Consider the following 51,222-nt stretch of genomic DNA (forward strand, 5'->3'; position numbering starts at 1 on the left):
TACTTTGCTATTCTAGAACTAGAGGGTAAAATAGAAATGGAAAGAATCCACCGATTACCTCCTGAAAGAGATCCCAGAAGGAAAACTCCTAGAAATATTATAGCCAAATTCCAGAGTTATGAGATCAAGGAGAAAATAGTGCAAGCAGCCAGAAAGAAACAGTTCTAGTATTGTGGAAACACAATCAGGATAACACAAGATTTAGCAGCTTCTACATTAAGGGATTGGAGGGCATGGAATATGATATTTTGGAGGTCAAAGGAGCTAGGATTAAAACCAAGAATCGTCTACCCAGCAAAACTGAGTATAATCCTTCGGGGGGGGGAGGGGAATGGACATTCATTGAAATAGAGGACTTTCAAGCATTCTTGATGAAAAGACCAGAGCTGAACAGAAACTTGACTTTCAAATACAAGACTCAAGAGAAGCATGAAAAGGTAAACAGGAAAGAGAAACCACAAGGGACTTATTAAAGTTGAACTGTTTACATCCCTACATGGAAAGATGACATTTGTAACTCATGAGACCTTTCTCAGTATTAGGGTAGTTGGAGGGAATATATACAGACAGAGGGCACAGGGTGAGTTGAATATGAAGGGATGATATCTAAAAAATAAAATTAAGGGGTGAGAGAGGATAATAGTGGGCGAAGGAGAAAGGGAGAGGTAGAATGGGGTAAATTATCTCATGTGGAAGAGGCAAGAAAAAGCTTTTACAATGGAAAGGGAGAGGGGGGAGGTGAGAGGGAATGAGTGAATCTTACTTTCATCGGATTTGGCTTAAGGAGGGAATAACATAACTCAATTGGGTATGGGACTCTATCTTACCATACAGGAAAATAAGAGGGAAGGGGATAAGAGAGGTGGGGATGATAGAAGAGAGGGCAGATTGGGGGAGAGGATAATCAGAAGCAAACACTTTTGAGGAGGGACAGGGTCAAAGGAGAGAATAGAATAAATGGGGTACAGGATAGGATGGAGGGAAATATAATTAGTTTTGCAAAACATGACTATTATGGAAGTGTTTTGCATGACTACCCATGTATATCAAGTTGCTTGCCTTCTTAATGAGGGTAAGTAGGGAGGGAGGAGGGGAGAGAATTTGGAACTTAAAGGTTTTTTTTCTTTTTTAAAAAACTTTATTAATTTATTTTGATTTATCAACAATCACTTCCATTTGCTTTTGAGTTGAAAATTTTTCTCCCCCTTCCTCCCCCCCACCCTCCCCAAGATGGCACACAATCTGATATAGGCTTTACATTTACATTCCTATTAAACATATTTTCACATTAGTGAAGTTGTAAGTAAAAATTAAAACCAATAGGAGGAACCATCAGACAGATGAAACAAAACTCAACAGAAGGTAAAAATAACTGATAGCAATTCTACTTACATAGTTCTTTCTTTGGATGTGGACAGCATTTTCCATCCCGAGGCCTCTGGAGATGTCTTAGATCCCTGTAATGCTGAGAAGGGTTCAGTTTAACAATATTAGTCATCGCATAACGTGGCTGTTATTGTGTACAAAGTCCTCTTGGTTCTGCTCACTTCATTCAGTATCAGACCATATAAGTCTTTCCAGGTTTTCTGAAGTCAGCCTGTTCATCATTTCTTATAGCACAATAGTATTCCATTACATTCATATACCACAACTTGCTCAGCCATTCCACAATTGATGGGCATCCTCTCAATTTCCAATTTTTTGCCACCACAAAAAGAGCTGCTATGGATATTTTTGTACGTGTGGGTCCTTTTCCCATTTGTTTGATCTCTTTGGGATATAGCCCTAGAAGTGCTATTGCTGGATCAAAGAGTATGCACATTTTTGTAGCCCTTTGGGCACTGGAACTCAAAGTTTTAAAAATAATGTTAAAAATTGTTTTTACATGCAACTGGGAAATAAGATATACAGGCAATGGGGTATAGAAATCTATCCTGCCCTACAGGAAGATAGAAGGGGAAGGGGATGGGGGGGGGAGATAGAAGGGAAGATTGGAGAAAGGGATATTCAGAATGCACGCTATCTTGGGTTGGGTGGAGGGGAGAGATGGGGAGAAAATTTGGAACTCAAAATATTGTGGAAGTGAATGTTGAAAACTAAAAATAAATTAATTAATCAAAAAAATTGTAAATTAAAAAGAAAAAGAAATAGACCCTTCCCTCAAGGAACTTACCTATTAAGGAGATACCACACGTACACAGGTAAGTAAATACAATATAATTTTAGAAGGGAGAAAGCACTAACTGGGGTGTGTGTGTGTGTGTGTGTGTGTGTGTGTGTGTGTGTCTGTAAGAGAGACATCACATAGGAGGTGGCACCCAAACTGAGCTGCAGTACAGAGGACCTCAGAGAGAGCTGAAATAACAGCAATGATCTGTAGGGATAGAGGTTAGCAAAACCTTCTTGCTTCTCACAAGGGGAGGAGAACAGACACCAGCAGGGAACAGCTTCTAGGTTGGGCCTCCATTGCCTGTAACGGGCAGCGACAGTGGGGGCAAGGCATCTACATTCAGAATGAAGAGACAAACTTCTAGAAGGTTTGTTGTCCATAGGAGCATGATCAGAACCAATAAAGTGGTCCTGATAAAATGAATAAAGTGCTGGCCTGGAAATCAGCAGGACCTGAGTTCAAATCCGGTCTCAGACACCTCCTAGCTGTGGGACACTGGGCAAGTCACTTTACCCTGTTTGCCTCAATTTCCTCAACTACAAAATGAGCTGGAGAAGGAAATGGCAAACCACTCCAGTATCTTTGCCAAGAAAACCCCAAATGGGGTCATGGAGAGTCAGACACTACAGAACAATTTTCCACGTTGCCTAATAAGGAGTGAGGAATGGGGTTGCGGGGTAGTATGTAGGGAACTTAACCCTAATTGTGCTATCTGGCTCCAGGCTTGAGGAGAGGAAGTACGATAATGCCCAGGCTCTGGGGCGTACAGGCACCCTGAGGGACTGGGGCTAGACATGTCAAACTGGTTTTCGCTGGCTCAAATGTCTTGAAGGAAGCTAAGAATTCTAATGTTGTGACCTTTGGGAGCCTGGTCACCTTTGCCCTAGGGCATTAGCAGCAATTGGACATATGAAAAATATATAGTTGTTGACCTGTCCTATGCACAAAGAGGGTTGATGAAGACAGCCTGACACGGACAGCCCAACCTTCCAGGTTCTATTGTGTTATGAACATTTGTCACGTGTCTGTGTGCTGCAACCTTGTATTGTATGTGTCAGTGGTTTGCATCTGAGTGTTGCATTTATTGGGGGTTCATATGTAATGGATACAGGTCCATGTGATACATGTAGTTGTATCTGGCAGTGTGTCCTGCCCGTGTTAGGAATGCGCTCTCTGCCCACTATACCTCTGACATTTTGTATCTCACTGAGCGTTCCTCTGTTGTATCTCTTTGAGGGGTGTTGGATCTCTGGGTGGAGTGGTGTTTGTGCTGGGTCTGGGAATGAGATGTTGTCTGTGCTGTAGAGAACGGGCATTTATTAAGCATCTACTGTGTGTCAGGGACTATTCTAAGTGCCAGGGAGACAAAGAAAGGCAAAGGACAGTCCCTGCCCTCAAGGAGGTCACAATCTAACCAGAGAGACAACATGCAAACAGCAATGTGCAAACATGTTGCAGACAATAAATTGGATCTAATCAAGAGAAGGAAGGCACTAGAATAAAGGGAGACAGGGAAAAGCTTACTGCAGAAGGTGATATTTTAGGTGAGACTTAGCACAGAGCCTGGAACATAGTGGAAGCTTAATCAATGTTTATTGACTGACTTGAAGGAAGCCAAGAAAGCCAAGACTCAGAGATAAGCATGGAGAACATTCCAGGCACAGGGGACATCCAGAGAAAATGTCTGGAGCTGAGAGATGGAGGGTCTTGTGTGCAGGACATCGGAGAGACCAAGGCAGTGTTACTGGATCACGGAGTATGTTAGGAAGAGTAAGGTATAAGAAGATTGGAAAGGTAGGAAGGGCCTGCATTAGGAAGGGCTTTAAAAGACAAACTAAATTTTATATTTTATCCGGGAGGTGATAGGGACCCACTTTGGAGTTTATTTAATAGAGGTGTGGGTGACGTGGCCAGACTTTCATTTTAGGAAAATCACTTTGGCAACTACATAGAAAATGGACTGCAATGGGGAGAGACTCGTGGCAGGCAGACCCACCTGCAGGCTATATATAGTCCAGGTGTGAGGAAGTGAGGGCCTGCGCCACTGGGGAAGCAGGGTCAGAGGAGAGAAGGGGGAGTATTCGAATGATACTGTGAAGATAGGATCCATAGGACTTAGCAACAGATTGGATGGGGGAGAGGAGGGAAAGAGTGAAGAGTCAAGGATGACACCTTGTTGTGAGCCTGGGTGATTGGGTCCTTGACAAGAACAGGGAAGTGAGGAAGAGGTTGGGAAAAGGGGTGGGGGTGGGAAGTTAATGAGTTCAGTTTTAGGCGTGTTAAATTTGTTGTGGTGGTGGCGTTTTGTCCTTCATTCTCCAAGAGGACCATGGCATCAGGAAGGTGATGTCATGACCTGAAAGTGAATTGGATTGAAGTGAGGCAGGGCTGTTCACACTCACTTTATACTCTGGAGCCATCTGGGTTCAGTGGCAAGATATAGATCAGGATGTCGGGAGATGGCCCAGAATGCAATGGGAGACCTTGGCCTTTGTAAGCGAAGATCTTTTCCAGATCTCTGTCTGAAGCAACTCAGTGATTAAGGCTCAGTAAGAAATAAGGCAAAGAATGGCTTCTTTTACCTAGTCAAAAAAAAAAATCAGTCTGGGAGGGGAAGACCCTCAGAATTTCTGGCCAAAACAGAAACAATTGTAAATAGTTTACACTCACTCTGAACCATCAGAACCCAAACAATGACCAAATGAGGCTGGGGCTAGGATCTGTTGTTGGCCAATCAATGAGAGCAAGAGGGATTTGAGTTCTTAAAAAAAGAAACCTAGCCCATAAACGCCAAGATATCTTGGGAGATTTCAGTGATCAAAATTTATATTCCTTTGGGCAGAGCACCCACACAGATAAGGGTGTGTATTGTAGGGAGAGAAAAGAGAAGATTATTATATCTCCAGATGTTGTGGCTGTGGTCTTTTGAGAGTGAGAACTGTCTTTTGCCTTTCTTTGTATCCTCAGAGCTCAGTACCACGCCTGGCACGCAATAAGGACTTAAATACTTGTTGACTGACTGATGTCTCAGGATCATAATTTAGAAGTTTTCTAGGCCAACCCCTTCGTTTTACCAAAGAGGAAACTGAGGTAGAGTGGTGAAGTGAACTTGTCTAAGCTCTCTCTCTCTCTCTCTTTCTCTCTCTCTCTCTCTCTCTCTCTCTCTCTCTCTCTCTCACACACACACACACACACACACACACACACACACACAGCTACTAGAAGTGTGTGACAAAACAAATAGAGTGCTGGGCTGGGAGTCAGGAAGATCTGAGTTCAAATCCTACCCCAGACAATTACTATCTATGTGACCTTGGGCAAATCACTTAACCTCTCACAGTCTCAGTTTTCTCCTTGGTAAAAGGGTGGGGGGGGGGGTAGTCCAGGACCTTTAAACTTCCTTTCAACTCTAAATCTAGAAACCTAAATTTAGTGGCAAAATCTGGATCGGAACCTAGGTTTTCTGACTTTCAATCCAGGACCCTTTCCAGTGCACCGTGTGTGTGTCATGATGGTGTGTTGCTCCTTTGTGTGCTGTGCTTCTATTTTGTGCATTGTCTGTTGTCATGTGTGTTGTGCTGCACTTCTGAACTTCGGTGCTGCGAATGGTATGTCATCTTTTGTGTCTGCGGGCTGTCTATTGTGTCTCTGTCGTGTGTTATGTTGTGTGTTGTGCTTGTCTTTTGTGCTCTTACGCTGTCTATTCCGCTATGTGTGTTGCGTTGTGCCTTTATTCTCTGTGAGTTTTTGCTTTGGGCGTGACCTCAGGCTCTGCGATAACCTCCCTGGGCCCTCCCGGTGGCTGGAGGTGTGCCTGTGCCTGTGTTTGTTCTGCGCTTGCGTCTCTCCGCCTGGCCGGGAGGCTTGGGACAGAACTACAACTCCCAGCAGCTCCCGCGGCCGGCCGCCGGGGAAGACGTGGAGGATCCTTGGGACCAGACCCGACCATACCTCTGCCGGTTGGGCGCTGGGGTTGCAGATGCGGCGGCGGTGGCGGCAGCAGCCGGGGTAGCCGCGGCTGCAGCATCGCCCCGGGCCTCTGCGCGGCTTGGCGGTGGCTGGGGCTCTGGGGCGATGGGCAGCGGCTGGAGCCGGCGGGACTCGCGCAGGTGAGCGGGGGCGAGCCAGCCCTTATCCCCCCCCCTTTCCCCTTCCCGGAGGAGGGGGCTCAGTGCATCCTCCTGACACCCTGGGGTGGAGTGGGGGGGACACTTCGGGGTGGGGCCTAATGAGGAGAGGACGAATGTCCTAGAAAAGCTGAGGATCTCTGAGCGCGGGGCCAGGGCAGAGCCAGAGCCGTACTGGGGGGTCCGTTCATGCTGAGTGCATACGTCCATCTTTGGGAGCCAGGATTGAATCTGGGGGAGAGGACGGGGGGCCTGTGTCCCAAAGGAGGATCCCAAAGCAGTCCGAGAAGGGAATGCCCTCTTGGCCCCATTCATAAGATAAGAAGTTGGCACGGGAAACAGCTGTCAGTCAGTAAGCAGTTATTAATTCCTGGCTATGTACCCGGCACTCTGGGAAGCACTAGAGATACAAAGAAAGGAAAAAGTCCGGTTCTCAAGGAATTCAGTTTAATAGGGAAGACGCTATTTAAACACCTGAACAAGCAAACCTATGGACGATAATATTGCAGATAATGAATTATGGTTAATTCTTGTCTCTTTCTCCAGGCTAAATCCTATATCCAGACTAGGAGCTAGACCAGCTGGGCTCTGTCCACACAAGGGGCAGGCCTGAAAAGGTTAGGCAAGTCAACCTGAGCCTTATTCTCTTGGCCTTTCCCAGAAAGTATTATTAACCCAGGCCTGCCCTTTTAGCTTGAAAGCTTCCAGAGGGGTCTGCCCTGAAATCTAGGCACTCAGCCTCAGAGGCTTGTCAGCTTTCTTCTCCCTCCCCCCCACTCCAGTATCTCCCACAGGGGTGTTCAAGTCAGGTGTGGGGCTCACAGCTGGAGGAAAGCCCAGTTTAGCTTTCCACCTCTATGTCCTGCCCATGTAGTCAGATCTGTGGCAGCACTGGATCAGAGAGTCGTCCCCCCCATCCCCCCGCCCATGACTTCCTTTGAAGATCAGAGCCATTTTCTTTCCTTTATCCCTTCTAAGCTTTGTGGACTGGGAGTAGGTGGCCAACTAGTCCGGGATGCTAGACCCAATGGCCCACTAGTATTACTGGGGGGCCAGGGAGAGACCCCGCAGGTCTCTTCTGTGAAATCTCTGAGACACAGAAAAAATGACCCAGAGACAGAGTCCACACCTTCCACCAGCTTCCGGTTCCAGAATTCAAAGCCCCTTCCTGTCTATTGTGCTTTCCTTGGGTCTGAGTGAAATCCCACCTGTTGTAAAAGAGGCCAATGCCTGTTCTCTTAATTACTCTCATCTGCTCATCTCCTCACCTCTGGACTGAGATTCTTCTTTGCAGCTAGGAGAACCAAAGGCTATGTCCCCTTCCGCCAACCAGCTCCATAGCAGTGTGTGTCCAGAGACTTTCCCTGCCAAGGACCTAATGCTGTGTCCAGGAGGTTCAGTCATCTGCCCCATCAGCAGATTCTCCAGGAGGCTGGACCGTGAGGCCTTGTGTGGGGACCTAGGCTCCCCAGGCACCGTTCCTTTCTTAGAGTCTGTGCTTCCAAGACCAGTGTGTGCCCTCCCATCCCATCAGGTTCTCCCTGGACATGGGCTCCATTGGCCTTACATGGTAATCCCTTCCTGCCTGATGCAAGGGTTTTCAGAATCTTGGCAATGAGTCCTGACTGGAAGGTGAAAGGGAAGAGTGTCTAGAGCCTGGGCCTGAGCCAGGTCATCAAGAAGGCAGGGAGGAGAGAGGAGGAAATGGAGAGGTTCCGGAATAGCTTTGACTCTGACATTCTGCCCTTTGTTAAAGCCCCCATCTGTAAAAAGAGGATGAAAATAGCTAATGAAAATGCATAAGATAAGATAATGCATGTGAAGGCTAGGGAAGTGTGAGTCATTATTTCTTGGACTGGACCTGTGTTTTCATTGGGGCAGGAAATTCCAGATCACAAAACCCAAGCCTGCTCTGCAGCTTACCACCTTCCCAAGTTGCCTGGGTCTTAGAGGGATGAAGCCACTTACTTAACTCTGGGGCTGGGATGGAAGATCATTCTGCTTAGGCTCACTAAAAGCATCCTCAGTACAACTCCCAGGCAGCAGATGGGACCACCCCCTGGCATCTCAGCCCTTCTCTAAGGGAGCTTGGAGATTATGAGTTTCTGGGATAGCGGCATTGAGTAAAAACATTGCTCCTGTGTTTTTATGAATCAGTGTTCTATCCTGGCAGTTGTGGGCAGCAGTTCGATCTGTGATGATAGTGTATTTCCAGGGCAGTTTGGTTGAGTTCTCCAAGATCTTTTGAAGTCAATACTTGAAGTGTGGGGCCTTATCAGTCCATGAAGGAAAGTGAGCTGCTGTGGTGGAATTCTGGCCACCAGGGCGTGACTTGCTAGGTGGTCAGTACTAGATGTTAAACTTATAATCTGTGATGCTAGATGGGCTTCCTGGGGTCAGGCAGATTTGGGTTCAAATCCCACCTCAGACGCTTATAAGCTGTGGGACCCTGGGCAAGTCACATAACCTTTGGTTTGCCTCAGTGTCCTTATTTGTAATAATAGAGCCTACCTCCCAGGGTTGTTGTGAGGATCAAATGTTATACTATTTGTAAAGTGTATTTCAAACCTTAAAGCACTATATCAGTGCTAGCTATTATTACTAATGTATTTCAGTCTCCACTATTTCTTTAATCTATATCCTGGCTTCCATTAATCTAATCCCTTTTCTAAGTGACTTCACCCATCCCAGCTTTCCTCTACCTGAGATGGCATCTAATCTATTCTCTCGTTTTATTTTGGGGGAAGCAGGGACCCTTAGAGGCTTCCACCTGAGAGGCTATTTAATCTAATCATCCCATTTTATTGTTGGGGAAACTGAGACTCTTAGAGACCATCTAATCTTTTCATTTTATAATGAGGCAAATCAAGGCCATCTAATAGAATCTTCTGATTTTATAGGGGGAACAGGGAACACTAAAGCCCTGAGAATGAGTCGAAGAGAAATGGGAGCTCCATGAGAAAGACTGCCTCCCTCCTCATCTTTGGAGCTCCCTTATTTCTGTGTGAGGAGGAACCCTTTCCTGGCCACTGCCCACTGTCTTCTGGATCATATCTCTGTGCCAGCCTCAGTGATGTGTGCCTCAAGGAGCTTACATTCTATCAAGGGGAGACAACACGTATGCGTACAAGTATATACACACACACACACACACACACAGGTTTTAAAAAGGTTGTTTGGGAAGGAAGCCCTCATCCTTAGAGGATCAGGAATTGGAGCAGAACTTTGAAAGAAACTAGGGATTCTTAGTGACCTGGTTGAGGAGGGAGGGCATTCCAGGCATGGAAACAGCCGGTGCAAAGGTATGGAAGTGGTAGATGTGATGTCATGTGTGAGGAGCAGTAAGGAGGACGGTTTGGCTGTACTGTAGAGTATGTGAACAGCAGTGTATATAATAGGCCCAGAAAAGGAGGCTAAAGCCAGGTTGGGAAAGATTATACATACCAAAGAAGGGTTTGTCTTTGATTCTAGAGGTGATGGGAGTTTATGTATAAATGTGCTGATCTCTAGGTAGGGAATGTGTCCTGGGCAGCATCCAGGTAATACTAAATAATTAATGTGGGGCAGCTACGTGGTGCAGTAGAAAGAGTAACCCGAATTGGAGTCAGGAGGACCTGAGTTCAAATCCAGCCTCAGACACTAGCAGGTAACCTTCAGCAAGTCACTTAACCACAATTGCTTCCACAAAATAATAATAAAAATATGCATTTGCTAAGTACTTACTATGTGTCAGGAACCTGGAATCATCATATTATTATTTTTATGCAATCAACAAGCATTTTAAAAGTACTTACTATGTGCCGGGCACTTCTGTGTGATGGAGATACAAAGAAGAAAAGAATCCCTACTGGAAAGGAGTTAATGCGGGGAGATCACAAATACCTATATAAGTAGATAGAGCATTTTTTAAAAACTCAGTTTTATTTTATTTTCAGTTTTGAATTCTGTCCCTCCTCAACCCACTGGGAAAGCAAGAAAAACCTGTCACAAATATGTGTGATTATGCAAAATAAATTGCCACATTAGCCATGTCCAAAAATAAAGAAAAAAAAAGAGAAGAAAATATGCTTCAGTCTACACTCTGAGCTCATCACTTCTCTGCCTCACATGATTCCTCATGAGTCCTCTGGAGCTGTGGCTGGTCATTGCCTTGATCAGTTACCGAGTCTTTCAAAGTCGATTATTGTTACAATATTGCTAATGCTGTGTAAACTGTTCTCCTGGTTTGCTCACTTCACTTTGCATCAGTTCGTTTGAGTCTTCCCAGATTTTTCTGAAAAGATCCCCATCATTTCTTACAGGACGATCATATTCCATCATTGTTCTGCCATTCCCCAATTGATAGGCACTCCTCAGTTTGCAGTTCTTTGCAACCACCCAAAGAGCTCCTATAAATATTTGAATACATATGGTTCCTTTTCCCCTTTCTTTGATCTCCTTGTGATATAGAACTAGCAGCAGTTTTACTAGGTTAAAATATATGAACAGTTTAGTAGCTTTGGGGCATAGTCCCAAATTGATTTTCGGCATGGTTGGATCAGTTCATAACTCCACCAACAGTGCACTAAAGTACCGGTTTTCCCAAAGCCGCTCCAGCGTGGGTTATTTTCTTTTTTGTCATCTTGGTCACTCTGATGGGTGTGAAGTGGTATCCCAGAGTTGTTTTAATTTGCATTTCCCTAATTATTGATTTAGAGCATTTTTTTTCATATAGCTATTGATAGCTTTTATTTTTTCCTCTGAAAACTGATAGCTCATATCCCTTGACCATTTATCAGTTGGAGAATGGTTCTTATTTTTATAAATTTGGGTATATTGTCTATACATTTGAGACATGAGGCCTTTATCAGAGAAACACTGCAATGTGTTTTCCTACCAGTTGCCTTCTTGTCTTCTAATATTAGCAGCATGGTTTTGTTTGTACAAAAACTTTTCAGTTTGATTTAATCAAAATTGTCCATTTTGTCTCCACTGAACTTCCCTATCCCTTATTTGGTCATGAGCTTCCTCCTATAATTTCTTCCATGTTTCCTTAATTTGCATATGATGTCTCCCTTTATATTTAAATCGTGTTCCTGTTTTGAGCTTCTCTTGTACATATGGGGCAAGATCTTGGGCTGTACCTGGGATGGGGAACCTGTGGCCTCCAGGCCACATGTGGCCCTCTAGGTCCTCAAGTGCTGCTCTTTGACTGAGCCCAAACTTCACAGAACAAATCCCCTTCATAAAAGGTTTTGTTCTGTAAAACTGGGACTCAGTCAAAAGGCTGCATTCAAGACCTAGAAGGCCATATGTGTCCTCCAGGCTGCAGGTTCCCCACCCCGGTAGGTTCTGGCAGACAGCTTTCCAGTTTTCCTAGTGATTCTTGCCCCAGGAGCTGGGATCCTTGACTTTATCAAATACTAGGCTGCTGTGCTCATTTGTTTCTGTATATTGTGTACCTCATCTGTTCGACTGATCAGTCTCTTAATTTCTTACTCGGCAGCAAATTGGTTTGATGATTACAGCTTTGCAGTATAGTCTGAGATCTGGTACTACGAGGTTCCCTTCCTTCCCAGTTTTTGTTTTCATTGGCTCCCTTGTTATTCTTGACCTTGCGCTGCTCCAGATGAATTATGTTACTGTTTTTTCTAGCTCTGTAAAGTAATTCTATGGTGGTTTGGTCGGTATGCACCGGATAAGTAAATTAATTTAGGTTAATATTGTCTTTTTTTAATTTTCAGAAGTATAGAAGAGTCAAAATAAAAACTAAAAATTTCCACAAAGGAAACCGTGCCTTATGTTTAAAAACAAAAACAGAAAATGGAATCTTTCTACAGGTCAAGTGTGGTAATATTTATAACTTCAACTTAAAAGGAATATTCCTTACATTTCTGTTTCCTTATAGATCAAAATATTGAGGAAAAAATTGTAATACTGGGAAAATGAATATGGTCCTCTACTTTTGAGATTTAAAAAAAGTAGCCAAATTTGTAAGATTTTTCTAGGTTAGCTGCAGCATGATTAACACGTTTCTGTGGTGCAGTGAATAGGGTGCCACCCTGGAGTCAGGAGGACCTAAATTCAAATGTGGCCTCAGACACTTGCTAGCTATGTGACCCTGGGCAAGTCACTTAACCCTGTTTACCTCAGTTTCCTCATTTGCAAAATAAGCTGAAGAAGGCAATGGTAAACCGCTCCAGTATCTTTGCTAAGAAAACCCCAAATGGGGTCAGGAAGAGTCGGACTACTCAACAACAATAAAGTTCCTGGGTGTGTCTCGGCAGGTAGACTCCCAAGTATTTTATGCTGTCTGTAGTTATTTCCAATTGAATTTTTCTTTCTATTCCTGCTAGATTTTGTGAGTGATCTACAGAAGTACAGATGATTTCTGTGGATTTATTTTACATCCTGCTACTTTGCTGAAATTATTATTTAAATTAATTTTTTTGGTTGACTCTCTAGGGTTCTCTAAGTCAACCATCATCGTCTGCCAAAAGTGGTAACCGTCTTGTTCCCTCTTTGCCAATGCTCATTCCTTTATAGACAGAGATTTAGGAAGCACACACTTACTGTGTGCCACGTGCTCTGCTACATCCTGGGGATACAAATATTTGTAGGCATGACAGTGACTGCCCCCAATAAACTTACACTGCAGCCAGAGAACACAGAACGTAAAGCAGGCACATGTAGGAAGTACACAGACAGACCGGAGCATGGGCCTGAGATCTCTGGGAAGTGGCTGGGGTGTTTGCCTCCAAGCCAACTTAGGTGAAAGATTGCGCCTATCAGAACCTAGTGTCCCAGGGGTGGGCACTGGGGTTCTGCCAGGGGAGAGATGGGGCTGCAAGTTGGCAGGGCTGGGAGTGAGGATAAAGAAAGTAAGTACAAAGTAGTTAAATACAAAGTAGTTGGGGAGTCGGGGTCTGGAAAGATTTCACCTGGAAGCATCTTGAAAGAAGAGAGGGATACTGAGGCAGAAGTATGGAGGGAGTGCATTCTAGGCACGAGGGATGGCCAGTGCAAAGTATATGTGTGTGTGTGTGTGTGTGTGTGTGTGTGTGTAGACTGGGATTAGGTTGTAAAGGATTTTAAAACCTAAACAGAAGAGTTTACATTTTATACTTTGGGCAATAAGAAAGCATGGGAGTTTATTGAGCAGGGGAGTAACATGGTCAGTTCTGTACTTTGGCAGCTCAGTGGAGGGTGGATTGGAGAGGGGGAGAAATGTGAGTTAACAGATCCTTGGGAGTCTGTTGCAGTAGTCCAGGCAAGAGGTGATAAGGGCCTGAACCAAGGCAATAGCTGTATAAGTAGAGAGAAGGGAGTCTGATACAAAATGTGACCATAGGAGCATTACGGTTTGGCAACTGATTGTGTATGTGACAGAGGGGGGGGATGTTTATTTAATCACTTAGTATATTTAATAATTAATCAATAATTAAATAATAAAGACATCCAAAAATAATAAATTAATTGATAAATCAATTTAATTATTAATCAATTATTTTATTTAATAATTAATCAGTGAATACTAAATCATCCAATAAATAATGAATTAATCAATAATTAAATCACTTTAATCATTAATCAGTAATTTTTATTTAAGCATCATTAGATGGTGTCTGAACACAGATGAAGCAACTTTTGTTTTTGTTTTTTTCACTTTATTTTTCTTGAGTTTCTTTTTAATCTATGTTTTCTTTCACAACATGACTATTATGGATTTTTATAAAGCACCATTAACAGTAACCTTTCACATTTCATTTGTACTTTTTATGGTTTTTAAAATTCCGCCTTTCAAGACTTTTTTTTTTTGTGAGGCAATTGGAGTTAAGTGACTTACCCAGAATCACAAAGCTAGTGAGTGTCAAGTGTCTGAGGCTGGATTTGAACTCAGGTCCTCCTGACTCCAAGGCTGATTCTCTATCCACTGCACCACCTAGCTGCTCCTCTTTCAAGACATTTTATCATGCTTTGGATAACAACAGCAGAAATGTAGTCTAATCCCCCACCTCCATTCCCGCCCAACACACACACACACACACACACACACACACACACACGCACACGCACGCACGCACGCACGCACGCACACATTCAGGGGGAGGAAGAAGGGAGCTGGCAGAGTGGATGTGGATTGCAGATGTAGGCCTTCAAAGAGGGATCCTCCATGGCTCTGGAGTCTAGGACCTCACCCCAAGGGGTGCCAATGGAGACATTTCATAAGCTCTCTGTTTCAGCCAAACTGGCCTCCTCTCTATTCTCTCAAGTAGACATGCAATCTTTAGGTTGGGGGACCAGGGATAAAAATACTAGCAACAGAGACAGGAATGGTAAAAAGGCAGGATGCGTCATTTCTCCTTTCTGAGTTTCATCTCCCTCACAAGCTGGTTGAAAGTACTTTTTATAAATTGTAAAGAGTTTCCCTAAGTGGACACTCTTGCTATCATCTGGGTTCTCTGTTTTTCACAACTAGTCAAAACTAGTTTAGTTCTGAATCCTAAGGTAAATAGATGGCCTCAGGAGGTCTGCCTACAGGGTTGAGTCCATATCTCAGGCATAAATGTGCCCATAAGGGTCCTAATAGCTGTGTACTGGTGGGGGCGGGCCTTATCTCCAGAGAAAAATCACCCGACTGATTGGAAAGAGAGCTCAGGGTATGGATAGAGGAGAGGGTCCCCGTCCTCAGGGATACCCCCCCTCTCCCAGTTCTTCTAGGGAAAAAAGACAGCCCCTGCCCTTAGCAAGCCACAAATCTAATGGGCCAGATTGGCGGGAGAGACACTGGCCATGTCGTCAGCAAGCCCCAGAGGCTGATGGAATGAGGAAGACAGTCCCTGCCCTCAGGTAGCCCCCAGTCTGATGGGGAAGACAGGATGCTTTCTCAAACCACTGTTCTTTTATGTGTACAGAGCACAAGCATCCACTGAATTTCTATAAAGGGGTGAACAGAACCAAGCTGGGGGGTGGGAAGAAGGGGGAAAGTCCATCATGATAACTGACAACAGAAAGAAGGCAGAACTACTCAATTCCGTTTTCTCTGCGAAGGAGAATGAATGACCTTGGCACTGGAAAATGACAGACCAGGAATGAGAATTAGGGAGTAGATGCCCAAGATAAGTAAGAGACTCATAGCTGCCTGTGATGAATTGAGGTCACCAGGCCCAGGGAGCCATACCCTGTGTACTGAATGAACTGACTGATGAGATTGCTGAGTCAGGGCAAGGGCTGTTTGAGGGCATATAGAAATGGGAACAGGAGCCCAAGGATTAGAGAAGGGTAAATGTTGCCCCAATTTTCAAAGAAGGGAAGTGATCAGAGTCTGTAAATTATTCTTCAGTGAGTTTGACTTTGATTCCTGAAAAATTCTCAAAGGGATCATGAAAGGAAAAGATGGCAAACAGATGAAAAGAGAAGTAAGCAGTGACTGGAAAAAGCCAGCGTGGCTGCACCAAGAACAGGTTGTGCCAGACTGACCTCATTTTTTTTCCAGGTTATTAAATTAATAGTTGAGAGGGGTTTGATGTGGATATAGTTTACCTAGATATGAATATATTTTCTAAAAATACAGTAGCACATACTGTTCTTGTGGAGAGGATGGAAAGATATGGATTAGATGGGTTCAGAAATGGTTAGGTTACCAGTTCAACATCGGTGTGGCGGGAGGTCTCCAGTGGAGTGCCCCAGTGATCTGTGCTCAGCCCTGAGCTGTCTAGCATTTTTTAAAATCAACGACTTGGATAAAGTCAAAGATGGCAGATTCATCAAATCTAAAGATGACACAGAGCTGGGAGGAACCAAAAAAAAAAAATCTTGGCAAGCTAGAGAGCATTTGGCTGAATCTAACAAAGGAAAAAACCGGTAGAGATCAATGTAAAGTAGTCTTCGTCCGAGTACAAATAAAAAGTCAACCAGTGGCAAAGTGCACGTAAGACAGTCATCATTCTGGGGGTTTTAGTAGACTAGCTCAGTGTGACATGGCGGTCACAACAGCTGATGCAACCCTGGGGTCCATGAAGGGAAGTATAGCTTCTAGAAATTGGAGGTGCTGGTCCCACTGGACTCTACCCTCCTCAGACCTCATCTGTGGTCCTGTGGTCAGTTCGGGTACCACAGTTTAGGAAGGCCATTGATCAACTGGCAGCCGGGATGGTGGAGGGCCTTGGGTCCATGTCCTTTGGGAAGCAGTGGAAGGAACTAGGAATGTTTACCCTGGAAGTGAGAAGACTTAGGGAGACATGATGGCTGGGTTCAAGTATTTAAAGGGTTGCCATGTGGGAAGGGAGAAGACTTGTTCTGTTTGGCTCCAGGGGTAGGGTCCTGGAATAATGGGTGGAAGGTGCAAAGAGACAGATTGAGGATGGATGTCCAAAACATCTTCCTAATAATGAAAGCTGTCCCAAAGTAGAATGGCATTTCTCAAGAGGTGGTGGGCTCCCCCTTCTTGGATGTCTTAAAGAGGCTTACTTGCTGGGCATGTTAGACTGGGGATTCCTTTCCTGAGTGGGTTAAACTAGATGGCCCTAAGGTCCCTGCCAACTTTCAGTCTGTGATGGGAGGAAGGGAAGCTCGTTGGCTCTTCCTGCCCACAAATACTGAAGGAGCCAGGGGGAGGGACTTTTAGGCAATCGTGGTTGGCATCCTCTGCCTCTCCTGGGTGACATGCCCATCTCCCTGGTTCCCCTGGCACTGTGTGAAAAGGGGCCCTGTTGCCCGGCTCAGTGGGAGAGTGTCCCTCCAGCTTGGCATTCTCAGAGCCCTGGGGTTGGGAGGGGCCATCTGAGTGCAACTTTAGAGCCCAGAGAAACCCAACTGGATCCTTTGCTACTCACAGGGCTACTTATGGGGTTGGGTTTGGGTTGGGCTGTAGCCTGACAGTTTGGGGATTAGATCTGTGGGAGAACCTCAGCCAATCAAGCAACAGCCATTTTATCTTAAGCACCTACTATGGGCTAGAGACTGAGTTACAAAGAGATACCAAACAAAGAAACAATCTCTACTACCCAGGAGATTACATTCCAGTGGGGAGACAGGGACAGATATAAACATATATATTCATATATATACACACACACCCCCCCCCCCACACACATATATATATATATATATATATATATATATATATATACAAAGTAGTTAAATAAGGGTAGTTTGGGAGGCCTCAGACACTTACTAGCTGTGTGATCCTGAGCAAGTCATTTAACCTGTTTGCCTCAGTTTCCTCATCTGTAAAATGAGGACGATAATAGCACCTAATATTCAGGATGATTGTTAGGATCAAAAGAGATACTATTGGGTAGGTAGGTGGCACAGTGGCTAGAACACTGGGCCTGGAGTCAGGAGGACCTGAGTTCAAATCCAGCCTCAGACATATAACACTCACTAGCTGTGTGACTCTGGGCAAGTCACTTAACCCCAATTGCCTCACCAAAAAAAAAAAGTTGGGGCAGCTAGAGCACTGCCTCTGAAGTGAGGAGGACCTGAGCTCAAATCCAGCCTCAGATCAAACACTTGACACTAGCTGTGTGACCCTGGGCAAGTCACTTAACCTCAATTGCCTAAAAGAAAAAAGAAAAGAAATAAAGAATCCCCAACAAGTAGGTATCCAGCCTTTGCCCAAAGACCTCCTAGGAAGGGGGACTTTGGAATAGTTCTGATCATTAGGAAGTCCTTCCTGGCATGGAGGCCAAATTTGCCTCTCTACATCTTTCTCTCGATGTTATTTGTTCTGCCTTCTGAGGTCAAACAGAACAAATCTCATCCCTGTTCTATAAAACAGCCCTGCAGACACTTGCAGGCAGTTATCATATGCCCCCTGGGTCTTCTCCAGACTAAACATTCCCAGTTCCTTCAGTTGATCCTTAAATATGGATTCACTCCCTTTGGACCTCAGTTTCCTCATCTGTAAAATGAGGGCTTTGGACTAGATGACTTTCTGGCACCAAGTCTATGATCCTATACCGTCTGCTTTGTCCCTGCCCTGGGGGAAATTTGGGGAGCCTCTGTGGCCCTTGAGTGAAGAATGTAGGGAAGGTCATCGGGCTGGAGGCTGGGAGGGGAGGGGAGGACTCCAGAAACTAATTTGCTCAGCATCAAAGCCTGCATCTTTTGTGTTCTCTGAACTCTGGGCCCCTCCCCCACTCCCCATCTCCAAGCTCTGGTTGCCATCCTGCCAGGCCAGGCTTTGTTTGGAGAAGGGGTGAGGCTGCCCAGGGCCCAGACCCATCTCTTCCTCCTCTTCCTCCTCCTCCTCTTTTTTCCCTGCCAACCAGTGATGACAGGAAGATGAGAGGAGATGGTGCTGCTGCCGCCCAGGGCGGTGAATGAGATAGAGGATAATAGACAGTGTCCACAAGCTATTATCTTGAAAGAACCTTTAGATACCACCTGGTCCAGGTGTTCATAACCCAGGGTCCAAAGATTAGATTTCAAGATGTCTGGGAATTTGTTTTTTTGTGTTTTTGTGGGGTTTTTTTTTTAGGCAATTAGGGTTAAGTGACTTGCCCAGGATCATAGGGTCACACAGCTAGTAAGTGTCAAGTGTTTGGTCTGTGGCCGGATTTGAACTCAGGTCCTCCTGACTTCAGGACCGGTGCTGTATTCACTGTGCCACCTAGCTGCCCTGGGGAATTTGGATAAGAAAAAAAGGGTGGTGGTGTGGAAGTCAGAGGACAGCTCTTGTCTTCTCTAACCTCTAAGTGAAATTTCTCATGTCCTTCAATTATGAGATCAAATGTGCTAGAGCTAATATTTATGACGTGCTTGGCACATATATATGGCACATATAAAGTGCTTGGCACTTTATAAATGTTTGTTCCCTCCCCTCCTTATGAATGTCAGAGTATTAGAGAGCCTTGGAAGACATCTACCCTAGCACCTCCATTGAAGAAACTGCAGCCCAGAGAGGTCAGTTAACTTGCCCAAGGTCAAACAGCCGGAAAGTGGCAGAGATGGAAATAGAACCCAGATCACCTGACTCCCAAGCCTTCTTTTTACTACCCATACTCTAGAGTCTTCTGGCCTCGGGATGGAGGGTGAGGGTTCAGGGCCCAGGTTGGCAGGGAGAAGGAAGGTAGTTGGCAGAAAACTAGCATGCTTACCTCCTGACATTTGCTTTCAGAGTGGAGGTGACCAGCTGGTGGGAGACTTGCCTGGGGGCTTCTGGGGCTCAGGCCCCAGTTCGTAAGATAGAAACCCAGCTCTCCCCACTGGGCCACACTGCAGCACACGAGGGCCTGGGTCCCCTTCCTAACCCTTAACGCCTTGTGACTCTAGAATAGTCACCGAATTAGAAGCAGCCTCAGGACCAACCAGTATTGGAGAAAGAGTCCTCACTGCAATGTGGGGTAACAAGCAGTCATCCAACCTTTGCCCGAAGGCCTCCAAGGAGAGGGGGCCAGGCATTCCTTCCTACTAAGGCAGCCCATTACAGTTTGTCCTGATGTCAGTCCTCAAGCGACCCCTTGACAGCTTCCCCACCTTGCTCCTGGCGCTGTCCTTTGGGATCGTGTCTCCACAGTGGCATCCTTCATTGTCCTCTTCTCCAGGCTGAACATCCCAGGTCCTCCATGTGACTGGAGCCTTGGGCCCCTTCACCGTGCTGGATGGCCTCCCCTGAATGCTCCAGCTTCTTAACCCGTGGTGCCCAGAGCTGACTGTCATACTGCGCCTGTGCTCCAATGAGGGCACCCCGGGGTGACATGGCCCCTGTACTCTGACCAGGGTACATTATCACCACTCTGAAACTCAATTTCCTTATGTATAAAAAAGGAAAGTACCCCAACCCACACTGTTATTGTGAGGATCAAATGTGAGTGATATCCACCAGTAAGCATTTATTAAACACCTGTGTGTCAGGCACTGTTAGACACTGAGGGTACAAAGACAAAAATAAAACAGCCCTGCCCTCAGGGAGCTTACAATCTAGAGGGGGAGACAACATGTACATACATATATAGGTTTATATCACATGCTATGTATAAAAAGCTAACATTTATATAGCATCTACTGCGTGCTCCACACTGTGCTAAGTGCTTCACAATTGTTATCTTAGTTAACAATAATAAATAGTAAAAATAGCAGCTAACATTTTTGTAGCACCTGCTATGTGGCAGGCACTGTGCTAAGAGCTTCAAATTATCTCCTTTGAGCTTCACAAAGGGAGGAAAGTACTATTATTATCCCTATTTTACAGATAAGGAAACTGAGGTAGGCAGAAATGGAGGGATTTGCCTAGGGTCACACAACTATGAAGTGTCTTGAGACTGGATTTGAACTCGGGTCTTCCTGGCTCCAGGCCCAGCACTCTATCTACTGCACCACCGAGCTACCAAGTTTATTTTTTATGGAGACCAGCCCATACAAAGGTGTGGTGATAGGAGATGGGAATTTGGAGTGTCATATGTGTGAGGAAAGAGCGAGAAGGTCAATATGACTAGACTATAAAGTGTGAGAAGGGGTATGATATATAATAAGGCTGGAAAGGTGGGTCCAAGCCAGGTTCTGAAGGGAATTCAATGCCAAACCGTAGGGTTGGCATTTGATATTATAGGTAGATCACCAGGGAGCGAAGTAGACAGATTTAGTGTTAGAGTCTGGAAGATCTGAATTCAAATCCTGTCTCAGACACTTACTGCGTGACCTTGGGTGTTTCACTTAACTTATTTCAGCCTCAGTTTCCTCGTCTGTAAAATGGACATAATATCCCCCAAGGTGTTGTGAGGATTGAATGAGATAATATCTATTAAGTGCTTTGTAGATCTTAAAGCACTACATAAATGTTAGTTGGTATTAATAGGGAGTCATTGTAGTTATTGAGAAAAGAATAATCATTTATGTAGCTCCTACTATGCACTAGGGCCCAGGGTTAGGGAACCCATGGCCTTGGGGCCATATGTGGCCTTCTGGATCCTTAAGTGCAGCCTTTTGACTGAATCCTTGACGTCCTTAAGTGTGGCCTTTTGACTGAATTCTTCTAGGTCCTTAAGTATGGCCTTTTGACTGAATCCAAATTTTACCGAACAGTCGGGCTAAGTGATTTACAAATATCATCTCATCTTTACAGATATTGTCTCATTATTGAAGAGAATTCATATCGTTAAGCCAGTGCTTTAAGAAAATGACTTTGGCCACTTTGGGAAAGGGAGAGACTGGAGTCAGGGAGGCCAGTTAGGAGCCTCTCACAATAGTCCTGTTGAGGGGTGATGAGCACTTGAACTAAGATGGTGGCCATGTGAGTGGAGACGAGGAGACAGCAGTGAGAGATGTATGTTGCAGAGGGAGAAATGACAAGCTTTGATGACTGATGGGATGTGTGGGATGTGTAAGGTGAGGAGTTAAGGCTATCTCTCAGGCCTTGAACCCGGGTAACTAGAATGTGATGGCGCCCTCCATAGAAATAAGAAGGTCTGGGAGGAATGAAAGAAGTGGAGAAAGGGTTTGGAAGGGATGTGTCTGAGTGTTTTACACACTCAGGGATTATTACGAGTGAGTGTAAAACTCAGGCGTGGGGCAGGGCGGGAGTAGCCACGTCTGCAGGATCTGACCCTTTTGGGCATTTGCAGCAGATGTCCCACTTGGTTTGCCAGTAGTAGGGTTGGATTATATGGAGCCACCTCCACTGTCTCCTGTGTTCTCCCTGTGATTAATAGCATGATTCCTGAGGCCTGTGGTGTGGTCACCAAGTTGTGTACTCTGAGGAACTGAGACAGTCACACCTACCTCTAATCTAAGAACAAGGTTTATTTGCATTATACAATGCATTGGGGAACACTCACCCATCAAGGAAAAGGAAAAAGGATAGGAGGAGACGTGTCTACCACGTCATGATTGTCACTGGGTCCCAGTTCTGGCAAACAAAGGCACGTGTCCGTAACTGCCCTTGAGGAAGTCAGTCATATCCATGAGGTCCACAGGCAGCTGGACTCGGGGCTTTCATGCCAAGAAGACAGAGGGAAGCCGTGGCCTTTAACAAATGTGCCAACCCAGGTTGTGCAGGCACTAGATGCCCTTGACTGTTAATCCCTTGAAGGTTAAACGTGGGGGCAGGTAGATTTCCTTTGGTGGTGGTGGCTGTACTTGGGAGTCCATGCCTGTCCACCTGGCCATTCTCCCCTTCCTAGTGGGAGCTTGCATCCTGTGGATAAGGTGGTCAGTGTCTGGTCCCAGAATTGAGATGTCTCTTGTTCTTGGATTCATCTCTTAGTGAAGGGAAAAGCAGCATGTTGTTAGAGAAATCCCTGGACTGGAAGGCCGAAGAAAAGGATTTTAGTTCTCTCTCTGCTATTTGCAAACTGGGGTATATTGGGCAAAGTGTCTTTCTCTGGGCCTCAGTTTCCCCATCTGTCAAATGAGGAAGTTAGATGAAATGATCTCCCTTTTCCATTAAGCTCTGACCATCAGGGTCTTAAGGGCCTTTCCATTGCCAGTATTCTATGCTCTGAGGTCTCTCCCAGTTTTGACATTCGATGTTTTAAGGCCTCTCTGAGCTCCAACATTCTATGCTCCAAAGGCCCTCCTAGCTCTGACCTTCTGGAAAGAAAAGTGAATATAGAATCATGGAGGAGGTCAGCAGCCTGGAGAGTCCAGGCTTGAGCCCTGGGCTTGCTCTGAAGGGGCCGTGGAAGTCTCTGGCTCCGGGGTTCAGTGATACAGCAGAAAGAGGGGGAGGAAGGGATTCCTAAGAATGTGAAGGCAGCCTAGGGAAAGCAACTAATAGTAACATTTCTTTCCCTTCTCCCCACCCTCATGATCCTGACTTGGAAACATACTGCGTATGAGAACATATATATCATGAAAGTACTTACAGGGGGAAAGAAGGCCTTGGCTCAGGAAAGCTTAAGCCCATGAGCTGTTGACGGGCGGTGGGGGGAGCTGACCTGAGAAGAGGTAGGGGGGCATGCCAGAGAAGTTCAGGGACCATGCTTTGGGGCACAGTCTAGCAACCTAGAATGCCCTCCATTCCCCACCCCCACTCCCACCCCCAAAAAGTTTCCAGGTGAGGCCTGGGTGGTGTGTGACAGTACAAGAGCAATGTATTTGAAGTCAGAAGATCTGGGTTTGAATTCTAACTCTGATCTCAGGCAAGATTGTTGATTTCTTGATCCTCAGTTGCCTCTTTTGTAAAATGAAAGGTCTGGACTAAGTGTTTTCAGATCTTAATCCTCTGGATTAAGGGAGGGAGTTAAATTCCTGGAATCTGGCAACTTTGAGGAACCTTTTCATGAAAAATAAGAGAGAGGGACAGCTAGGTGATACAGTGGATAGAGCACTGACCCTGGAGTCAGGAGGACCTGAGTTCAAATCTAGCTTCAGACACTTACTAGCTGGGTGACCCTGGGCAAGTCATTTAATCCTGATTGCCTCAAAAAAGAGAGAGAAATAAAGGAGAGAGGGAGGGAGGTGCAGCATCCCTCCCCTGTCCCTACTCCCCTACGCACTGCTGGTGTGAAGGGGGTATAACTTCTGTATGATAGGACCCTTGTTTGAGAGTTAGCAGGAGGGGAAGGGTGTCATGGAAGGAAGATTTGGGGAAAAGAGGGGCCAAAGATCAGACCGATGGGTGGGTTTTCTTCTCCAATCCACAGACAGCGGCTGGATAGTCTCCTGCCCCACTATGGAACTTTGCCACGGGGTCCAGCCAAGGCCTGTGTGGTAAGTGTTGGGGGGCTGGGGAGACAAAGGCTTTGGTCTAGGAGAACCTTCCTTAGCCCCCATCTCCTTCACTGGTTGCATTCCGGAAGGGGCCCAAGGCAGACTCCTCACCCCCGAGCCTGCCTTCTCCGTAGCCCTCTACCCCAGCTCCAGATAACCAGAGCACCCCCGAGGGATGGGGGCAGCGAAGCCCTTTCCCCAACTCCCTCTCCTCCAGGAGGTGAGCGGCTACCAGCAAAGCCTGTGGCGGACTGGCCTGTGCCATGTGGGGGCCCTGCTGACCGCTGGTATCCTGCTGTTAATCTTCCATTGGAAGCCCCAGCTCGAGGTCAAGGCCAAGTGCACTTCCTGCCCCTTACAGCAGGCTGACTGGCTGATCATCAAGGTAAGCCTCTTTCTGCTTTACTGGAAGTTGGTGTGGTAGAAAGTGGGAGATTTGGTGTGGGAGGACGTAGACTTGAACCTCTCTTCTATGTATGTGTGTGACCCTTAGGCAAAGACACTTCAATTCTCTGAGCCTCGGTTTCCCCTCATCTGTAAAATGAAAGAAGTTGAACTAGATCGATCTCTAAAAGGCCACGTTTCTAGCACTCAAGCTTCAGGAACTAATTTTATTCAACAGTGGGCAAGCCATTCCTCACTAAACCTCAGTTTCCTCATCCATAAAATGGGGATGATAATTTTTCCACTTAAAACCTCACAGAGTAGGTATGAGAAAAGTGCTTTGTAAACTGTAAAGCTCTTTGAGCCTGAGTGCAGGTTTTTAAAAATTAATAATAATTAATCATAACAATCACACATCTCTCGCATGTTGAGGTATGGAAAGAAAGCCCTTTTTTTTGAAAAAAAAAAAGCCCCAGCCCCTTCATGGATGGTATGAGTGGTATTGTCATTCAAGTGGCTAGGCACCAGTGGCTGGGAACAGGGCCATGGTGGTGGTGAAGGTGTCAGCCAGAAGCAGGAGGGCTGTGGGGAGGGAGGATATTCCAGCTCTCAACACCAAGGATTTTGTATTCTAGGATCAGTTTGGGCAACTTTTCACCACCCAGGTGCAAACTGAGGTTGTCAGTGAGGGCAGGTGAGGAGAATGCACATCCCTTCCCCCTTCCCCAGTGAATCCCCCTCTATGAACACCCCTCCCCCACAAAGGAGCCTTCCTCCCCTCCCCCCAAACATGGGGCTGTTTGGGATGACTTTGGAATGAGCCATAAGGGCTCCCCCTCCTTCTAAAAGCCCCAGCCCCTTTCTGCCTCAGCCTTCCCAGAAGTTCTCCACCGCATCCCCTTCCCAAGGGAAGGAGGTGCCAGGACTTTTCACCCCCTGCAGCCTGAACCAGCTCCAGGAAGGCCCACGGGATTGGAAGCTGGAGGAAGATGGAAGGAACCACGTGGCAGTGGGGGTGTCCCAGGAGGACGCCTGGAGGGACACCATCCGGCTGCACAGAAAAGAGGAGGTAATTATTGGCCTCTCCTGTCCTGGTCCCCCTCCCTCCTCGCCCCCCTCCCCCTTTGGAGAGTTAGGCCAGTTTACCTCCCTCCTCCTTCGCCCAGAACCAAGTCCCTCCAGCCCTGTCCCTAGTCCTGTTCTTCTAGGGCAGGGGTGGGGAATCTGCAGACTCGAGGCCACATGTGGCCCTCTAGGTCCTCAAGTGTGGCCCTTTGACTGAATCCAAACTTCACTGAACAAATCCCCTTAATAAAAGGATTTGTTCTGTAAAACTTGGACTCGGTCAAAAGGCTGCACCCAGGGTCCTAGAGGGCCACACATGGCCTCCAGGCCGCAGGTTCCCCTCCCCTGCTCTGGGGTCTCTGGTATAGCTTTTATCCCTCTCTCCTCCAGCAGAACATCCTTCGGTACTATGTGTTTGAAGGGGTCCGATACATATGGATTGAGGCTCAGCAGGCCTTCCGCCGTGTCAGGTGAGTCCAGAGTCCTGCTGTTGAAGGGTTAAGGACCCCTCCTACGAACGGCCCCAGAGGGGAGTGAGCCCTGGGGTTGCACAGCTGGTGCAGAGAGGCCTGGGTTATAGTGGGAAAGAGTATTGGAGCGAGAAGACCTGAGTTTTAATCTTGGTTTTCTAGTTATGTGACTTTGGCCAGGTCTCTTAACTCCTCTGGGCCTCAGTTTTCTCATCTGAAAAATGGGCACAATAAACTTGGGCCACCACTTACCTCAAAGGTGAGGAAAGTACTTCATGAACCTTGAATTGTTGCAGAAACAAGAGCTGCTGTTTTAAGTGATGTGCCTGTAGACAGGGGTTGGGGATTAGTGGTGGCCTTCAGGGTCTGGGCCTCCACTCTCCCTTCCTCATGCCTCTCCCCTCAGTGTGCTGGATGAGAACAGGACCTGTGAAGACCTTCATCATTCCAGCACTGGACTCAGCCCCCAGGACCAAGACATAAAGTAGGCTTCCCCACTCCCACCCGTGCTGAGCTTTGCTTTCTGTCTTAGCGAAATAGGAACTTTGTGCCACTGAGGTGGTCATGGAACAGACACCAGATTTGGAGTCTGAGAACCTGGATTCAAATCCTACTTTTACAACTTACTAGCTCTGTGATATTGGAGAAATCACTTCCCCTCTCTGGGCTTCAGTTTCCTCATCTGTAAAGAAAGGGGGTTGGATGAAATGGTCTCTGAGGACCCTTCCAGCTCTGGAACTGTAATCCATGATCACTTCATGGTCATTATCAAGGGGGCAGGGCAAAGTGGGGGTGGTCGCTTCTCTTTGACTTTCCCTTTCCTTCCTGCAGAAAGACGATATATGGCCTTAATCTGATTGATGTGCCAGTCAAATCGTACTCTCGGCTTCTGGTGGATGAGGTAGGAGCCAGCCTGACCCAGGGAGACACAGTAGCCTAGCAGAAAGAGCAGGGATTGGGAGCAGAGCTGGGTCCTTATCCAAGCTCTGGCCTTGACTAGCTGAGTAATGTTGGCACAGGTTTTTGTCCTCTCTGGGCCTCAGGCTACCACATTGTAACATGAGGTTGATAATAAGCTGAGAGTTCTAACCAGCCTAAGACAGATGAGTAAGGGAAAGCGGTGACCCATAAAGGTCTAGGAAGTCAAGGGTCAGTTCTGGACTTTGACCTTGGAAGACACTTTTGCTTTCTGGGCATCAGTTTCCTCTTCCAAAATAAGGAAGTTGGACTAGCTCCCAATCTGGGAGGCCCTGGTTGCCCCCATCCTGGGGTCCTGTGCACACTGCATTTGTCCCTGTTGGATTCCTGCTCATTCTTGAAGGCCCAAATGCCTCCTTCTTCATTACTGTGGTTGGTAACAAACTTCCCCCTTAGACCTCTCCATGGCCTTGGTTTTGTGTCTTTCTCATGCCCTGATCTCATAATATTGTGAACTCCATTTCCCTTTGTCTCCATCTTATTCCCTTGTTCAACTGTGAGCTCCCTGAGGGTGGAGGCCATCATTTCTTGTTTAGTCTTTCGTATTTCCCCCGACTCCTAGCACAGGGTTTGACAGATGCTTTTCGAATGAATATTTGAAGGGCAGGAAGCTGGTTTTACTGACCTGGTATAGTTAAGAGATCTGGAGCGGCTAAAGTCCCACTGCTGCCCCCTGGTGGTCAAGATAGAGCTTGCAGCTTGGCTCTTCTGTGGTCCCTGACCCACTGTCCTCTGCCTCTCTTCCCAACCAGGTGCTGAATCCATTCTACATATTCCAGGCTTTCAGCATCACCCTGTGGCTATGGGACACCTACTACTACTATGCTGGTTGCATCTTCCTCATCTCCATTATCTCCATCTTCCTGGCGCTCTATGAGACCAGGAAGGTGGGTGCCAGGCTGGGCTTGGAGGGAGAGCAGAGATGGGGGAGGGGAGGGGAGGGTGGGCATTGGAGGCTTCCTGATGTCAACTCTTTCCCTTTTCACGTTTAGCAAAGCCAGACTCTGCAAAACATGGTGAAGATGACCGTGAGTGTAACGGTGCGTCGAGCTGGCGGAGGTAAGATGGCAGAGAGGACCGCCAGTAAACCCTGGTCCCTAGGACTCAAGTCAGCTCAGTAAGCTTTTAGTACATGCCTGCTACATGCTTTATAAACACTGTTCTAGGTACTGGAGATACAGAGACAAAACGAAACCCTGCCTCCATGGTGTTTACACTCTACTGGGATGGGAGGGAGCCAGGCAAGGAAGCCTCAGGGAGCTTTGTATCTCTCCTTCCATTGCCTCTGTCTCATCTCACAGTGCTCAGAAAACATAGAATTAATTTGTTGACTTGATGTCCGAGGAGGTGTAGTGGGACAAAAGGGCATGGGGTGGGAGGGGAAGCGGAGCTAAAGTACCCACCCCTATAGAAAATGTGCTGGTCAACTCCGTGGAGCTGGTGCCTGGAGACTGCCTGGTACTCTCTGCCAACGGTGGGCTGGTGCCCTGCGATGCCGCGCTCCTGTCAGGAGAGTGCATGGTCAATGAGAGCATGCTGACAGGTGAGGGGGGCCCCGGCCTTCCCCGGCCCGAGGAGGAGGGACCACACTGTCCCCTAAGTGCCCTGCCCTTTCCCTGCCAGCTCCTGGGTGAACGGGAAGAGTGTCAGGAGATGAATTAGAGTATGTCAGAGCTGGGAGGAACCTTAGAACACCGGATGTCAGAGCTGGGAGGAACCTTAGAACACAGGATGTCAGAGCTAGGAGGGCCCTTAGATCACAGAATGTAAGAGCTGGGAGGGCCCTGAGAACACAGAATGTCAAAGCTGGGAGGGCCCTGAGAACAGAGAATGTTCAGAGCTGGGAGGGCCCTTAGAGATTCCCTAGTCCAAGCCCCTCATTTTATGGATGAGGAGACAAAGACAGGGAAGGCAAGTAACTTAGTCATGTAGGTTAAGTAAGTGGCAGAGCTGCAGCTTGGGCCCAGATCTTCTGAATTCAAATCCATTGCCCATCCTCTATGCCCAGTGCACCTTGGGGGGAACCAAAGGGATATACTGGAGGGAGGGATGGGGTGTGGGCTGAGTTTTGTTTTTCTCTGTCTTCTTTCTTTGTCTCTCTGTGTTCTTCCCTCTCTTTTCTCTCTCCTCTCTTTCTCTCTTTCTGTCTCTCTCCCTCTCTCTCTCCTTCTGTCCTTCCCCCCTTTCCCCTCTCCCTCTCTCTTCTCTCTCTCCCCCCTTCTCTTTCTTCTTTCTCTCCTCTCTCTCTCTCTTCTCTCCTCTCTCTCTCTCTCTCCCCCTCCTCCCCCTCTCTCCCTCTCTCCCTCCCCCCTCTCCCTCTCTTTCTCTCTTCCCCTCTACACACACAGTCACCATATGAGTTACCCCCACAGGGGAGAGCATCCCAGTGTTGAAGACCCCACTGCCTAGTGGTCCCACTCCCTACTCCCCTGAGGAACACCGCAGACATACACTCTTCTGTGGGACACTAGTCTTGCAAGCCAGGGCCTACATGGGAGCTGACGTCTTGGCGGTGGTGACCAGGACAGGTATGAGGCGGGAGAGAGCTGAAGGAGGGAACGTTCCATCTATAATGGGGGACACTTGTCTGGGCAGCCCACCAGTAGCAGAAGAGCTTGGGGAAAGCTCTCTTTCCTTCTCCCTTGCCTCCCCAAGCTGTGCCTGGTACCTAACTTTCCTCTTTCATCAAGGTTGGGGTGGGGAGGACCCAGTGGTACATGGGGAGGACCAGAGTCAAGGTCCCCAACTCTCACCCCTGTCCAGGATTTTGTACGGCGAAAGGGGACCTGGTTAGCTCCATCCTCCATCCCAAACCCATCAACTTCAAATTCTACAGGGATGCCCTGAAGTTTGTGTTCTTTCTCTTTATCTTGGGTAAGTGGCCTGGCCCCTGAGCCCTCTCTATTTAGCCCCTTCTCACCCCCCTCCCCAGCTCAATCTCACTGTCTCTTTTTGGTTTCTCCCTCTCCCCCAGCTGCCTTGGGCACCATCTATAGCATCGTGATCTTAATCCGAAACAAGGTGAGACATTTCTGGGCAGGGGGATAGGACTGGGACATACTTGGGCTTCTTTCCCAGTTTGGGTTCCAGCTGCCTCAGAAGGTCCAAATCAGTCTGGGGCCACCATCTTTTGCTCCCTGTGCCTTTCTCTTTCTCAGCATTCTTGTTCCTCCAGAGATGCCTTTTGTTATGAGGTAGTCCGTACTCTTCGTGAACTGGGTTCATGAAAGTTGTCTCCTATGGTTTGGTTTTTTTTTGTGTCCCCTTCCTGGGCCCTGCTACCCCCCCCACAGCCCACCCTGTCGCTTTCTCCCTTGTTCTAGGGGCCCTTTGAAGCCCCAGTCATTTCCTCATGAGGAGAGTACTTTGGGGCCCCTACCACCATGGGAATAGGGATTGGGAATAGGCCTCTCCTCCTCTCTTATCTTCTTACCTGCCCTGTTAGGCACAGAACCCCAGGGACAGAAAGAATAATGAATCTGGAGTCACAGGACCTGGGTCTACTGTTTACTGGCTGTGTGACCTTGAGCAAGTAATTTGCCCTCTCTGGGCCTCAGTTTCCTCATCTTTAAGGTGAGAGGATTAGATTAGTTGATATCTAAGGTCCTCTCTAGATTCTGTGTTATAAAGAATGCTGGACTTTTGAGATCTGAACCCAGAAGGAAGGAAAGGCAAAGTCAAAGGTGAGGCTGGGGGTGGGATCACTCATGCCTGAGCCGCCTACCCATCCTCCAGGTAGCAATAGAGGAGATTGTAAAGCGGTCCCTAGACCTGGTGACAGTGGTCGTACCACCAGCACTCCCAGCTGCCATGACCGTTGGCATCATTTACGCCCAGAATCGCCTCAAGAAACACAAAATCTTCTGTATCAGCCCACCTCGAATCAACCTAGGGGCCAAGCTGCGGCTCGTCTGCTTTGACAAGGTAAGGAGGCTGGAGCCCAGGCCTGGGGAGGAGGAGGGGCAGGTGAGGTAGGGCTGAGCAGATGTAATCTAGGAGGCATTCCTTAGGCACCTGCTGTGTGCACAGCACTGGGTGAGGGAGGGGGGCGAGGAGACACCTGTAGTATTTATCTCTGAGGTTGCTTGTGAAAGGCCTAAGGGTGATGGTGAAAGGAATGACCTTTAGACATTTTAAAAGCATCAGAGAAATGGCAGGTGTTTCAGTTATCATTATTATAATTACTACTACTACTACTACTACTACTACTACTACTACTACTACTACTACTACTACTACTACTACTACTACTATACTACTATAGGTTTAGATAAGATGCTGTCTCTCCCCTCATTGCTTATCACAGTCTATAATGGAACTATGACAAAGACATTTAAGAGTTGTGCTCCATCTCTGAGGACTCTCCCAGCTCTTAACATCCTAGGTTCTAAGGTCCCTTCCAGTTCTCACAATCACGATTCTAAGGCCCTTCCCAGCTTTGATATTTTCTGTAAGGTCTCCTACAACTCTGACATTTTTCATTCTAAGGCTTATTCTAGTCCTGAAATTCTATGTCCTGTGTTCCCTCCCAGCTCTGACAGCCTGTGTTCTAAGGGCCCTCCCAGTTCTGACATCCTGTATTCTAAGGGCTCTCCCAGCTCTGACGTTCTGTGTCCTGTGTTCCCTCCCAGCTCTGACATCCTGTGTTCTAAGGGCCCTCCCAGTTCTGACATCCTGTATTCTAAGGGCTCTCCCAGCTCTGACGTTCTGTGTCCTGTGTTCCCTCCCAGCTCTGACATTCTGTGTTCTAAGGGCCCTCCAGGCTCTGACATCTTGTGTTCTAAGGGCCCTCCTAGTTCTGACCTTCTGTGTTCTCAGGTTCTCCCTTCCCTGCCTACCTCTGATAGTCTCTGGTCCACATGTTCTGGGTGAACTCTGTGGAAAGGAGGGTCATTTCTTACCAGGATGGGGGGCACAGGGCCAAGGGAGGGCTTCTTGGAGGCTGAAGTGTCAGAACTGTGTCTTGAAGGCTGGTAGAAAGTCTGTAATAGACTCAGCAGACTGAGAAGGGTCAGGGGGTTGGGGAACTTGATTTGGAGTCAGAAGATCTGGATTGAGTCTGAATCCAGTCCACTTAACAGCTGCTCCATACTGGGCAAATCACTTCTCCTCAGTTTCCTCATCTGTAAAATCGAGGTCATAACTCTCCCACTTTCCATCTTATTTCATCATGGGGATGAAATTCTCATCCTTCCTAATCCCCTACCCCTCTCCAGACAGGCACATTGACAGAGGAAGGCTTGGATGTTTGGGGTGTGCTCCCCCTGAAAGGTCACGATTTCCTGTCCCTGATCTCAGACCCGAGGCAGCTCCATGGAGGTCCCCTGCTCACTGCCTTGGCCTCCTGTCATTCCATCTCCTTGCTAAATGACCAGCCCATCGGTGACCCCATCGACCTCAAAATGGTGGAGTCCACTGGCTGGGTAAGATCGTTCTGTCCACCCTCCATCCTCTGTCTCTGAGCAGGCCCGTCTCCAGTCAGACCAAAAAAAAGGGACTGGGTTGAGGGGGGAGACAGGGACCCTTTTCTTTCTAGGAAGCAAGAGGTTGCTTTTTATTTTTTTAATTTGAAAAAGCAATGGGGCAGCTGGGTTGCACAGTGGATAGAGCTCCAGCCCTGAAGTCAGGAGGACTCGAGTTCCAATTTGGCTTCAGACACTTGATGCTTACTAGCTGTGTGACCCTGGGCAAGTCACTTAACCCCATTGCCTAGCAAAAAACAAAAACAAAAAAGCATTTGATTTGAGGTCAGGATGCTTGAATTTGAATCCTGGCTATCTCTGTTGCTTCCTAGCGATATTGTCATGGGAAAGTCACTTACCCTCTTGAGCCTCATCTGTAAAAGGGGGTTACTGACATAGGCTGAGCTAAAGTTCTCATGTACCTTTAAGTTTGGGTAACTCTGGTGACGTATACAAGAGAGCAGCGCTCTGTCAACGCAGTACCAAAGCAGAAATCTTAAGCTCCAAAGGGATCGTTCTAGTGAAGGCCTAGTACACTTCAGACACTGCAGAAAAGGGAGCCGTTATCACGTGTTTGTTTCTCGTCATCATCTCCATCATCAAACGTCCTCCATTCCCCTGTCTGTCTCTGTCGTCAGAGGAATCTCCAAATCCAACCCCAAGCCTTCCTTACTCAGTTTTCATTGGCCAAGAAGCCAGCCGCAGCCCTAGCTCAGTCTCATGCCTGGCACCTTGGTTGTGCCCACCCAGTGACAACCTCATCTGTGCCCTTCTCTCTTTTACCTGTTTCCCAGTGCTTAGAAGAAGAGGGATCGGAGACCTTAGTGTTTGGGACCAAGGTCATGGCTGTGATGAGGCCCCCGCCCCTGGAGGAGCAGCTTCAAGGGATAGTGAGCTGGGCGGGGTGGCTTGAGGCTGGCTGGAGTGGGGAGGGGCAGGGGAAGGCTCCAGCACCGTGCTCACCCGCCTTCTCTTGGCCCCTGCAGGAGCCCCTGGGGCCCATCGGCATCCTCTGCCGATTCCCCTTCTCATCAGGCTTGCAGCGGATGAGCGTGGTGGTATCTCGGCACAGGGGAGCCCCTCCCGAGGTTTACATGAAAGGGGCCCCTGAGATGGTGGCCAGTCTCTGTACCCCAGACACAGGTGAAATGGACCATCATCTTCACTGCCCCTGCCCTGCTGCCTCCTCCCGAGGTCCCCACAGGGTTTATGGTCCAGAGCACAGGACAAGGGAGAGAGTATATTCCCTCCTGGTGGATTCCCAGGCCCTCTAGGCCTGTAGTGAACGGTAGAAAACCAGGCCTTGGGGTTTGCCCAAATATCCCTAGGGTCCAGGGCCATAGGCCATTGCTGCTCCCCAAATCCTTGCCTCCAACTTAAAGGCCTCAAACCCTAGTTTTAATCACTCTTAATCCTTCTTAATCCACCACCACCCCCTTGCCCCCTTAGAATAGTATCTAACCCCTTCCTGCCCTGCCAGGCTTATAGTCTATGCCCCTAATGACCCCAGTCACCCCTGTTTCTCCAGTGCCTTCAGATTTCTCCCAAGTACTCCAGCACTACACATCGGATGGATTCCGGGTTCTGGCCCTGGCCTTCAAGCCCCTGCACATCACTCCCACTTTGGAGAAGGCTCAGCAGCTGACCAGGTCGGGGACCCCAAGAAACATTCCCTGTACCTACTTTCTTCAAGCCTTCCATTGATCTGTGATCTCCCGAGGGCGGGCAAGCTCTCCTTCATTGCAGATCTCAGCCCCTTCTTCAGATTTGACCGTCGTCCACATCTAAATCTACTGACTACCCAGTAGGCCTTTCCCTGGTGCTTTTGTTCTAGGACTCATTCTAGTGACCTGTCAAATGACATGGATTAAAATAGATGATCTCTGAGGTCCCCTTGAGGTCCAAGGTCGTGATCTTATTATCTATTTAATCCCATCTCCTCATTTTATAGAGGAGAGAAACTGAGGCCAAGAGAGGAAACCTCCCAGGTGTCTTCCAGCCTGGAGTCCTGGAATCTGATATTCTTGGGCTATTCATGCATCATCCTTCATTCTTATCACATCATTGGCTTGCCTCCTTCTCCATTTTTACTCCTCTTTTGGCACAAAAATAGTTGGACCTGCCTTGGCTGGCCTATGCCCACTGTGCCTTTTTCCTGTGCCCAGAGCTCCCCTGCGGGCTCTGTTCCTCAGAGATCATGGTGTGCCATGATGCCCAGACAGATAACCCTGCCAGAGAGTAGAGATTCTCCAAAGATGAGCTTCAATGGCCGGGAGCAAAGAAAGCTGCTGCCGGGTTCCCCACATGCAGCCCTCATCCTCCTCCCCCGGCCTCAGCATGGTCTCTGTCACCAGTAGCCATCCAAGATAGATATGCTTATATTGATGCTTTTTCATTCATTCATTCATTCAGCAGATTTTTGTAGCAGACAGAGTGAAGGTTTGTGGTCACATCTGGCTCTGTCACTGACTAAATAGTTGAACAAATATTCAACCCTTAGCAAGCCACTTCACTCCCCGGGCCTCAGTTTCCTTATCTGTCAAAGAAGGAAGCTGGACTAAATATCTTTGGAGGTCCTTTCCAGTTCTAAATCTATGGTCATGTGATCCTATGCCACTTTCTCCTAATGGCAACTAGGTGGTGCAGTAGATAGAACTCTGGGCCAGGAGTCAGGAAGACTTGAATTCAAATCCTGCCTCAGACTGACTCTCTAACCCTGGGCAAATCATTTAACCTCTGTTTGCCTCTATTTCCTCTGCTGTAAAAGGGGGGATCTTAAAAGCAGCTCCCAGGGTTGTTGTGAGGATCAAATGAGATAATATTTGTAAATTATATTTTCTTGGCACACAGTAGACAGTTTCCTCCTCTGTTGAATGAGAAAGTCAGACAAGATGATCTTGGGAGGTCCCAGGGTTCTAGATCTGGGATCCTTGTGGTCTAGCTCATTCTCTGTCTGCAGCATCTGTCCATTATATTTATTAATATAGGCACCGAGGGGCAGTGTGATTTAGTAGAAGCCCTGGAAACTCTGGATTCAAATCCTGACTCTGCTAGCTGTTTGACCTTTAACAAGTCACTTCAATCAGCAAATACTGTGCTGTATGTCAAGCACAGAACTGAAAGGCCCTGCGCTCTCAAGGACCTCACCTTCTCTCGGGGAAGGCAGGGGGTGCAGAATAGACACAAAGTGAACACCAGGTAGTCTGGGGAGAGAGGCCTCTCCCAGGAGGAGAAGGTAGTGCTTGAGCCAAGGCCTCAGTTTCCCCCTCTGTAAACCTGGGGCTTGGCCTAAAGAGTCTGTACCCAGCAAGCCCGGAAGGGAGTTAGGATTCTTACTCCTGTTTTGCAGACGGAGGCGCCGAGACCCAGGGAGGTAGTGTTTTGTTATATTCCCAGTGCTTAGCACAGTGCCTGCAACACAGTAGGTGATTAATAAATGCGTGTTTACTGATTGATTGAGATACACAGCTAGCAGGTGTCAGGAGCTCCTGACTTCAGCTGCCTAGTGCTCCTTCCTCTGCGCCACAGGGAGGCTCTGGCCCCCTCTGACCTTTGCCCTTGGGCTGATTGTCCCCTCTTTCCCCCCAGGACAGAAGTGGAGAGCGGGCTGACTCTGCTGGGCCTCCTGGTGATGAAGAACGTGCTGAAACCAGAGACAGCGCCCACCATCCACACCCTCCGCAGAGCCAACATCCGTACTGTCATGGTCACAGGTGTCTGAAGGCGGGGCCGTGGGGAGGGTCCTGTGGGGTAGAAGCAGGAGAACACCCCGTGGGGTGGTGGACACCAGGAAGGGCCCCCTCGTGGTGGGGGCAGGGGGGAGGGCTCCTGTTCAGAGCCTGGGAAGCTGCCCCAAGGATCGTCATCAGCTCTCTGTAGCATGGGCAGGCCTTGATCTCAGCTGGTCTGCTCCTGGGAGCCAGCCTGAGGGCAGACAGTGGTGGTGGTGGGGGGAATTCAGCTGCCTCTGGCCAAGCCTGCCCCCCTCCCACCCCCAGGTGACAACATGCTGACAGCGGTCAATGTGTCTCGGGCCTGCGGCATGGTGAGATCCCAGGAGCGGGTGGTGTTCGTCTACGCCTCTGCCCCTGCCCATGGCAAACCAGCTTCCATCAACTTCATCCCCTTCGAGCATTCTCAGGGCGGGGACCAAGCTGAGGTAGGTCTCAGGACAGTCTGGGCTTCCTTCCCTTCCCTGGGGGGGGGGGCACTTCATGACTTCCCAGGGCTCTTTGACCCCACCCCACCCCCTTCAACCCCCTGATGAATGGAGCATGGGGAGGCCATGCTTCCAAAGGCTGGGGCAGGGAGCCTGGGGGAAGGCCAGGAGCGTGGGGTCTCACGGGGCCCATTTCAGCCCAAAGGGGACCTCGTGGAGCCGGCCGGGGGAGCACTGCCACCTGGCGCTGAACGGGAAGGCATTTGCTGTGGTTTTGGATCATTTCCCTGAGCTTTTGCCCAAGGTACTGCTCCTCCCTCCCCCTCATACCTTGTCGAAGTCGTGACCCTCCCCTCTCGGAATACCTGCCTGGTTCCTGGGTTCACGTCTCAGCTTCACCTGCTGTGTGACACTGGGGAAGTGGCTTAACTTCCCTGAATCTGTTTCCTCTTTAGAATGAGATAGTTGGTTCCCAGATTGTCCCTCAGGCCTCTTGCAGCTCTAAATGCCGAGCCCTCTGGCATGGGACTGTCCCCTTCTTCTTCCTCCTTACCCTGCCCCTTGGGGTGTCCCCCCTCCCCTGGCAGCTGCCACACCCAGTCTCTCCCACCCCCCTAGATCCTGCTCCAGGCCACCATCTTTGCCCGGATGACACCAGAACAGAAGACTCAGCTGGTGTGTGGCTTTCGAAACCTCAAGTAAGTGACCTCTCAGAAGCCAGTAAATGATACAGAGGGATTCCCTTAGGACTCATACCCCTCCATCCTCCTCCCAAAGCTTGGGCAGGTTTCTTCCCATCTCAGGGCCTCCGTTTCCTCCTCTGTAATATGAAGGGAAATGGAATAAACCCTTCAGGCGATCAGTGACTTTGTTAGCTTACTTTTACTCCCTGTGCCTTGGCTTCCCCCTTGTATTGGATTAGATGGCGCCTGGGAGCCCTTGGAGCTCAAACACCTTTTGTCTAACAGCTTTATCTTCCCACATTGCTTCATCCACCCCTCCATGTCCTGTGTCCAGTTTTTACTCTGCTTCTGGAAATCCATAACCCTAAGGCAGATCCCTTTGCCGCTCTGGGCCTCAGCTTTCTTCTTTGTAAAACGTGGCAGAAAGAACGTTGGTCTGGGCAATGGGAGACTTTGGGCAGAGTCCTGGTTCTGATGCTGTGACTGTGTGTCCCTGGGCAAGTCATTGCGTTTTTTTGGACCTTTGTAAATATATCTGTACATGAGGCATTCTGGGGATAAGTCTAGGAGTCTTGGAGACCATCTATTCTAGCCCACTCATTGTACAGATAAAATTTTGCGCCCCCCCCCCCAAGTTAAGTGACTTGCCCTAGATGGATGGCCTTAGATGATCTAGGAGTTACAAAGAGAGAAGGGACCCCAGAGGCATTTAGTTTGACGTCTTCCTGAATGGGAATTATGTCTATAGTATTCCAACAAGAGGTCAGTCCCACCTCTGTTTAAATACCTTCCCAAAGTCTCCCATTCTCTTTTGAGACAGCTCCCATTGTTGAAATGATGTTCTCTTAAAAAATAATAATAAATTTTTGAATTAAACTTTAATTTTTAAACTTTCCGATTCACAAGCCTCTCCCACTCCCCTCCCCCACTGAAAAAATAAAGAAAAACCAAAACTCTTGTAGTGATTCTTCATAGTGAAGCAGAATTAATTCCCGTGTTGGCTGTGTCCAAGAGTGTTTGCCTGGAGCCCGTCACCTCCCTCTCAGGAGGTGGGGGAGCCGGTTTCTTCACTGGATCCTCCAGTTATTTTTGCTCATGGCATCCATCAGTGTTCTCAAGTCTTCCACGTGTTTGTTTTTAGAATGTTTTTATGTGATAGCTTGTTCTTTGGTTCTTCTCACTTCATTCTGGCAAGGTCTTCCCTACATCAGACTGAAACCCACCTCCCCAAGACCTCCCTCCCCCTCCTAGGTCTGTCTTATGGGAGCCAAGCAAAACAAGTCTGATCTCTTCCTCATGTGACTCTTCCAGTTCTCCTGGTCTCTGTTCTATGGCCAGATATCCTCTCAGGGCCCTCCCAACTCTCAAGTTCTTATCTGAGGTCTCACCTAGCCCTGACAGTTCTGTTTCTGTGAGCCCCACCTTAGGGGTTGGGGGTGTGGAGAACTTGACAAGAGTTTCCCATGCTGGGGTGGGGAACCCATGAACTCCTACCTCTCAGCTTTGGTCTGGACCTCTGAGAGAAACCTAGTGACTCCACACCTTTCCAACCTCACCCCTCCTCCCAGCCTTCCCTTGGGATTGATCCCCTCCCTCCACCTAGGTGGGCACACCTCCTGGAGTGGGACAGGACTTATTGACAGTGCCCACCTCCTTCTTGGCAGCTACTGTGTGGGCATGTGTGGAGATGGGGCCAATGACTGTGGGGCCCTGAAGGCAGCTGATGTGGGTATCTCCCTGTCAGAGGCTGAGGCTTCGGTGGCGTCACCTTTCACCTCCCAAATCACCAACATTGAGTGTGTGCCTAAAGTGATCAGGTGAGTGCCACCGTGGGAGAGACACCTTTGGAAGCAGCAGGGTACTAGGGGAGGGAGGAGAGAGGGGCAGGAAGCAAGGCATTATTTGAGAGGCAAGGATGGGTAAGCCTCAGTTAGTATAAGCACTATTGCTAATCCCCAACCTCTAAGGAAATCCACCTCAAGGGGCCGAGAAACCAGTGCTGAGCACTTCTCTCTCTCATGCTATTTTTACTTTCAGAAACTCTTGCTTCTCCCAAAGTTAGGAAGAGGGTCACCAGTCATTTAATCAGCAAGCTTTCACTAAGCACTTTCTATGTGCCAGGCATCGTGCTAAGTATTGGGAATACAAAGAAAGACAAAAACATGGTCCCTGCCCTCAAGAAGCTTACACTCCAATGAGAGAGACAACATGTAAATAACAATGTACATCCAAGATATGTGCATTTAATCTGGGAGATGCCATTAGTGCTGGGGCTGAGGTTCCAATAATTCTCTGATCCTCAGGCCCGGTAAGGTGTGCTCTTTTATCCCCAGTCTTATCCAACATAAAACCCCCCAAAAAAGTTGAAAAGACAAGTAAGCCTGGTAAAATGGAAGAGAACTGAATTTTTGGTCAGGGACGACATAGAAGAAGAAAAAGGGTCTAGCAAGGCACAGTAGATAGAACTGGGAAGACCTGAGTTCTGATGCCACATCCGACACTCAGTAGTAGCTATATGACTATGGACAACTCATTTAAGTCTAAATTAAGACTTTATTAAGTAACTTAATAATGTCATAAGTCAGAAGGAATTCTCCAAGATTCTGTAGTGATTGATCAGTGGCAATTTGCATCCAGAGAGGGAGTTCTCACACAGGGAGTTCCCATACCAATGAAATGGCAAGTCCTTGATTTATTGATAGTATTATTATTATCTCATCTTTTCATGATGGGGTTCAAATAGAAATGGTTCAAGGACAAGTCACCCTCCTGCTATCTATTTTTTTTTTTTGGTTAGGCAGTGGGGGTTAAATGACCTGCCCAGGGTCACACAGCTAGTAAGTATCATGTGTCTGAGACTAGATTTGAACTCATGTCTTCCTGACTCCAAGGCCAGATCTCTATCCACTTTGCCACCTAGCTGCCCCTATCTATTCTTTTATATGTAATAGTCTATGTCCGACCTCCGTAAGGGTAAGCCTTCTGTGATTTCTGGTGGCAGTGACCTGGTTCTGAATTGCCATCATAAACCTCATCCCCAACCTCTATTATGGAAGTTTGTGGAATTTCTTGCCTAGGCAGTTTGCTCGGTGTTTCTTTGGGGACATTCTGTTAGCTTAGTTCAGGCAGGTGTTGCCCACTGAGGGCCTTTGGATAACCATTCTTGGATCTAAACTCCACCCAGAGGTACACCACTTCCAGTTACATTAAAAAAATCCACTGTCGATTTTTATCATTATCACCATCATCATCATCATCATCATCATATGTGTATTATTATTCTCTAATAATATAATTATATCATTATCATTCTGTGGTATCGCTAGCCTGCTGTTACTCTCTTATAGCTGAGGTCTTTCAGACTATGGTGTAGGTGGATACAATCAATGCTTTTTATCCTAGAATAAGTGTATTCGAATGTATTACTATTATTGTTTGTAGTAATGATAAAGGGCTAACACCAGCCCAGCCAGGCCCCAGCAGAAGAAGTGGGTCTGCCCCTGTAGGCGGACCCCGAGATGCCATTTTCTACTGAGCCAGGGTAGGCTTCCAGTCGCCCCTCATTTGTCCCTCGTGGGGTCCTTACCCTCCTTTCAGAGCCCTGATGTCCTTCTATGCTTGCGCTTCTCCCCCTACATCACAGGGAAGGACGCTGCTCACTGGTCACCTCCTTCTGCATTTTCCAGTACATGGCCCTCTACAGCTTCATCCAGTTCATCTCTGTCCTACTGCTCTACACTGTGAGTATGAAGCTGGGGCAGAGCTGAGGGAGAGGGGAGCGGGGCCCTCCCTTTAGTTCTCCATTGACTAATTCCCCTTGACCCCTCTTATGCTGAGACACCTCCTCTAGGAAGCTTTCCCAAACTGCTAGCTTTAATGGCTCCATTCTTTCCAGAATTTTGAGTTTCTACTTTCCCTAGGGGTTTAGCTGTTTTATGCTGTGTTTGTGGGCTTACTTCCCCTCTTTAGACTTTGTGTCTTCCCCATCAGAAGCTTCTTCATCCATTCAATCTAATTCTGTTCAACAAAGATTCATTAATTCCCTACTGTGTGCTAGGCACTGTTCTAGGTGCACTGGGTGTTCAAAGACAAAAATGAAAACAGTTCCTGGCCTCAAGGAACTTATATTCTGGTGAAGTGAAACAAATACAAAATATAGATGAAGTAGAGACATGGTGATTTTGGCAGGGGTGTGATTAGAGGAATCAGGAAAGGCCTCAGGTGGGAGGTGACCTCAATTGAGCCTTAAATGAAGCTAGGGATTCTAGGAGGCAGAGGTAAAGAAGTAGTGCATTGCAAGCGTGAAAGATACAAAGGCACGGAGGTATATAAAACAGCAAGTAGACCAGTTTGACCAGAATGTGGATTACATTAGGGGGAGTAATATGAAACTGGTATAGAAAGGTAGCCTGGAGCCAGACTGTGAAGGACTTTAAATGTCCCCCCAAAAAAGGAGATTGTTTTATTCCAGAGGCGATTGAGAGCTAATGAAGCTTCTCGTGCAGTGAGGTAACCATATTGTGATTGGGTGTCCTAGCTGAGGGAGGCAAGGAGAGGCGATGAACAGGTGCTAACAGCACTGTCCAAGGTGAGGTTTCTGGGCTCAGCATCAGTTAGTCAACAAGCATTTATTAAGCCTCTGCTGTATATGAAGTCGTGACAAATGAAAGCCCTGTGCTCATGCTTAGGATACAAAAACAAAATAGCCTCAGAGGACTTCCATTCCACCTAGAATCCTCATTTCCCAGGGTAGGATCTACATAGAATGTACCTTGAGAGTGGAGACTGTTCCGTTTTTGTGTATAGAGATGCGCTCCTGTCCCTTTTGTATGGCACATAGTAGGAGCTTAATAAATGCTCATGATTGATTGACTGATGCCATTAACCTCCCACTTGCCTCTCCCCCAGATCAATACTAATTTGGGTGACCTACAGTTTCTGTTCATCGACTTGGCCATCATAACCTCAGTGGCAGTGCTAATGAGTTTCACTGGGCCTGCCCCAGAATTGGGGGTCTCCCGGCCCCCAGGGGCCCTGCTCCGTGTGGCAGTCCTGGGCAGCCTCCTCCTGCAGACTGCTCTGGTTGTGAGCATCCAGCTCAGTGGCTACTTCATCACTGTCTGCCAGCCCTGGTGAGGCCTTAGCTCCCTTTCCCTCCCCAGGTTCCTGGGGGTGGGTACCCCTTCGGGGAATACAGAGGGATCCCTGAGGGGGAAATGTGGTACCTCCTGAATATGGGAGGACATTGACAAGTTGGGGGATGTCCAGAAGAAAGTTACTAGAATGCCAAGGACACAGCATCCAGCTTTGTTTCTGACTTTTAATGCCCCGTGAGGATCAGTCAAAGGAGCAGGCGGCATCTGGCCTGGAGAAGGGGAAGCTTGGGGGGAGAGGGCATGGAGGTGGGCCATGACAGCTATCTTCAGGAATTTGGAAGAGGGATTAGACTTTTTCTGTCTGGCCCCAGAGGGCAGAATTAGGAACAGTGAGCGGAAGCTGCTCAGAGCCAATTTAAATCTGCTGTCAGGGAAAACTTCCTGACCGCTAGCTGTTAGCTCTGTCCCACTGGGGCCGCTCTGGGAGGTGGGTGGCTCCGCCCTTCAGTGGAGGTCTTCACAGAGTCTGGTGTGCTCCTAACCTTTAAGCACCTCCCCCTCCTTACTCTCCTCCCTTCCTCCTCGCCCCTACAGGTTTGTCCCTTTAAATAGGACCGTGTCGGGGTCCCAGAACCTGCCCAACTACGAGAACACAGTCATCTTCTGCCTCTCAGGTTTCCAGTACCTCACGATGGCCGTGATCATGTCGAAGGGGCCGCCTTTCCGCCGCCCACTGTACACCAACGGTGAGGCCCGGGCAAGGCGATGGGAGAGGGGCGGCATCCTGGGCCATCCCCTACCTGCAGGGAGGAGCTGGAGCCCTTTCACCTCCTCATCACGCTCCCTACCTCCCCCAGCCCCACTCTGGTCATCCCCAAGGTCCTCAGACATTTACTAAGTACCTACTGTGTGCCCGGCCCTGAGCTAAGCACTAGGGATACAAAGAAAGGCCAAAGGCTGGCCTGCACCCAAGGAGCTTCCCTCCCAGTGGGGAAGAGGACGCGCCCATAACCGGGTCTGGATAAGTGGGTAACGGATCACATTGTCCTCTCTCTTCCCCACGCGCCCAGTGCTTTTCCTCTTGGCCTTGTTTGTCTTGGCCACCATCATGATCGTGCTCACCCTGGGCCCGCCGGACTTCCTGCTGAAGTGGCTGGCCCTGAAGGAGATCAAGGACACCCGGTTCAAGCTGCTGCTGCTCGGCTTAGCTGCCCTCAACTTCGTGGCGGCTTTCATGCTGGAGGTGCCTGGGGACCTGCAGAGCATGCTCAGTGTGTCAGGGGGAGGTGGGGGGGGCGGCCATCTGGGGGTGGCCACTGCCTTCTCTAGGACACTCAGAGCATCCTACAAGAAGATGATCCTGAGGTTCAGAGTGGGCTCGTAACCACTAAGTAGCAGAACTGGAACTCAAACCCTTCTCTCCTGAGACCGAATTCAGGGCGGGGAACAAGAGTAGAGGGAATTGAAGAGGGTGGGGAAGGCAGGACCGAGGTTGATGGGGAAGATGGCTTTGGAGGTGGGGCTCAGAAGTCCCCTGCTTCTCTTCCCGCAGTGTATCTCTGACCAGTGGATCCCCAGGTGCCTCCGCCGCCTGTGCCCAAAGAAGGCGTCCACAAAATTCTTCAAGCGGCTTGAACGGGAGCTGGCCCAGCAGCGAGCTCCCTGGCCCATCCTGGCCACCCCCAAGACAGCCTCTGTCCTGAGGTAGCCCTGGATCCTGGGGACATTCCTGGGGTGGAGGTCTGAGCCCCCCCCTCCCCACCTCATCTAGTTATGCATCTTGGTAGCAACACTGTACGCGGCCTGGGACTGCCAACACGCACCTCGAGCACCTGAGCCCAGAGAAGGACGTCTTCCCAAGCCCGTGCCCTTCGTCCTTGGCTGAGATTTGGGGGGTGGGGCGTCTCGACTCCCCAGAAGCCGCCCCAAAGGCATTCAATTCCTTCTTCCTCCCCCTTCACTCCGTGCCCCTTCCCAGACCAGTTTAGTTCCTTTATCTCACCTTGGAAATAGTCTAATTTTTTATCCGTGGACATGGGTACATGGAGGGGTCAGATGCAGCTGATGCTCACTGCCCCTATTGAGAGACTGAATAAATTTGCTTTATTTTCCTGGATGTGCTGATCTTATGTGAGACCCTGGCCCCGACCACTAGCCCCTTGCTCAGGACGTCTCTGCCTCTGCCTCCACCCCGCGTTTGTCCTGAGCCTCAGCAGAGCAGCGAGGGAGACCCCCAGACGTGGTCCGCCGAAGAGAACCTTAGACTGAGAGTGAGGACACCTGGGTTCTAGGTTCAGTTCTACTACTGCTCAACTCTGCAACCTCGGGCAACTCACTTCCGCTCCACGAGCCTCAGTTTCCTCTTCTGTGAACTATTGGACAATAATAGTTGCAGCACGACCTACCTCACAGGGTTGTTGTGAGGAAAGTGCCTTGTGAACTTCAAAGGTCTACAGAAATGGCAGTTGATATCATCCGGAGCCGGTCAGTATTGAACCTACGTCTGGCTGCTCTGTGTCCTTCCAGCACCTTTCTGTACCATGGTGGCCAACAGGATTGAGAACAAGGAGTGGGGTGAACAGGGACCGGAGTGAACAGACTGGCTACAACAAAAGGGAGGCAGAGATGACCCAGCACTGGGAGGGTGAGAGCTAACCCACAGAATGATGGAGGCAGGATCAGAAAAATAGCTTAAGAGTAGAGCATAGGACCAAATAGAATAAGGCGGAACTGAATAGCAATAAATGTCAAGTCTCACACATGGGTTCAGAAAGTCAATGTCACAAGTACCAAGTAGGTGAGACGTAGTTAAGCAGTAGTTTATCTGAAAAAAAAATGTCTGGAGTTTTTCATAGCCTACAAGGCCTGTATAAATAAGTGGTGTGAGATGGTCAGCAAAAAAGCTAAGGAGACCCTAGGCTACTTAAAGAGAAGGATCAGGAAGGCCATAGCCCCATTGTGCTCTTTCCCTGCCAGGCCCCCTTGCAGAGTATTGTGTTTAATTCTGATCCCTACCCTTTAGGAAGAATATTGACCATCTCTAACTTGTCTACTGGGCTTGGAATCAGGAAGACTCATCTTCCTGAGTTCAAATCCAGCCTCAGACACTTACTAGCTGTGTGACCCTGGGCAAGTCAATTCAACCTGTTTGCCTCAGTTTCCTCATCTGTAAAATGAGTTGGAGAAGAAAATGGCAAAGCACGCCAGTGTCTTTGCCAAGACAACCCCAAATGGGGTCATGAAGAGTCGAACACAACTGAGAACACAAGAAGAAAGCTTGTCCGGAACAGGTTGTGGAATCCATGTTATGAGGAAGCATTCAAGGATTCTGACCCTTACTGCTATTCTTAAATAGCTTCGGGTGACTTTGGGGGAATACAGTTGGGCAGTCAGGCTAGCTCTACTGCCAGCCAGAAATTCTGTGATCTCATGAATTGGGAATGTTTAGTCTGAAAAAGAAAGATGGGAAGGGCAGGGACATGTTAGCCTCCTTTGAGTATTCAAAGGTCGCTTGGGTAGATGACCCTTTCTGAGTGCTGGGTGGGGGAAAGTGACAGTGGAGGTGACCTCCTCCAACTCAGGCCTCCCAGACCCCAAGCCAGGGACCATATGGGGGCCCTTTCCCCCCAGCCTTCCTGCCAGTGACCTTTCCCTCTCCCCCACTTGTGGCTGGACACTGAAATTCACCTCAAGTCCACTTTCTGCTTCCCAGTGATGATAGGCTTTTCCCCTTCTGGCTTCCTAGCCTGAGCAGCAAATGTGGCTATTCATAGCACTTGGATAACCCAGGAGTCATTCACCACATCTTCTCGTTTGACGTAGCAATACAACTTACGGTCCTCTAGGCCTTGGTGTTTGCTCTGTGGCACATACACACACACACACACACACACACACACACACACACACACACACCCAGCCACTGTCATCCTGCCTGCAGATGCACCCTGTAGACCTCTGGGTCTTGCCTTCCTCACTATAGCCGTGTCCTTAGGACTTCTGGGACCTTCATCTTCCTTGCAGCTAAACTCTTCTCTGTACGTTGTCCTCCTCAATTAGAATGTGAGCTCCCTGAGAGCAGGGACTGTCTCCTTTTTTCTAACTGTATGCCCAGTGCTTGATGCAGTAAGTGCTTAATAAATTCTCTCATTCATTCAAGAGGGATCACTTAGCCCATTGCCTAGCATACAGCAGGTGCTGAATAAATGCTTATTGACTGATTGCCCAGCCCTGAGGACAGAACTAGCAGAAAGCGGGTTCAGATTTAACATTTTAAACACCTACACACACCCCTTATCCACCTTTAGAGCTGTCCAAAAGAGATCCTTCAGGAATCATCATGGAATCACAGAATCTGAGAGTTGGAAGGGATCTCCAAGGCCGTGCAGCCCAACCTCTACGAGAGTTCTTCATGAGTTACAGTGAGTTTCTCATTAGTGGAGACATCTGAGCAGAGGCTGAGTGACCACTTGAGAAAGGGAGCGTTTCTGCTTACATGCCCCCTACCATCTCCTCTCTCTCAATGACAAGACTGGAAGGGACTGAGTCATAGGACCTGGGATTATGAAGACTGGAGGGTTTTCAGCCATGTGAAGGGTTATTCTACTTGGCCCCAGAAGGCAGACGAAGAGCCGATGCGGGGGAGAGGGGTTTACCAAGAAGCCAATTTAGTCTTGGGGTCAGGACAAACTTCCTAACAATGAGTGGAAGTTGTCTGGTAAGAGAAAAAAGATGTTAAGGGGGTCCTTTTGGATATGAATCAGACTAGATGGTTCCTGAGGTGTCTTTTTTTTATTTAATTTTTCCAATTACTTGTAAAGATAATTTCAACATTCATTTTTGAAAGATTTTTGAGTTCCAAATTTTTCTCCCTCCCTCTCCTCCTCAAGAAGGCAAGCAATCTGATATAGGTTATACATGTGTAACCATGTAAAACATATTTCCATATTAGTCATGTTGTGAAAGGAGAAGCAGAACAAAAGGGGGGGAAAAACCATGAAAAAAAGTGAAAAATAGTCTGCTTCGATCTGCATTCAAACTCCATCAGTTGTTTCTCTGGATATGGAGAGCATTTTCCATCATGAAGTCTTTTGGAATTATCTTAGATCCTTGCATTGCTGAGAAGAGCTAAGTCTATCAAAGTGGGTCATTGCACAATGTGGCTGTTACTATGCACAATGTTCTCCTGGTTCTGCTCACTTCACTCCACATCAGGTCATGTAAGTCCAGGTTTTTTCAAAAATGCGCCTGCTCATCATTTCTTACAGCACAATAGCATACCATTGCATTCATATGCTGCAAGTTGTCCAGCCATTGCCCAATTGATGGGCATCCCCTCAATTTGCAGTTCTTTGCCATGATGTCCCTTCTAACTCTCAAATTGGGTGATTTTAGGTTCAATTTGATACCCAGGGATTAGGAAATGGAAAAAACGAACAAAAACAGAAAACAAAAAATTGGTTTTCTCAGTCCCACTGGCCATCTCAACAGTAGCCACCAGATGGCCCCATCACCTCTAACCAAGAGGAGTGAAGGCCCGGCTTCTCATCCAGAGTTTGGCTGGAAACCCTGATCAAGGCTGACAGAACAGCAGGAGGACAAAATAAGTCTCAGGATAAAATCCAAACACTTTCTGATTCCCCCCACCCCTGGCCGCTTGATAACCCCTGAGGATCTGGGCCTAGGCTCGGCCTCAGGCTCAACTTGGCTCCCAACATAAACTAGCTCCCTTTTCTTTCCATCCTCAGAAGAGCCCACGGCTATTCCTTCTTGTCACTTTCCTTGGCTCTGAGACTGATCTGGAGCGAAAAGGAAGGCAGCGGTCAGGACATCTGGATGATGGGTCTGTGGCTGCTCTGGCCTAAGGTGGCCTTCTCCACGCACCCGGTTTGCCAGATGAGGTTTTTGTCAGCATACTGCTCCCCCTGACCAACTGGGAACTCTTCAGAGCTGGGCAAAGGGCGTGGGGATCCCCTGGAAAGGAGACTTGAGTTTAAGGAACACCTGGTGTGGATATAACGCTGGACCTAAGGTCAGGAAGACCTGAGTTCAAATCCAGCTTCTGACACTTACAAGCCGTGTGACATTGGTCAAGTTCCTTTCCTTTCAGGGCTTCAGCTTCTTTTTCTGCTAAGGTCCTTCTGAACTCTAAATCCAGTGTTGTATTCCTGAGCCCTTGGGGACGGAGCTGATCTAAGGCATTATCTGAGAAGCCAATCAGGGTTTATTACTCTTTAGAGAGGGTGTAATAATTCCCCACTGAGTCCCTAGAGGAGGGTTCACAGGCGGAGAAGATACAACCACAGTCTGAGCTCCGGAACGTTGTGAAGAAGCCTTTACCTTCCTACGCAGGTGGGAGCAAGTGAAATGTGCCATCAGTTTAGTCCTTGGGTACTTAACCTGAGGTCCTTGGACCCTTTGGGGGAAAATCTGTAGATAGATTTCAGGGGGTCTGTGAATTTGGATGGGAAAATTTTCATCTTTATTTTCATTAAGCTCTAAATTTAAACTGAAATTTAGGGGTTCTTTTCAATGATTTAAAAACCTCCCTCAGCAAGGACCCATGGTGGAAAATACTATCCACATCGAGAGAAAGACCTGACGGAGTCTGAATGCAGATAGAAGCATATGATTTTCACTTTATTTTTTTTTGTAGTTTTTAAAATGTTGGTGTTTCTGCCTTCACAATATGACGAATATGGAAATATGTTTTACATGATTGAGCATATACAACCTATATCAGATTGTTTACCGCCCTAAGGAGGGAGATGGTGAGGGAGGGAGGGAGAAAATTCGGAACTCAAAAAAAAATTTTGAATGAATGTTAAAAATTGTCTTTACACGTAACTTGGAAAAAATAAAATACTGTTTTTAAAAACACTAAAAACGATAAAATAATGAAAAATCCTCCCTCAGTCTCAGTTTTCTTATCTGTAAAATGGGGTTAGCACCTGTACCTCCTAGGATTGTTATAAGGATAAAATGACATAATATTTGTAAAGCGCTTTGTGAAACTGAAATTGCTAGATACATTCTAGCTATGATTATTTTATCATTATTATTATAAGTGTTAAATATTATTATGACACAAAAAAGGTCAAGAACCCCTGATCCAGCCTAACCCTCTCCTTTTATAGAGGAAGAAACTGAAACCTAGCAGGGGAAAAGTGACTTGTCCAAGGTCACACGGCTAGTAAATGGCAGAGCGAGCACCTGAACCCAGGTCCCCTGCTTCCAAATCTCTGCTTTCTCCACCATACCTCGGAGGCACAGAGGTCCTCGGACATCTCTATGCATTGGGTACTTCTCCTCCAGGGATGTCAGGTCCTCCCAGCCCTACCCACCTCTAGCATCTCCGTCCCTGAGTCCCTGAGGACGTTCCAGGGCTACCCCAGACTGGCCCCAGGACCGGACTCCAGCCCGTCCAGGCCCCGCCCCCGCTCCACATCTGGCCAGAGTCTGCCTGGCTCTAGCATTAGGACCCAGCGGAGGGTGAGGCTGGAGGTGGCGGCTTGTCCCGTTCCAGGGCTGGGGAGAAGGGGGAGGCTCTTGGCAGGCAGCTGAGTGGGCAGAGGAGAGAGACCCAGACAGGTAGGAGAGGAGCCGGCCGGCTGGGGCTGGGCTGGTTGGGGGGCTGCCTGCAGGGAGGAGGGGAGAGACCTCCCCCCTCCCTATCCTAGCTGGAGGGTACAGTGAAGGAGAAGAGAGGCGGGTGGTTGGGGGAGGGACCAGGAAGGACCCCAGACCCTGACCTTCCGTCTGGAGCTCTGAGGTCCCCCACCCCCAGACTTGGGAAGGTTTGGGAAAAGGGTCGCTGGTCCCAAATATGGGAGAAAGTTCGGAAGGCAAAGCAGTGGCTGGACAGTGACCTTCCCTGCCAAGTCTAAATGAGAAGTCAAAGCACTTTAAAACTTTTTTTTTCTTTTTGGGAGATGGGAGTGAAAACTAACGGAAGGGGAGTGGATCTGTGTCAGGGCTGCTGCTAGAAAGATGGGGCGGGGAGCGGCTCACTGGGTGTCGGGAGACAGGCTGGAGGGGAGGTCCCTGGTGGTGAGGGGCGGTGGAAGGGGTGACTGGAGGCCAGGGTTAGGGTCTGGGTGCTTTACATTGCGGCTTTGCCAGGATCTCTGTGCAGGTCTGCCTCTGTGTATTTGTGTGTGTGTTTGTGTTTGTGTGTGCGTGTGTGTGTGTGTGTGTGTGTACTCGCGTGTGTATGTGGGGGGGCGGTCAGCTTTTGTTCTCTCGGGGCAGTTGGAATGTGGGGGGAGGGGAGGAGAAGGTGGGGTCTGCCGATGGGGAGGAGAGAGTGTGTGTATGCGAGTGTGTGTGTTTTCTCTCGCTGATTGTTCCCAGATGTGCCCAATGAAACATCTGTTTTTTTCTACCGTAGACCCCTGCCCTGCTCTGGAAGCGGAGCAGACAGTCTGGTTCTGTCCCCCTTCTCTCCGTGGGTCAGACTGAGGTTGCTGGGAAAGAGAGTTGAGAATTAGGAAATGGGGCCAGTGTTGGGGGTGGGGGAAGCTACTGAGTCTTGTAGGGGTGCTCTGAAGAAGAGGGCGGGGGAGTGAGGGAATGAACCAGAGGGATCCTTAGGTGTTTGTTGGAGAATGGGAATAAGGGTGGAGAGCACCCAGATGGGAAAACTTGGGATTTCTCTTTACCCTCCATGGTGGAAGTGGAGAGCCCAGTAAACTGTTGGGGGGTCTACATGGGTGGGGAGAGATTAGGGGATCTTAAGGAGTCTGAGATCTATTTTGAGAGCAAGTTCATTTGGGATTGACTATATAGGGCTTTCAGATACAAGAAGCGATTAATAAATGTTTGCCAAATTGAATTCAATTGCATTGCTAAGTGACACCAAAAGGGAACTTGGGAGGGGAGGCCCCAAAACTTTGGCCCTCCCCCATCTTATCCTGAGATTGCCAGGCCTGGGGCTAGAACCAGCTCTTAGAACATCCTCCTGAGCCAAGTGAGCCTGCAGAAGAAGGCGATCCC

General features: G+C 48.1%; 2 protein-coding genes across 3 annotated transcripts in view; both read left to right on the top strand.

Moving 5' to 3' along the window:
- Positions 1-5,978: 5,978 nt before the first annotated feature.
- Positions 5,979-46,386, top strand: ATP13A2 (ATPase cation transporting 13A2). Its single transcript, XM_078145652.1, is given in 30 exon segments — positions 5,979-6,279; positions 23,865-23,931; positions 24,149-24,316; positions 24,951-25,009; positions 25,258-25,384; positions 25,771-25,850; positions 26,257-26,334; positions 26,682-26,751; positions 27,581-27,715; positions 27,821-27,887; positions 28,240-28,371; positions 29,201-29,356; positions 29,592-29,702; positions 29,803-29,849; positions 30,564-30,752; positions 32,045-32,251; positions 33,085-33,180; positions 33,277-33,433; positions 33,819-33,939; positions 35,879-36,003; positions 36,289-36,449; positions 36,648-36,674; positions 36,676-36,753; positions 37,068-37,147; positions 38,797-38,949; positions 40,776-40,872; positions 42,041-42,264; positions 42,823-42,974; positions 43,299-43,471; positions 43,781-46,386. Coding segments are annotated over 30 exon segments (3,528 nt in total). The 5' UTR covers positions 5,979-6,244; the 3' UTR covers positions 43,937-46,386.
- Positions 46,387-49,706: 3,320 nt separating this feature from the next.
- The window catches only part of MFAP2 (microfibril associated protein 2), a 10,858-nt gene continuing 9,342 nt past the window's right edge, over positions 49,707-51,222 (top strand). Inside the window, exon 1 of one of the 2 annotated variants that reach the window (XM_020972759.2) lies at positions 49,707-49,818. The gene's annotated coding sequence lies outside the window, so the exon portion shown is untranslated. The remainder of the gene's footprint in view (positions 49,819-51,222) is intronic. The other variant, XM_020972750.2, reaches the window with a different exon arrangement.

This window comes from Phascolarctos cinereus, unplaced genomic scaffold (genome assembly GCF_003287225.1).
Source record: "Phascolarctos cinereus isolate Bilbo 61053 unplaced genomic scaffold, phaCin_HiC Scaffold_726;HRSCAF=1367, whole genome shotgun sequence".
Taxonomy (NCBI): Eukaryota; Metazoa; Chordata; class Mammalia; order Diprotodontia; family Phascolarctidae; genus Phascolarctos; species Phascolarctos cinereus.